This window comes from Anoplopoma fimbria, chromosome 19 (assembly GCF_027596085.1).
Source record: "Anoplopoma fimbria isolate UVic2021 breed Golden Eagle Sablefish chromosome 19, Afim_UVic_2022, whole genome shotgun sequence".
NCBI lineage: Eukaryota > Metazoa > Chordata > Actinopteri > Perciformes > Anoplopomatidae > Anoplopoma > Anoplopoma fimbria.
Window position 1 is genome coordinate 24,529,823 of NC_072467.1, and position 61,612 is coordinate 24,591,434.

Below are 61,612 nucleotides of genomic sequence, written 5' to 3' on the forward strand. Positions count from 1 at the left end.
TATATTTTATTTTATTTATTTTATTTATTTATTTATTTATTTTATTTATTTTATTTATTTTATTTATTTTATTTATTTTATTTATTTTATTTATTTTATTTATTTTTATTTTATTTATACAGTACCAGTCAAAAGTTTGGACACACCTTCTCATTCAATGGTTTTTCTTTATTTTTATTTTTTATTTTTTTCTACATTGTAGATTAATAATGAAGACATCCCAACTATGAAGGAACACATATGGAATTATGTGGTAAACAAACAAATGCTCAACAAACCAGAATATGTTTTATATTTTACATTCTTCAAAGTAGTTGAATGAGAAGGTGTGTCCAGACTTTTGACTGGTACTGTATACATTCCTTGTGTCCATAAAACTCACAAACCAAATGCACATTAATTCTTGCAGTCATTTTAAAACCCACCACCAACATTTCTGGAAGCTTCACATGGATAATAGGCCACATCACAGTTGGACAAAACTCATTTCATGCGCTCGAGTCTCCTGTCCAGCCAACACTTACATTTTTGTTAGTACACAGTAACGTTTCTCCCCTTGAACAAGTTGTCTCTACACTTCTCCTCCACATTTCTAATACGCTCTCTTTATGTTAATCTTGGCTCAGTCCCCAAAAACTAAAACTTTCTTTTAATGATGCTGCAGTGCGTCGTACAGTTTTAAAAGGTTTTTTTTTTTGGAGGATGAATACAGACATTTTTTTAGGATTTAAAGATATTTTTAGGTGTTTTTTTGTTCTTACTTTGAGTGTAAACCTCTTAATAAAAGATAGAATACATTATAATAAAGCTTATTTATTATAAATCAAATACATTTTTTGTTAAATTTATTATAATACATATCATATATATATATATTTAAACATTATTATTATTATTATTTTTATATTGTCTCTGCCTCACTAGCTGCTTGCTCACACATACTCAATACTGCCAAACTTCTTACACCTGCCCTCTTTAATTATTTTAATTACATTTTTAGTTTAATTTATGCAACAATCCTCTCTGAGTGTAGGGGGGTGAGATGAGAGGAGATTCACTCAGGTGCCTTGCAGCTGCAGGAGGTGGAGGAGGCAGCAGGAGGTAAAACATCAAGAGGAGGTGGAGAATCTAAAGAGAAGATGCATTTGAATCGGAAGGCAGGGGAGCAGAACGGATCACACGAGGACAGATATAAAGAGAGATTCAGGAGGAAGACATCAGAGAGAAAAATTAACTTTGATGCGCCCCATCGAAGCGTTAGAGAGGTCGACAGTTAAAGAGTCATTCTGGGTTTCTTTCTGCAGTCAGACTGTTTTACACCGAAGAAAATGACGCTCAAAGGTTTATTAATCTAATAATAAAAAAGATTAAAATCATCTCAAAATTCAAATTGCAGTGTTTGTGTTTAGTGCATTTTAAAAAGTATTACTTTGTTTTAACCCATTTTTATTATAATACTACTAATTATTATTATTTAGACTATTTGGTTACTGGTCAAATTTAAACCCAGAGATTTTCAGTTTGCAGTTAATATAATGGGTTAATTCAATGAAAGTTGAGAATGTAATTGCTGCCATCAAATATAATGACCTGTCTGTCTTATTCTATTGAAAATAATATTAATAAACATAAACATTTTAATACTTTATAATAAGTTAATAGGAAAAATCCTACTATTACATTAACAGCAGGAGTTATAATGTATAATAACTATATTACATATTTACAATGAGCTAGAAGTCAGTCGTCAATTACAAGTACCTATATTATTAGTATTGAAATAATGCGATTAATTTTCTTTTTAGACAATTTATAACAGTTTATATGATGTTTTGTTTTAACACTTTCAAACCAAGATTTGAAACATTTTATCTCATTTAAACCACTAATCGTTACAGAAAGTTTTCCTGGTTCATTTGCTGATTAACTGGATGTTTATGTGTAAATCTTTGATTCTACCAGCAGATGGCAGCAAAGGACCAACAAACAAAATATATAAGTTCTTCTAAAAGTGGTCAAACTAATTCTAAATATAATACAGAATATAGGTTTTTGAAAGGACAACAAACAATGTGAAGTCATTAATGATTATAAAAAAAAGGTTCAATACTTTTGAAGAAATCAAGTATTATTGTCAAGATTTTACATGTTGATTGTTGATTTGTAAAAGACAAAAGTCACATGACACAGTTGACTCATATTAAAGTTTTTTTTCTGGCATATTTTCACACTTCCGAATGGGAGAAACTTATTTTATATCATTATCGGCTCCTCAGGCTGCAGCTCACAAGTCCTGACAGAATTACACATGAAGACGGTCTAATGAGCCGTTTAAACTTTTCCTCCTCGGGTTTCTTTCCTTTCATATCTGTTTTTAAATTGTGTTTAATTTTAGATGTAGGAAATGGTGCAGCGCCGAACACATCCTCTTTTTTTTTCAGACTTAGAGACGCGGTTGATTGAGTTCAGATGATACGACTGAATCACTATTTTGTTTCACTTCATCACACAATTTTGATCGCTGACGGATACATCTTGATTCTAAACGTTTATAACCAGGTTATTAAAATGTAATAAACCAACTCAACGCCTCTTTAAGGTTTAAGGCTATGACAAACAAAAAAACAAGAAAGCAGCCATGTAGGAACAATTTTATATAGAGATTTAGGAAAAAGAACATACGTATAAACGCTCCATACTGTACAGATTTGTCCTTTTAATACACATTCACATTAAAAAACAACCCAAGAAAATATGGATTACTTTTAATCTCATGAACATAAATTTCCCAGAAGAAGTCCAAAATGAACTTGCATCCAAAAACAACGGCGTACATACAGACGATGATATAAAAACCTCCTCTGTTACTTTTTGAACTGACTGACTGGCTGTGTGGTCCATAAACTGATAGTTCTTATGATGAGCCATTCTTTCTGTCCGGCGGTGACGACGACTCGCACGCACTCGATGTCGAAGCCGATCTTGCGGTCCACGTTGTCGACCTCGACGCTCCCGCCTTTAAACTCCCCCAACGTGATGTAGGAGGAGCACTGTCGTCCCTGTTTGGTGTCCACGGCCCTCTGTCCCACCTCCAGAGCTCCGTGGTGGAGCACGTCGTTCTGTCGGTCCTCCGTGCCCGTCACTATTTTAATTCTGCTGATTTTCGTCGACTTGTTGAAGATTATGAGGAAGAAGTCTCCCGTGCACGGAGGCTTCCCCCAGAAGTACTCATCGACGGTGCTGTAAGCCTTTGTGGCGTCATAGTTTTCAAAGACGTTGATGTTGGTGTACATGCTGGCGGGAGGGTTGTCGGGAATGTCTATGGAGTCTTCCTCGAAGTCGTCGTCCTTCAGTTTGTTCTCCGCTCCTTTGTAAGAGGAGTAGTAGCCCATGTGCTGGAACAGCGAGGGCTTGAAGCGGATCACGTCCTTCTGGGCCAGCAGACCCCTGAAGTGGATCAGGAGCCAGTCGCAGGGCATTTCCTGGTAGAACATGAGGAGGAAGTGGGCCAGACGCGGCAGGTCTCTGGAGTGGTACAGCTTCCCGATGTAGCCCAGCTTGGAGAACTCCAGCATCACCCAGTAGGAACCGTCCCTGGAGGTGATCACCTTCTTCAGCGCCGTCAGGAAGTTCCTGGAGCAGCGCACGTCGTCCTCCAACATCATGTAGAAGTGAGAGAGGTTGGTGCAGAAGTTGAGGAGGAAAGCGTAGTCCACGTTCTGCTTGGAGCGGAAACGGACCCGGTCCTCCGGGTCGTTGTAGTTCCTTTTCAGCCCGTCCAGAGACGGGTAGTACTCCTCCGGGGCCTGGATCACCAGGAGGCGTCCCGCTATGATGTGGTGGGCAAACTTCCTGGTGATTTCCTGCACCAGGTTCTCACACCAGACCAGGTCAAAGTCTGCCAGGTGGACCACGACCACGATCTCTGTGAGCTCCTCGTAACTGGACTGATCAAAGATGGATTTGATCGTCTCCAGAAGGTAGTTCCCCTTTTTCCTCTTGACGGATGACAAACCGATGGTGAGATACTCTGAGAACAGAAACCACTTAAGTCACTTCATTATCCAACAGAAAAACAAACATCATTGAAGTGTCGTCTGGGTGGAAACACCTACTTTTGCGCGGTAAAGGAATTCCGGCGAGGTAGCGATACGTCACGTTGATGGTTCCGGAGAAGTTGGACAGATCTGTGAACGTGTGGACGTATCGCTCAGAGTTTACAGGATGCATCAGCGTCTCTCCCAGCTGTCTTTTTTCAGCCTCCTAAAAATCACAAATAACAAGCACACAGGATTCAGATGTTTTTACTAAAATGTTTTAAGTAAAAGTACTAATACCACACGGTCAAAATACCCTGGTAAAAGTAAAAGTCCTGGATCGATATTGTTACTTAAGCACAAGTTTAAATATGTAGTATTTGAGGAAAATGTACTTCAAAAGTAAGTGTCCCCTTGACTGTTATAATATTATAAATGAAATAATTAGAATAGTATAATTCATGAATTAAAGGTAAGAGCAGGATTTCGCTGTTGTAGTTGGTTTAGGTGGAGCTCATTTCAAACTATTGACTAATATTTTTTTTTATTATAGATTAATCTTCCGGTTGTTTTTTTTTTTTTTTTTTAAATGTTGAAAAGTCCAAAACAACAACTTCATAATGTTTGTTTTGTCCAACCAACAATAAAACCCTCAACATTATTATTGAAAATATTCAAATAAGCAACAAATCTTCCATGAAACATACGATAATGTACATGAAACTAAAGCCAATTCATTTTCTTTCAATCGATTAATTGAATTATTATTTCAGCTGCACTTTTCATGTTTTGTGTGCGAAAAGTAACTAAAGCTGTCAAATAAATGTAGTGAATAAAAAACAACAATAGTTCGCTCTGAAACGTAATGGAGTAGAAGTATAAAGCACCTGAAATGTGTACTGGTAAAAGCGGTACTGGTTGGACCTTAAACACTCAGAGACCATCATCACAATGTTTTGATAAACAAGCATCAACTGGTCGAAGTGGAGAAATCTTACCAGAACAAATCCGTCATCCATGTAAAGGTTGAAGAAGAGGAGGAAGCAGATGAGGAAGCCGAGGAAAGGGAACATGGATCGTTTCCTGAAACACCTCATCTTGTCCACGAACTTCCACATGAGCCTCAAGATCACTGCAGGAGATCAGAGATGAAACAGGAAGTTGGTCTTCAAAACATAAATAAAGACGTATTAGAGAGAGAGAGCTATTTATATATTCTTTAAATTAAATCCTTGTGGCCATTAATATTAACATTAATATTAAGGATTATTTGGAGGCTTTAAAAAGTGATAAAAGATGTCATGTAAGTATCGTAATGTACTGAAACAACTAACTGATGAGTCTGTTAGTCAGTTAACAGGAAACTAACCTAAAAAATCTGGTAACATTATTCATTTAAGTCATTTATTCAAGCAACAAATACAAAAAATTCACTGGTTTAAGCTCAACTTGTTGATGCAACTTAATCCCTCCGGGACCAAACAGAAAAAGCTACTTTTTTTAAGATGATAGGCAACTTTAACCATTTTCTGAGATAATGATTAAATAAAAAAAGACAAGTTTATCCATAAAGCAGCAATAGTAGAATTTTTCTGCCAACTGGAAGCAGCAGAACAAACGGAAACCATAAAATTGACCTTATAAAGTTGTTATGGATGAAGTGTTAGCAACATTAACATTTATTTTGAGTCAATTTTTGCTCCATTATCACCGACTCCTGAGTGAAACATCTGGAGCTGATGAGAGCTGAAAGAGTGAACCAAAACAATACAATTCTTGGCTGTAAAACAAAACAAAACAAAGAGCTAAAAGATGCTAAAACGTTCTGCAGAGTGGGATGATAACCTCTCACATTTAACACATTCTTTGTTCATATAAATATATCGATTAGTGCAGCTGTGACTAAATGATTCATTAGTCGCGGCCCTGAAGCCTCAATCACGATACTGGATTGATATTCTTTAATTGGCTTGTGATGAGGTGCTCATCTCGACAGATGTGGCGCTCAGTGCTGACACGGAGATACGGAAGGATGATTTTTGTAAGCTTTATTGTTTGATTACGCTAATAATGCATCGTTTCGGTCATACTGTTCGGATTATCCTTAGCCGTGTGATGTTTTCACAACCCTAAAAAACGACCGCCCCGTTTCAGTGTGATATTTACTCCTACTGTTGACACTCTTTTAATAAAAAAAGAACCACTTTCCGTCCTATTTGGCACCTCATCGAAGGATCCACCGATTCCCAAGACGCCCTCCCTAATTCTGAAACTGCGTAACACAAGAACCGATCCTTTAGATGTGAGAGTTACCGCGAGCTTCTCCCCTGGTGACGGGGACAATTATGGCAAAGGCCTGTTCGTCGGCCGTTGAGCCAAGATGACTCAATAAACAACTTATTATTCATTCGTGTTATCGTCTGCCATCTGCCAGCAGAAGTAAAGCCATTTTGTGTTCATGCCACGAAAAAAAAACCCCAAAAAAGCTCCACCTGAGAGATACAGCAGCAAGAGTAGAGTGGGAACACAATGACAGCTGTGAGTCAATATTATGAGAGCCCTCCACACACACACACACACACACACACACACACACACACACACACACACACACACACACACACACACACACACACACACACCATTATTTTGAGTATGCAGCCTGCAAAATCAGATACTGAGACGGCGAGTGAATATCTAACGAGGGGAAATGAGGGCCACATGCGAGAAAATACTGCTAAGAAATCACTTTTTTTTTTTATGTTTGCTTTCTCCGAGTGAATCTAAACAACAAACAAGCCTCCCATAGGTCACGTACATTTATATGGAAATGAGGGTTTGTCTATGAATAAATAAGCGCCATTTGTTGGGTCTGTTTGCTTTAGTTTAAAAACGCTCCTTGTTTTTGTTTGTTTTGTTTTGTTTTTCTTCAGCAAATTATCGGCGTGTTTTGCCCCCGTGAGCTCATTTCTACGACTGAAGTCATTTCAGATTAGAGCTGGTGAAATAATAACAGGTGGAGAGGAATACCAATGAGTCCTATAGGAGGGTTTATCTTTAACAACGTTAACAGCACAATCTCCAGAGAAGAGGATGATGGGAGATTATTAGTTTATATATGAACGAAGCAGTTTTTAATATGATTACAAACCTGGCTCTTTTGGTTTACAGGTAAATTGAAAATTAAAAATGAAGCATGAAGGATTTACATCCAAGCTGCTTCAACAATAGCCTGGAGAACAAATTATGATTAAAGGAACAGACTAACTTGTCCTCAGACTTTTGGAGCACTGCAGCAGATTTCTTATTAAATTAGAAGCTACTACTCTCTTAAATTGAACATTAAGCCGGCCGGCAGTCACGCTCTGTGTTTGTGCCGCAGCAGAAAGGATTTCTCCTCCCGTCTGACGTGAATGTGATGTTTTTTTCTGATCAGTCTGAAGAGCAAAAAAGCTTTAAAGTCACTTTAATTTCAACTTAAAGTGGAAATAATTCATAATCCATTTCTTAACCGTAGTTGTAGTCACTTTGATGGTCACCTATTGGTTTGTGGACTAAAGTTTTGAAGCCTTGAGTTCAGCATTTTGGCCGTCGCCATCTTGTTTTTTGCAACCAAAAGTGACACGAGAGGGCGGAGCTAAGTAGGCAACCAAAAACGTTACAATTAACTTTAATGAATTGAAAATACACTTTGAAAGAGTTGAAGTTGTAAGACGAAAAACATAAACAACTCACAGACCGGGCAACGGCGTGTTAACGACCTGTCAATCACAAGGTAGCCCCGCCCTGAAGCATCACCTGCTTTATGGTCTGTTTGACTCTAAATGGAGCATCATTTACTAAATGAACATCATGCTGTATTGAAGAAGACTTGAAACTAGAGATTGAGACCATAAACTCATGTTTACAATGTTTACTGAGGGAATAAATCAAGAGAGAAGTAGAGTCATTTTTCTCATAGACTTCTATACAATCTGACCTATTTTTGCAACCGGAGGAGTCGCCCCCTGCTGGTCAGTAGAGAGAATGCAAGTTAAAGGCACTTCAGCACTGGCTTCACTTTTCAGAACGAGAGTAAGTTTTACAGAGACGTTTAAGTTTATCTTTGGAGAATCATAATTCAAGTGTAAAACAGAGATCATGGTGGTTATTTGCCACATTTTAAAAACACACAATGAGGTAAAAAAAAAAGAGAGGTAGAAACAAAAGCGAGGATAGTACGTTGGGTATAAACACAACAGAACAACGTTGAAAAACACTTAAATGCAGTCAGTGATGTTTTTCACTAAAATACAAACATTGACATGTGAGTTTATAACCACTTCCTGGTGTTGCCCTGTGCATTTCCCACCTCTGTTAATATTTAAAGCCTCTTGCGCCCAGATTACCCAGCATGCAATTTACTTCTTTACAGAGCTCCCAGCAGAAGAAGCGTGTAAGAACAGAAGTAAATGTCGATAATGTGAACCGGCTGTCACATGGATGCATCATGTGGAGTCTCGTGACGCTGCAGCAACAAGTGTCTCATCCATCTTTTATTATTATTATTCAAGGAAGGTTTTTCTTTTCTGCTGAGAAAGCAGATTCTGTTTCAGCATTTCACACAGTGACACCGTCGGGAGCCTCCCAGTACAACCAGCACAGCCCCTTTTTTGTTTTTTACTGGTTGAGGCGTTGCTGCTCCTTCTGACACAAATTGGGATTAAGTGCCTTGCTGAAGGGCACCTTGATGGAAGATGTTGAATTTAAAGCGTCACTCATTCATTCTCCACAATCAGACGTTCACAGCTGGTTCTAGTTATTGACTCTGAAACCCTCCAGCAGAGAACTCGTCTCCTTTAACTTTCATTCGTCAATATTCCAAATTACTGCTAAAGTCTGCCATGTTTTTCAGGTTGTTAATCTTCATTTCAGGATCTGTTTTCCAATACGAACTGACAGGGGGAAAAAATCCATAAAATGTGCAGAATTGCACCAACAAAAATACATTTTTCTAGCACACCTGAGGTTTTTCTGCATGTTATCGGATGAGGTTTCTGTCTTTTCGCATCCTGACAGCTTTTTTTTTGTCATAATGGGCTGAAATGTTGAGATTTATGATCCTACAAAACAACGGATTACATCTAAAGCCCCTCCAACGATACATATGAGGATGAGTTTACTCAGATCAGTGTTTTGTACATTTGTACATTGTGTCTATGTCTTTGTCGACGTATTGTGTATATCTAAATATATATATATATATATATATCTTTGTTTGTGGTGGCATATCAGTTTTTGCTTTGGGGATTTATCCTATCGCTTCCTATTATATTAGTTACCTGCTGTTTGTTATTGTTTTATATTCAGTTTTTGTAAAGCACTTTGATATCAATAATAAGTAAAACGTATCTTTTAATATTTTAAAGCAAATATGATTTTATTCTTGTTTTTGTGAACACTTCATTCTTTATTCTACATTTCTTGCTGCTGTTTTTATCTTTTAATTCTCTGTGAACTGCCTTTCAGTGCACAAACTTGCAATAATAAAAACAGACTGAATGAGTGATTTTACTTCAAAATGTCTTGAAAGTTCAGCGCCCTCTGCAACTTGAACAAAACGATAAAGCCTCTGCAGTGAGATGTTTTGAAGATCATCAATGTGCTCTGGAATCTGTGCCCAGGGCTGTTAATGGCTTTTCTTTAAAAATCCCCCTTCAAGTTTATGAACTTCACAGAGCCGCGTGGAACTCTGTGAATATAATTTAATACACAATGCACGTCTTAGACTCTATATACAGCTATTATTCTCCATCTCCATCGTGCCTCTGCGGGCCTCGGGCGGAGAGCTAATGTGGGTCAAAGCGGCAACTGCTGAGAGGAGAGCCCGTCCTCATTACAGTCCCCCTCCGCCGGGACCGAAAAAAGCCTTTCATGTTCGTCTTTGACCTGAAAGGTAAATACACTCCAGATGCAATTTACATGTAGTGCAGGCCTGCAGCACGCCAGGGCCACGCTTCATAGGCAGAGAGTCGTGTCTGTTCAGGGCTGAGGGCTCCTTTAACAAAGAGTGATGTGCAGCCGCACTTTGTAGACAACCGTGAACCGTTGATCTGATTACTCTAAACCATGGTTATGATAATCTGAAAAAAGGTTTGATTTAGCACTCGTATATTGTTACAGTTTTGAGTTCAAGTTTGAGTTTTGAACAGAAATAAACAGTAACTATGGCGACCAACAATTACAGCCAGCTGATTTTTGAATTTACCACGGATATATCAAGTATATGTTTAAAAAGAGTGCAACACCAATTTGGCTAATGCACTCTTTTGACATAATATTATTATTTTTAATTAAAAACAATGGAGCAGAACCAACAAGTGAAACAGTTTGGTTGGATATTAAGGTTCGTTATGCTAGTGGTTGCCAAGGTAGCCTCGAGCAACAAGCCTCCAGCAGAGATGAGGAGCGGGCAACTTATACTCACGTCTTCCTGTCTCCACAATTCAAGATATGTCGACTCAAGTGACATCACTTGCAGTGCATTCATTTTCTCAGAGTAAATTTCATCAGACTCTAAAGATATATTCTGTAGAGTTCCACCATAGCTGTTTGAGACTGAAGGACACCATCTTTATTATACACATCTAACCTTTTTTTAGGATTCATTATCTTCTATCACTCAAGAAGTACTACCCTGAGCCTTCCTCGTAGCACTTATTGCATTCGTATTAGTTGTTGCACTTACTGTATTTGTATCAGTTCGCTGCACTTATTGAATTCGTATTCGTTTACTGCACTTATCCTATTCGTATTAGTTTGTAGCACTTATTGTATTCGTATTAGTCTGTTGCAATTATTGTTTTCGTAGTAATCTGCTTCTGCACTATACTTTTGCTCTGGTTTATGCTTTAAGATGCTTGTTTAAGAAAAGAGATGCACTTATGACTTCTGGTGACCAGTAGTTCTCTTGAATACCTATGTTGAATACACTTCCTGTAAGTCGCTTTGGATAAAAGCGTCTGCTAAATGACTGTAATGTAATGTAATGTAATGTTTTTATTCTGCTTGTTTCTATTTCATTGTTTTGTTTTTATCTTGTACTCTGGTCACTGGAAGTTGTGCTATACAAACCACTGCACGCCACACTGAAGACCACCGAGGTTCATCACCACAGGAACTCCTCCCCTTCTGCAGGAAGGACAGCTGAACAATCATACACTTACAACAATAAGAACCACCTCATGTGCAATATCTTTTTTTTCAACATCATGCAATATTTAATTTCAATTTCATGTGCAATATTATTTTTCATTAATCTAAGCTCAATATAACTTTTTCAATATTATTGACAATATCTCTCTCAACATCAGGCTCAATATGACTTTTCTATTTTAGTTTTCCATTTTAGTTTTCCATTAGGGAAGTATCACTTCTTATACGCTTCCTATTTACCTTTGTATTTAATCTTTTTTTTTGTATTTTACTTTTTCTATTTAGTTGAACTTTTACTTTATTTATTAACCTTACTCTTATTGCTATTCTATTCTATTTTGCAGTGGTGTCATAATTACTTCTTTTAAACTTAATAATTGTTATTATATTGTTCATATATGTTGTATTTTTTTATTCTATTGTTTCTTGCTATTCTATTAATAAAGTTCTATCCTATCTTATCTTATCTTATCTTACACAATGACAATTAAGTGTCTTGAATGTTGGACCTTTAAGGCAACTTTTGACACAATTTCATAGTTTTTTTGTCAACTGAAGAGCTGTAACAACTTTATTTTTCATCTGTAAAATGTCCCGCACAATATTCATTATCAAATGTTAGCATGATATGACGCTAAACTGAGATGTGAAACATGTAAACATACAGAATCAGCTAGAATTAGCATGTCAGCATTGCCACTGAGTCTGCTGACATTTAGCTCAAAGCAACTAGAGAATGGCTGCATTTCATAATCAATGTCTGAAGATGCATATTGTTAATCATTACAGGATGAATATGAAGCTAATGTGATATGATCAGAAGCTACAGAATAGCCAATAAATGGACTTTGAACCTCAGCATAGGCATACACTCAGTCTGCACACAAAGAAGGACATCAGGCCAACAGCGTGAACGGACAGCGGACGACTGAGATTTAAATAATTCATCAAGAAAAACACTGATCCTGTTTTTACATCACAGAGCAGAGAAGCTTGAGTTTGAAATTCACGCAAACACAACTCGGCCCTTGACTTGTTCCCCGTCCGTTTGTAAGCTTCCTCGAATAAATAATATGAATATTTAGCTCTTCTTCAGTCACAGTGAATCCATATGCAAAACAGAATATTAATGAAGAGGAAATGCTTTCAAAAAAATGCAATTATTCTCTAATAAAACGGCTCCTCGGTGCCTCTAATGAGATGCAGTGTTAATAAGCCTGTGTGTCGAGCAACACAGACATTCGGTAAACACTATTGTTCATTTGTCTGTTGACATCTGAAGCCACACGGACCCCGCTGATTGTGTGTCTGTTTTTGTGTGTGTCCGAGCATGTGTGTATGGCGGGAAAACATGCAGCAGGAAAGAGTCACTAATGAGATTGTGTTGGTTCTGTTTCTTTAAATGTTTTTTTTCAAATAATATATTTTAACGAGCTTTTTAACACATATTTACTTTATTTTTTGCTGAACTGAACTTAATTTGATTGATTTAAGTATGTTTATTTTCCATGGAGTCTGTTCACACTATTAGAGACCAAACAAGTACATGGAATACTGTCTGAATAATATAAGTTAGCGGTATGAAACTACTGAAACTACTTGTTTGATTTGACTGGAACATTTATTTAGAGATTTTATTTAAGAGCCTTGAAATATGTGAGTCTGAAAGTTCACTGACAAAATAACACCTTCAGGTTCTACTAATTTTTTCCGGAGCTTTAAGTCTTGTATTAACAATATCTCACTGAAGAAAGCTGTGAAAGGTTATAGAAAGCTCTGGAAAAATGTAGTAAGTGCACCTTGAGTTAATGATGATTTTGTTAACAACAAAAAAACAGACGCCTGAAAACAATGTTGAATTTTATTATGTTGGTTATTGAGGTTTTTGTTTGGGTAGTTTTTCCGTATGTGAAGGACAGAGCCCTCGGAGGCAAATTTGTGATATTGTGAATTATAAATAAAACTTGTCTTGACCCTATCTGTAATTCTACGTTTTCACCACCCTGTGCAGCAGCGATGTACTGTGACACTAAAGTACTAAAGTACTAAACCAGATCTCAGCTGATATGTCGTCACAAGTACAACAGACTCATACTTTTCATCCCATAGAGGCCAATGCAGCAAAGTTTTCTTCCTTCAAAATCTAGTGTGGACTCTTCAAAGCAACATTTTATCGATCGTTAAAACATTTTTTAACGATTTAGAAACAGTTGCTATTGCAGCTTCCGTGTTGTGTCGAAAAGACCGATGGAGACGTCACTCGTTACTGACGAGCAAAACAAAACACATAGAAAACTGCGAACCTTATGATAACGTGACACATCATATCATTCATTTGGAGGTTTAAAGTTGAATAAATGTTCATAATGCTAATCTCTGTTTTTATTTTCCAACCATGTCTGAGGCTACATCCACAATAATACTTTTTATATTTTAAAACGTCGATCTTCGTGCATATAAGTCTTTCAGAAATAATCTCTGTCCTTACTAGTACACATATCCAACGAGCAATGGTCAGTTTTTTTTTCTCAAATTTCATGTCAAAGTCATTTCAGGTAAAAGACACTTTAGTAAAACTTTAACAGGCAGATATCAAGTATGCTGCAAGCTTCTGTTTACCTTAACAAGGGGTAGCTGTGACTTTGATTGAGGCTCTGAAATGCAATTTCCTGGACAGAATTAAAGTTGATGCACGGATCCAGAGTCAGACGGGAAAATGTTAATAGAGTTCAGAGAGAGCGGGCAGAGGAATCATCGGTGAGTAAACAGCATTTCTTCCAGAAGAAGAAAGCAAACCTTCATTTAGCTTCAAGCTTGGCGTTTTTACCGACTGCATCTCTGCTTGGTTCAATGTGTTTACTTATTCATTAAGGTGGAAGGTGGAGGTGGGGAGGGCAGTGAGACTCCAGGCTCCAGCAGTTACCCTCTTCCTGCTGTTGGACAAGAGGTTCAGACGCCCCCTCCATTAAAAATACATCAGAAACAGGCGCGGCTGCAGGAGCTTCTCAAAATATTCATGCACCCACGCTGCATGTTTTGGTTGTTGGCATGCAGAGCTGATGCAACGCTCTCAGCAGAGGGGAGAGGAGGTTTTTTTTTGTTTTTTTTAAGTTGATGCAGCATTTTGTCTTTGTAGCAAACGGGTATCTTCAAAAAGAAGTGGTTTTCCATGTTTGAGCAAATTTACTCCGAATCATGTACATGAAGTGTTCTCATTCATTTTGCAGGAGTGTGAGCAAGAAGGTTCAAAAGCACAAAACGAAAAAGGAGACACCTTTTTAAAAAGGAATGAGGAGCAAAGAGGATCTGTTAGCAAAACGGAAGTACAAAGTACAATAATAAACAAATTAAAAGTGACACAAAAGGAACAAATGCCCCTTAAACCTCCCACCTAGCCCCGCCTAGATATTAATGCAATATGTTTTCATGCATATCTTTTATTTATTTATTTAAATGCCTGGCTGTCCAAAATGTTAGCTTGTTTTCTTACAATTTCAGGCATCCATTGGTTTCTATTAACATGCGATATGAAGATCAGTTAACAGATTCTTGAAACTGAGTTGTTGATTAAAAATAAATGGAGCTTTTTTATTTAAATGGTAAATGAACTTGTGCTTGTATAGCACTCTTCTAATTTCCCATGTCACATGTCATTCACCCATTCACACCCATTCATAAGGAGGTGCCACCTGCCCATCAGGACTCTAACTAACCATTCACACCCATTCAAATCACCCATTCACTGAGGGAGCAATTTGGGGTTAAGTGTCTTGCCCAAGGACACATCGGAACTGGGGATTGAACCGCCGATCCTCTGATTAAAGGACGACCCTGCTTTAACACTGAACCACAGTTGCGACCACTGGTTTTTATGGACAGTAAGAAAAATACAACAATCTTAAAAGAAAACACGGTTTGTATTTAAGGAGCTTAAAGTTGTATCTCACATTGGTTCGGTCCTTAAGGAATGATTAAAGCAGTATTTCCTTTCTCATTAACGCTGTTAAACGACGATAGAAAGCAGCGGTTCAGTGAAGAAGAGACGGGAAGCAAACCATTAATTAAGTTGGTTTTTTTTCAGTGACAGCAGGGATTTCTTTTGTAGTCTAGGGAAGACGAGGAATCACATCTTGGAGGAGGCAGTGATGCAAGTTTCAGCTCCAACGTTTGATATCAGCCTCAAAACAAGACCGACATGAAACAAACGTTACGGCTGTAGAGACATGATTTGTACGAGTAAGTGGAAAATGACATGTTGCTTACAAACTGCAGCAAGTTCCTCATTTACATCACAACAATTGCCTCGAGCTATAAACATATTCCTCTTTTATCCACCGAGATTATCCAACACAAACTGTGGTGAAGATTCCTTTAAAGGTTCACGGTTGATCCAGCGGGAAGAAGATGAGAAAAATATACGTGCAGCTTTTCCTTATGAGCTCTAACAGTAATAATCTGCAATATTTTCCTGCTTATTTTGGAGCTCCAATCAGTACATTCATGGATTTAATGAGGATTTGTTTTCCTTTTTCTGTTTTGAACATCAAAATATGTCTTCTGCATCTTTTCTGGGATGATTTGGTGTAAAACAGAAGAAGAGGGTTCCTTATTTAGTTTTTATTGGAGGATTTAATTACTGCAGGACCCTTTTCATAAAATATGGATCAACTAATTTAGGCCAACATGTTGTTTTCAGGCTAAAAATAATCCTGTTTTTTACTCATCCAGCTGCTTTGGTTGTTTGGAAGCAGTTTGAAGATTATTACTGGTCAGTATGGTTAGACTTCGAGTGAAGTTGGGAGCATGTTTGGTGAATCTTTTAAAAGATAATAAGCCTGCTATTAAAAATAAACCTCACTAAAATCCCTTAAAAAAGCTGTTTTAATTGAATTAATAAATTCTGGCGTTCAAATGACAAATTAAAATTAAATGCGAAATGATCCATTGCTCTTTTATTTTGTTGTACGTACATTTTATCACGTTTCAGTTACTCTTAATTATGATCATTTAATTGTGATGAATACACAAATGGATCATAGGGATTTCTCAATAACTTTTTGCATAATAAGTCATAATTATATCAAGAATCCTTACATTATAAATCGAGGAAAGCCATTTGTTTTTTAAAATTTGGTCATGTAGGGTTCATATAAGGCTCATGATCCAGTTAACTGTCAATAAACTGCACAAAACTGAAATATATATTTTTTTAAGGATTTGTTGCACTTACAAAAGTTCCAGATTAATTTATCCATCTTTAAAGAACTAAAAAAATCAGACTAAGGTTAAATTTGACACATTCTGGATAATTTTGTTATCCACGGATTAAGAATTTTAACAGGTCCAACCTTGAGATTTAGATGTCTTTGCTTGTCCGTCTCGGTGGGATTTGATCCAACTACTACTACCTACTTCGGTATCAGCACTTCCGTAGTTATTTAAACCAATACAACGATCTTTACACAAACCACACTCAGTTAGTTTTTTGCCTATTAAGAGTATTTTCCTGTTAAGGAAACCAGCAATGTTGCAGTATAAAAAAAAAAAAAGAATTATGAGTTTGTGTGAATTAAATACTGAGATATTGGCTTTAGGAGAAATGGACCGATGGAGAACCAGAAAACATAACGCCTCTAGTCATGTGGGGCGGCTGTGGCACATGAGGTAGAGCGCTTGACCCACAAGGTCGGTGGTTCGAACCCCTCTACAGGCAACATGCCGAGGTGTCCTTGAGCGAGACACCTAACCCCAAAATTGCTCCCCGGGCGCTTCATTGCAGCCCACTGCTCCTCCGGGATGGGTCAAATGCAGAGAACCGAATTTCCCCATTGTGGGACTAATAAAGGCTTAATTATTATTATTATTATTATTATGTCTGTCCCAATCAATCAGCAGTGAATAACAGCTGCGTTAGAGACTCCTCGGCTTTGATTGGTTGTTTTTCTTCGTGAAGTTCACAGGCTAAAACTAATTATTTTTCCATAATTATATACTATTTAAAATATATAATTTACAGCAACTTCAACCTTGTTATTAATTGGTAACAAACTGCAGCAACATTCAAACATCTGCCTCTAAACTTGTAGCAATACACGGATACAAGCAGAGTTTAGACAGGATTTGAAGATAAATGGATTCATCTCTTGGAAAAAACATTGATTGCATCGTTGTTTTTATGCTTCAAAAAACGCTCTGAGATGTTTTTGCTTTGATCGTTTATCAGCGAGAACAACACTGCTGACAATATATTAAAAGTAAGCGATGCAGTGAGAGAGGAATCTGTCCGGGCTTCACAGTTACAGCAGAAATATGTCGATCACAATAAAATATGAAATAGTTTGTTTTATAAAAGCGCTGGAAGAAGTTTTCAAACTCTTAACAGAAGTAAAAGTATTTAAGTATCATCAGGAACATTTACTTAAAGTATGAAAAAGTACTAATTGGGTAGTAAAACATTCCCCATCAGTTTTTTTACTTTTATATCTGATGTTTCTGGATTAATAATACTGCTGTGTTAATGTTGCATTAAACTACTGTATATGTTTTTAACTCCTTTAAATACTTTTGGCTCGTTTAATCTACATAATGCATCATATTCTATAAGATCACCATATGTTTGTAGCATCACTGTCCTGTGAGAACCACGTAGCTCTAAAAAGAACAAACAGCCTGTTTTCAGCTGATCCAAGAGGCTTTTATAGAGTTTTCTTATCTGAAGAAGTAGAATCATTTTCTTAACACATAAAGGAAAACTTAATCTTTCAGTTTAACATTCAACATCAACACATCTGGAGATACGTTGTTTTCTCTGGACAGGAAGGGGATTTTAAAAGTAACTAAAGCTGTCAGACAGATGTAGTGGATTAAAAAGTACAATATTTACCTCTGAGATGTATTTGAGTATAAGTATAAAGCTGCCTTAAATGGAAATACTCAAATAAAGTACAATTACGGTACTAAACCAATATTTGGCCATTTCTTCAGGTTTTAACTTTACTTCTTTACAGATTTACATCTAATATATGCAGAAGGAAATGCACCGTATTAGAGTTTTTATGTATTGAATTCAATTAAATAAAATTGAAGAGTAAATGAAACATTTTTGGGAAATATTTCTGCACAACAATCAACGACTGTAATGTCAAATGTTAAACTTTTTAAAAGTGTTGCGTAGTTATTTTGATAGAAATACATTTTCCATGATACATGGGGTTTTCTTGCAGTGAAACACATTTACTTCTGTTTGACCCGTTTCTCCTTAAATGTTTCTGTATTTGTCCCACTATCAGAAGAGTTTAGTGACTTTAAATGTTTCCTTTTCCAATGATGCAATAAATGATGTGATTGTCACAGATTTTTTTATTCATGTATAACTCACCGTTTATTTGAGGCAAACAGCCTGTCTGATAATTATGTAGCGTTCGGGATCGTTGGTGGGCCATGATGACTAACTCAGTCAGCGCTTTTCTCTTCAGTGTTTGTGTGACGTCAAAGCCGATTCTGAATGGTGTAAAAATGACAGATTTGGGTGAGAGGCAGCGGACGGGTGGTGGGTGGTGTTGTGCTTGGTAAAAAGGGGTCATTTTAAGTAACATTGTCACCTTGGAAACATTAATAGACGTTGATAATTTACCACTTCTTCAGTTGGAAATATACTCTGGGAGCTGCCCAAAAACAACTAGAAACTACAGTCAGGTGCTTTGCTCAAAGGCACGTGAAAACATTAAAAAGGTGCCAAAAAAAGGGTAGTTTCTGTTTCATTTTGTCACATTTCTCTCTGCTGTTTCACACACAGGTTTGAACTCCATTAAGTTTTACTGGTGTCAGCTTCACTTGGCGAGCTCTGACAGACAGTAAAAGGTTGTTTATATGTTGGAGACACACTGCATGAGAGCAGAAGAAGTAATCAAATCCTATATTTAAAGGAAAGCAAGACCTGTATCTGTAAACCAATGTGAAATGTCATTTTACCAGAGATTTAAACCAGCAACCTTCCTGCTCTTCAGACCTTATTCTGTCAACTCAAGTCCCTGCCAAACGAGTGACACTGCTGATCTACCTGGATGGAAAATTTGTTTGTGAGGGCCGGCGATGGAAGAACTCTGACTCATTAATCATTCATTGGGCGGAGGAGAGCGTCTGCAGAAAGCTGGTTCTTGGCATTTCGGCGGCAGCGATATTACAGTAAACACATTTTCCGAGCGCTGCTCTGCGGTCCACGTATAATCAATTCTCCTGTTATTGCCTCTCACACGCTTGTGGGGCAATAGGGGCGAAGGGGATATGATATTGCCCAGGAGTTGCCAATAATAAAATTCCATCAGCGAGAAAGCACCAGAGGGGGTGGGTGGGTGTAGGAGGGGTGGGGGGGGGGGGTACTGGGAAGTGTCAAACCCGGTCTGAACCAGATTCTCAATAACAAACAGCCCTCCTGTGAGAAGTCAACAATGCCCCAAGGTGAGACGTGTGCCATTTGTCACTCTGGATGCAATAGCAATGTGCGTTGGATAAATGCAAAATAGATATTTCACATCTGAAATGAAACCGCCTGAGAGGGAAATACAGAAGTCATTCTCAAAGCCCACCACTTTCTCTCTCAGCTCTGCAGGAACAAGAGGGAAATCCATGTGGAAGCACACGGCAGGAAAGAAGGGAAAAAAAATGGGTGTATTCTCGTTGACACTATTTTGGAGAGGTGCGTGTGCGGGAAACAGATCTACAGTAGAGATGCAACGGATTATAAGGGGGAAGAGGATGCTGGTCTCCATGGCGACAAGTGTGTAATGGAAACATCGGTGGCACTGAGACGGCCAGAATCTTTGTGAGTATGAGAGGATACCACTCGCTGTAAAAAAAAAAAGAAGAAACATCATCCCACAGCTCAGCTCTGCAGAGGAAGAGAGAGAGAGAGAGAGAGAGAGAGAGAGAGAGAGAGAGAGAGAGAGAGAGAGAGAGAGAGGAGGGAGCAGAGGTGTAACAAAGCTATGAAGCTCAAATCCTCCAGACTTTTTTTTCCTCCATGAGACGGTGATGCAGAGATATGATAATTTAGGAACGCAGAGCCGGATTCGCACTAACGCTGAGCAGTGTCCCAATTCAGATTATTCCTTCCTCCACTCATGAAGGTGTTAGAGACGGGGGGGTGGGGGGGTGTTTGAGGCAACTTGTGAATGGCGTGACGACGGAGGACGTCATCTTCACATTCAAATGAGGAAATAAAAAGGTCAAAAGAAAATGTTTTTTGCGCTTAATATGCAAAAAAGCTGGCAGTGGCTTTGGCCCTTATTTCTATTGGGTATAACGTTCTCTACATAGAAGTGCTGAGACCTGAAAGAGGGAAGGATTTGTAATGAACAAGGCCAAAATGTTCATGTTGCTCCAGTGGGTTTAAGCAAAAAAAAAAGGAGGATATGTGGATATAAGTATCGGGTATATGCCTGATACTGTGCTCATGTACTTGTACTTGTACCACCTGCTGATTAAAGTAAACAGGTTTAGCCCACAGCTTAGGCTCACTTAAGGTGGACTGACCTTTAAGGTGGACAATCTGTTCTCGTTTAAGCAACAAGCCACTCCTATGAGATTTGCTCAGCGATTTCTTTTTCACATTTAAGTGATAGCATTAATCGGACAAAATTGTTATTGTTGGTTAAACGGTTTATCTTTAACATCTATTGCAAACGATGCTAAGATTATAGTAAGAAAACCAAGAGTTAAATGGTAAAATATAATTATTAATTCATATTTAATTTGTTACAGACATGTTTTCAAAGTAACTGAAAGCACTGTAATAGTATTTATTAAGTACTCATATGGGTAATCTGAATCGGCAAGTACTCAAAAGTAAGAACTTGTTCTGCATCCCTAAAATAAAGTACTTGGTGTTAAGGTTGGAGAAAGATCGAAGTTAAAAGAAATCAACATTGACTGACTGACATTGTTACAAGAAGTCATAAGAGGAAAGAAACACAAGGGTTGTTAAAGAGCCAACAGTCCAGCTTGATTATCTAAAACCACTTCATCTGATGGTTAAAACCCAAAGAGAACACACTAAATGTAATATATGTAATGAATGTATAATTATATAATCCCCTATAGCACAGCTTTGACCGGAAAAAAAACTTGCTTTTAAATATGCTGCCTCATATATCCGTATTGGAGCAGTGTTCTTTTTTTAATGTTCTCAGTAATTAACAAGACATGAATGCGTGGTTAAAAAAGCAAGTGTAAATCCGGCCTTTGACATTAAGTCTGTTTGATGAACCAGAAAGTTTTTCCGGCACAACCACCATAAAGTGTTTGAGTGGTTAAAATAATTGGGGAATTTTTTTTCTTTGTCACCATGATCCTAGATATCATCAATTATATAAATGATCTTGTTGATATTATCTCAGTTTGCCGTTATAATTTATGTTGGGTTATTAAACTAGTGAGTACAACAGGTAGAATATATATCTTTTGAAGAAATAATTACATTATATAATATTGAACTGTTGCAGGATTAAGCTTTTTTTTAGACGTTATTTCATTATCATTTACAGCACATTAACTAGGCTACTGTTATTGTTTCTCAGAGTAACTACAGAGGATGTTACGGTGATGCCATGTTGCTGTTTGTTAAAGAATATTGAAAGAGTTTGTTACCAAAAACCAAGAGGGACCGGAGAAAGCTGCACCGTTAAGTAATCTAGTATACGCTTCTCTTGGTGTCACGGTTAGCAAAATGAACTCCAACAAGGTGAAAAACGTGTCTTGCAACGTCCGCTGTTTACTTTGCAAACGCTTCAACAGATGATAAAATGATTTCCACTTTGATTACTTTCCAGAGTTTAAACATCCAGTCTCAGAAACCAAGTTTTGATAAAACTTAAAGGCTAAAAGTGATTGGATCCAGGCTTTCATGTTGGAGGAACACATTTATCATGTAATTTGTCCACAATATTGTATTCTGCACATCAGAGTTCACGTCCATTTCACTCCGTTATTCATCCATCTGCCACTTGACACGCAGTCATCATTTGGGTTATCACCAACTTTGGTGTAAATCTGGCAGCAGCGGAAGTGCGAAGGCTTTTCTTACCCTCTGATCGCGGCCTGACATTGCTGTCGGCTCATATTGATGAAATAAAAAAAATCCAGATAGGAGTAAGAGATTTGGAGCCGAGCCCTAAAAAGCCCACGTTGTGAATGTAACCTGAGCATGCAGAGCAACAAAATCATCATTACTCAGGTGTCTGCCAACAGCGTACCCGAGAAGCTGCTACTATAAGACGAGCATAATAGGATGCTAATAAATCCTCTGGAGATCAGCGGGAGTTCAAAATGATGTTTCCCAGAATGCTCATCAATCAGACGAGCGGGGAGGCTGACTGGCTCTTGGAAGACGTTCGGTTTCAGCTCAGCTTCGCCTCGTCTGGTTTTACAACCCTCAGCGGTGTTTTTCTTCGAATATCTCAGTTTGATGTAAATAACCGTCATTTGATGAGTAACGCCACAATCTTTTACCTCTTCACTGTTACTCAGGCTGGCAGCGCTTCTTGCCTCCGACTTGTCACTGTCTGTTCGCTCCTGTTTTGTTTTGTTGTGCCCGAGAGGTTTCAGTGCTGTTGTTGTGCATCTTTAATGGGTTACTTTGGTGCAGTTTAAAAGTTTTTGGGAGACAAATGAGCAGCGTTGCTTTAGAATTAATAGATTACTGAACAAGCTGACCAGGCACAGCCCCAGAGGCTGAAAGGGTCAGGGGCCTTCACCTAAACAGTGTAAAACAAAGAGGCGAAAAAACACCACAAAGAAACAACAAGAAAAGTTGAAAAACGACTGCAAAGAAACACAAAATGAGCACAAAGAAACTACAACAAAAAGATGAAAAAAAGATCAAACACGACGACAGAGAAACGCAAAACGACCAAAAGAAACTACAACGAAAATATGAAAATGACTACAATGAAATGCAAAATGACCACAAAGTAATGACAAAAAGATGAAAAGCAACTACAAAGACCACAAAAGAAACAACAAGGAAAAGATGAAAAACGACCAAAATAAACTACAACGAAAAGATGAAAATGACTACAATGAAATGCAAAATGACCACAAAGAAACAACAATGAAAAGATGAAAAACATCTACACACAAATGGAACAAAAAAAGTGGCAAAACAATCACCGCCTAAAAAATTACGAGATGGTGATCATGCTAAACATTAGCATTTTAGAATTATCTTTGTGTGCATGTTAGCGTGCATACGTTAGCATTCAGTGCATCTTAACAGAGCCACTAGTCTGGCTGCAGAAACTGAGCAGCATATAATAGCTGGATTATGTAAAACATCAGTAATTAATTGATAACGTATCATCATTGAGGTGGTATTAAATTATCTGGAATGTACTGTATTAACACCAATCTATTAGGAGGAACATTTTAATTTGAACAACTTCTTCCATTGTCTGTGAGTTAATACACTATTAGCTGCTGTAAGCCTCCACGCTCCAGCAAACTAATGTAATTCATGTCATTAAAGAATTTCATCTCCATGAAAAGGGCATTTTTATAGATGGGATTTAGTTTTTTTGTGTTGTTAAAAAGATTAGCAGACGACAGAGCTCAGTCGTACAGATTCAGCCTTTAAAGTTGATTTATTAATGTGCTGGAAGAAATGTTTTTTGCGTTTGTTTGTTGATTTTCTCTCTTGGCTGAAAGCAGCAGCAGCTCCCTCTATGTTTTTGTTTACTGAGAAGATGTTTTGATGAGAAAAAGACTGAGAGGAAGGTGAAGGACCTCCACACAAACCTCAGCTCCATCAGTTAAGATTTTTTAAAAGCCATCTGAAGTCGCTCTCATTTCCAAACGGAGGATCGCTTTCCTGCCTGGGAGAATAATGAGAGGCTGACTCTGATTCATTCATCCAGCTGAAGAACATTTTGGGCGCCAAAGAAATCAGCTGGCGGACAAACCTCCGAGTCCTCGGCTCTAACATTAAGCCTCTACGACTCCACAAATCAGAAACCTGGAGGACGACCAAGACCGTAATGAAGACAGTACAAACACTGCAGGAAATGTAAACAATCCTTCCTTCAGCTCAACAGATCAATTCTAATTTAGTTGCTGAAGTCAATATGTTTCTCACATCCTTTTTATTTATGTTTATCAGACCTTTGCGAGTGTAGAAGTTTGAATCAAATCCAATTTTCTGACTGAGATAATATTGGAACTGACTTCTTCTCTAGTTTAAAGACACTGCAGTGATGCTCTTGTCTGGTCCACTATGTTACTTTTTCTCTTATCTTTTATTTGTCTTGTTTCAGAAGCAACTACTTTGACAGAAATTGTTGAAGATTTCACAGAGAAACTCATCGTCTCATAATTTATTCACAAATCCAACTCAAAGTGTTTCCATCCACCTGTTTTTAGGAGCATTTTCAACACAGAAAACCATCATAAATCTGAGGATAATCAAACTGGATCCAGTAGGTGTCAGACAGCGTTAGTAGTAACAGTAACTCGTAAGTAAGTAATATTAATACTTTCTGCAGTAACGAGTAGTTTAAGGGATTACTATTTATATATTTACAGTTATTATTATCTCCACTAGGAGAATCATGTGATCGATCCCGTATGTGGCCTTGAGTGTGTGAGTGAGTGAGTGTGCATCTCTGTGTCTGTCCACGGCTAATCTCAAATTCTGCTGCAGCAAACTGCAAAATATATGTTCTAACAGAACTTCTACTACACAAACTGCTGAGTTCAACCTTTTTTTGTAAGATTGTATGACATGTCTTATGCTACGACTACTAGCAGATTGCCTGCATACATCGCCGCTTAGTGTGTTAAAGATGCCTTACAGCCCATTAGTGGGTTTGCCAATTGTGGGTTGTATTTCATTCAATTACAAATTACTTTTGATACCAAGTAAATGGTATAGTAATAATATTACTTTTTTAAGGAGTAATGAGTACAAAGTAACTGAGCTTCTGAATTACTAGTCAATACTAAATAAACAAATATCAGTTGAAGTACAATGGGATGTAATTACAGTTTATACGCAGTTGGATTAATTACCTTAAACACATTCACAAACATAATTCAGAAATAAATCTATTATATTAAGTATTTTTAAACCATAAATTTGCCATCTATTAGCTAATTGTTGGATGTATTCAATTGAATAATAAATTACTTTTTAATACCATGTTATAGGAATGGTAATAGTATTAGTTTTTCAAGGAGTACAAAGTAAAAAGTAACCTAGCTACTGCATTATTAGTCAATACTGAAGAACAAATACAGGTTGAAGTCTAATGGAATATTGTTACAATATATTTTGGCGTATTTTCCTGTTGAATTACTTTTTTAGTGTATTTCACAAACACTATTCAGAAATAAGTATTACTTTGTTTGCTGTCTATTATATAAAGTATTTTCATAATGATGATTTTGCCACCAATCATCTGTTTCTGGTGTTAAAATATTCTTTAGATCTTTGTTCTGTTTTCTCGGGGACCTTGGCCCAAAGACAGCTGGATCCACACCAACAGACAGAAGAAAATGAGTTTTACAGTACAATACCCATCGTTATCTGTTCAAAGTCTGTTTTGAGATTCATTTATTTTTACATTCAAGTTGTTCCAAGAACGAGGTGAGCCGTACAGAGACTAGATAACACTGATGCTTCTTTGTGGCATGTCGGCCGCCATCCGAGATGATCAAAAGGTTTTCTGTCATGAAACTGTGAGACTGAGTCCTCCAAAGGTGAGGACGGCTGGCAATGCCTGTCGCCTTCAGAGGAGACAAGCTCGGCTTATTAAAACTTAAAGGAGCTGCACACTGTTTGTAGCTGCCTCCTGGGACACTTTAAACACAGCAGCTCAATACTGCACGTTATCTAATGCACGATAACTCAAAAAGATGCTGAACAAAGCTCATGACATTACCAAACATATTACCAAACCTACAGTCCCTGTCAATTTAATATGAAATCTGCTTTAAATTATGCATTTCTACCAAATCCGACAGAGAAAAACTGTCTGCTGCTGTAATATGTCTGTTTGAAACTGTTTTTTTTAACCTTTTTTGTACAGTTTTGTTGAGTTCAGTTCAAAAACAGCACGGAGAAATGTCATCACCACAAAAAAAGCAGCTCTCTTTTTAGAATCTGAATCACAAAATGGATCTGAAATAATGCAGATTGTTCCTCCCACTCACAGATACAATAGTTTCCCCAAATGAAATCATTGAGTCAGGTAAAGTCACTGACGGGATATTGTCTGCTACATCTGCTTGAAGCTGCAGAGTGAAAACCAAATTATCTCCAAAGAGTGAGCGCTCAATCCACAGAAAGCTTCACCTTTGACCTCTTCCCCTCCCTCTCTGGTATAAAACACACACCGGCTGGATGAACATGATTGATGCTGTGTGCAGTTTACTGACAGGTAGAGCAGAGACTAAAATCCTCAGAAGGTTTTCTTTATTTCAGAGCCTCTTGAAAATGTTTTTCTTCGTGGAACCTGATGGCCGAATGCAACAGCTTCAAAGACAGCTGGACTGATGGTGCATTCAGGCGCTCCTCGTACGCTTGTTACGTCAAACATTTCTGAATCTGTAAGCAGAAAAGTGACCCTGAAGCAGTTCCATGACGCCTGTAGATTGTTCTCTGCAACACAGGATGGACAACTGTTTTAAAATCCCATTTTTAAACCGAGTCCCTCTGTTAATTGATCATTTATCCCTTGTTGAATGCTAAATATATGTCAAAGATCTGTCAGTATCAGAGTATTTTTACATCAAAATCCCCATCAAATCCCTGTTTTTTCCTCTTTATTTGTGGTAGTATTGTAGTATTAGTGTTTAATATTAATAGCAGAAACAGTGTTGCAATCCAAGTACTTCATAATGTTACTTTAGTACTTCCATTTTCTATTACTTTGTACCTCTAATTCATTACTTTTCAGAGGAAAATATATTGCAGTTTTTACTACAGCTACTAATTATATCACAGATTAAGATTTTACACACAGAACATGAACATTTTATGAAAGAGAAAAGAGAAAATCATCTAAAAGTATATTAAGTAGTAAAATTCAAAACAATCAAGTATTTTAATATACAACTGATAGGGACTATTGTGCATACACAAGTATTTTTACATCAAAATCCCAATCAAATACCTCTTTTTTATTCTCTTCCTGCAAACGGTTTCAAATATTTCATCCTGAACTCATGTGTTCATACAAAAAAAAACATCCAATCAAAGCAGACTTTGGGCTACAAGCTAGCCACACCAGTCATATAAACCACACTTCACCTTTTGTGGATCTTAGTAGCTATTATAGCAATATGGAGAGACAGGAAGAGATGTGCCAACAATGTGGCTGTGGTCTAATTTATTCAAGGGAAACTTTGCCACTTTTAAACTGGCTCTCTGTCACTGCAGCTCAGGCAGCTCATGCAGATGAATGTCTAACGGATGACGTGTTTATTACTGTAACTCCCCTAACTTTGACAAAGTAGTCATTTTAAACCAAAATCATGATACTTGTCGGCTATATCTTTCATTTAGTCTTAGTCCATTGTCAAGTCTTAATTGAGTCAAAGTCTGGGCATGTTAGTCTCATTTTAGTTAAAGAAAATAACTTGTTTTAATAAAGTTTACGTTCATTTGAGCTCTTTTCATTCATCAGATTATTTACAATATTCAGTTAGTCAGTTTGGTCCAGCCAAGAACACCACCTTGTTTCTTTCTCCCGAGTCGTGCTGTTGTCATTGTTAAAGTAAGTTATTCTGAGTCATGGTGACTTTGCTTATTTTGTGCTGCAGGTGAAGTCCAAGAACCGAAAAAAGCGCTGAGTTTTTAAGCTAATTTTACATAGTGGCCAAAGGTGGAATTACAACTTCCGGGTCCGTAAACTGTTTATTAATTTTCCTTAGGCTCGAAAATAGTTTTGGTTATAATGTTTTTAGTTCACAATAGTGGACAAAATGCCAGGAGGAAGAAAACAGAACAATAGAGAAGAAATAGAGAGACGCCCGACATGCTGGCTAGCAAGTTAGCTCGCTAGCCACAGTCATCTAAAGCCCCATCTTTATTCACTCGGACGAGCAACTCTCACTTTGTAGACACCAGCATCCTTTTCCCCACAGATGCTTCACAGAACACGAGCAAGCAAACAGATATCTACTTAGTATTCCGGTGGAAAACAAAAGCATGATGACACCGTTCCATAACCGCAGCAGAATCGACGCTGCTGCTGCAGCAGAGCACAACGAAATGTAAAAAAGAAAGAAAGAAAGGAAGAGAAAGTGAAGTCTGGAAGCTCACTCAACTTTAGAGGAGCAGGAAGTCTCTGATGAAATCCTCTCTGGGATTTTTGCTAAAACAAGGTAAAGGCGAGCGTTGAATGTCAACGCTTATCTGCTCCGAATCGCTGACGGGCTTCGGTTTGTGTCAAAGAAAAGCAGCACATCCCCTCTAATTAGAGAAATAATCCCTGATCTGAATCGCATGTGCGCTGAATTTAATTTGTGTGCTCTTCACGGTTCACCGGGTCGCTGATATGAACGGAGGATTGATAAGCTCCCATCTGATTGTCCTTCTGGCTGCAAATTGATGACAGGCTCAGTGATTACTGAACTGTTAAGAGGCTGATTTGGTTCTTGCTCGTTGTTTACTGTAATGTCACTGCTGAGGATTTATTCATAGAGGAATATGTGTGTTGGTGGAGTTTGACTGTTACATTGTTTTGTTGGGGTTCTTTTCTGGTAGCTACGTACGACTTCTTACTTACTTACTTTAGTACTTCCATTTTATAGTCATTTATACCTCTAATTCATTACATTTCAGAGGAAAATATTGTACTTTTTACGACAGCATCTACTTAATTTAACATATATTTTCACAAATTTTATTACAGATTGAGGTTTGGCAAACAAAACATCTGATGAAATATAATGCATGTTAAAGAGAAAATCATCCAGAAGTATGTAAAGTAGTAGCTTCAGGTTGACTAACCAACATTTAGATGCTGCTTGCAAAGATTTATTTCATTGTTAGACTGCCAAGTTTAGCTTTAAAGGTAAAGAGACACAATCTTTTTAAAGTTTCCCTTTCACACTCTGCTACAGAAGCATATTGCATTCACTGAAGAAATAAAAAAGTCCTTTCAAGAACTTATCTAGAAATCAGGATCATTTAAAGCCTGAATAAAGTCATAATTCTGGGATCAGGATGTCATAAATATGAGATATTGTCTCCAATTATTTTTCTTTCTTTCTTTGCACTGCTCTTCCATATTCTTTTGTGCATTGTACACCAATTATTTTTATGAAGACGTTATTGTTTATTAAAAAGACCGAAGACCAAAGTATTGATTCACATAAAGTGTAACTTGTCATTTTAGAAATCCATGAAGGTTTTACAAAGGGCAGGTGTCAGCAGAAGGACAGTGGGTGGTAAAAGGTTATAAATACAACACTGAATATTTCTTCTTCCACTGATTAAGAGTGCTATTGTGGTTTTAGAGGGTTGCCAGTTATGTTAAAGCGATACTGAATCTTTTAATCTTTCCAACTCCAACACATCATATAGAAGAAGTTTGGGACAAAACATGACAAAAATGGCAGATATCCTTTCAAGCCGATATCTGGAGATTAGTAAATTTTGTTTTCTTTGTTGTTGGGATTTCTTATAAAAGGATTAATCAATAAAACGTTGCAGAATATAGAAAAATCCTCTCTGCTCCTCCTTTAAAATAAAACTGCTTCTCCCTATCTAACCAATATCCATTTAGTTTAAGATATTAAAGCCCCGACATCCTGTTTCAACAGTCTGGAAGCTCTAAAACACCATTTCACTCGGACTTTAAACATCACTAATAATAAGATAAGATAAGATAAGATAAGATAAGATAAAATAAGATAATCCTTTATTAGTCCCACAGTGGGGAAATGAGCAGGATAACAGCAGCAGAGAGGATAGTGCAAACAAGAGACATAAGTAAAAAACAAGTAATAAATAAATAAGTAATAACACAGTAAAGAATAATAAATAAGTAAAATTAATATTATATAAACAGACAGAATATTTGTTATAATAAATAAAATAAGCAAATCATAATGAAAGAATAGTAATAAAGACAATCTCTTCTGGTGTTTGAACACAACATTGACCTGAGTTTGAGGGTCTGATTTTCTGATTTTCTGTTCAATAAGCTCTCTGACATTAGTTCTCGTCCTCTCGTCCTCTCGTAGCCCCTCATGACTTTGTCGTAATTACTTTCGCCAACAGAGGTCAGAGCGGAGATTTGAATCATTAGACACGAACGCTCACTTCTTTTTTCACATCTGAAATGATCATATATCATCATTTCATATCGCCTATAAAAAGTTTAACCTTCAGCGGGGAGGAGGAAATGAACCCGTTCAACATTCGTCCAAACATTTAGGAATATCAATTATGACACTAATAACTGAAGATTTTTTGGATTCTTCATAAAATCCCATATATTATAAGTAGATTTATTTTTGGGACCAGATTAGTGCCCTCAAGTGAAAAACCCAAATAGCTTTTGTTTCCTGTCTGTTAAGCAGCTTAGAATTATGACATCTCTGTTAAAGGATAAAGTTGATGTTTTGTAGAAATTATGTGTTTTTTTTCTCCAGTTTATAAATCTGCACAAAGCCTAACAGATAGTTGAAATCTCTCCGCTGTAGCACCTCACTGGGTTCAAACAGTCAAATGTCTTTTAGGTCTTAAAAAAAAGAGCATAAATGTTGTTTTACAGGAAGCTGGAAGCACACTAAAAATGTAGCTTCTACCCATAAAAAGAAGGTTGCAAACCACCGTTTCGATCTGATTTTATTGACTTTACTATTCTTGGCTACATCTTTGCCAGCGCCAGACAAAAAAAGATGATAGGGAGAATAGTTTGTGATATATATTTTTTTTCGATAGAGGACATAAAGACTTGTCCGATTGCACAGTGAGGGTTCCTATTTTTTAAGAGCAGGATTTATTGTGAGCTTTGAAGGGGTTTCTTTTGATTTAGACCCTTCAACTGTTTTTTATTACAGCGAGAAGCTGAAGCAGAGTGATCCTAGTTCCACGCTTTCACAAGGTCTGGTCGTCCTCTAAATGAAGAGTTCCCTTTTCCAATTTTCATTTAGAGACACTGACCTGTTCCTCTCTGTGGCTTCAAACGCCTTCAACAACACTTTTTGATTCATCTTTTCTGGTGACATGAGGTAAATAATAAACGTATACATACCTGGATTTCTCTCCGGGGAGACAATCTGTCTTTTAAACATCATATCGAGTGTCTTACAAATAAATGCAGGGTGGAGTTAGGTTTTATTTTGCTGCAAGGAATACATAAATTTAATGATTCATCAGCAATTAATGATATTTTATAAATGCATGCAAGTGCATCTTCATTGAAAATGTTTGATTAAGTCTTCTGCGTTGTGATTTCTCTCACATCATTGCAGTTTATGTGAGAAAGTTGGTTTGTTTTGAATAAATCATTGTTAGATTGATACAAGGCCATGTTATAGTATGAACTGTCCCATTAACTATGTTCTCAACTCACGTCTTAAACTATCAGCAGCAACGTCCGAACACGCAGACAAATTATGTTCCTCATTTGTTGGACCCGCATTGTTTTTGGTGAGAGCACTCTAAAATACTTGTTGTGAGCTATGGATGGAATTAGTTCGCTGGTAAGTCTGTCTGTTGTCTGTTTTATGTGAATTTCTTTATGTTTTAATGTTGTTTTTTCAAAACTTTTGGCTGTTTTTCTCTTGTAAATAAGATTCAAAAATCTAAATGGGCTTATCTTGGCTAAAAAAAGGTTTTATAAGCAACATTGCTGAGATAAACACTGATCAGATTAAACAACATTTCATTTTGTCAGCCAAAGAAACCTTGTGATGTTTCATTACAATAAACATGTTTTTCTTTCTGATGTAAGCCCAAAAAAAACAAACTCAATAATGACAAAATTCATAGAAATGTTAACACTCTTACAAAACCTCTGTAATCTCTGCTCCAGCGTTGTCTTTTGAGCACCTCGCTCTTATCTCTCCCTTTGACACAAATTGCTAAAATGTCCTTGAGCAAAAAGCATAGTAACAATTCTGCAGACCTTGAGGAGGCTTATTGCAGCCGAGATGCACTTCAGATGAGGAAAAAAAAAAAAGACACAGATGAAAGAAGAAGATTTGTCTCTATGGACTAAAACACCCACAGAGAATAGGACTCAAACTGAGCAAAGTGTAAGGATGGACTTGGATATTAAAATGCAACAAAAAGGCTTTATATAAAATAATAACACTGCTGCAAAAACCTTTGAGTTTATCACCCTGACCGGGGCCATTTGATGAAAGCTTTAATGCGAGCCATGCATTCAGATATGTGTATTTGCAGGATAATGAGTGTTCCCATTGGGTCACTGATGTCTTGCTCGGCCCATTGAGCTACACAGAACAAGCTTTTTTTTTTGGCCGTGGACACGAAAAAATGGAAGGGATTATGTGCTCCGCCTGCCAACACAGTCTTTTGATGAGAGGCCAGGTGATATCAGACTATCTCCATTAATACCAGCATCTCCAGCTCCTCTCTCGGTTAACGTTCTCTTCCAGGCCTGCCCCTCTCACCAGGTTGTTATCAGTCTGAGGGATAATTAAGCCTTGAGGGAGCGTTGTAGGCTTTCCTCTTCTAAGTCGTCAAAAGTTAGAGGGAGGCAGATCAAACAGCCTTTTGAAACGCAAGAGAAAATAAAAAGCTAATCTAGCCGAGACAACAGAGGTATTGTTGGAGATGTTTTTCCTTTGACTCGCATCTTGCACTTCGAGATGAAAGTTCCTTCAAACTATAGGAAGAGTTTGAAATCATGGACTTCTAAATAAATCTACAACTAGCGGGAAGACACATTAGAGTTTGATGCTGCAATACATTTAAGAAATTGATTTTTCGTACCTAAGTGATTTGGTCAGTAAATTCATAACTCAAAATGAATCAAAAGCTATTTTGATTATTGCTAAGTAGTTAGACTCATTTATCCAGTCAGAATGCTGAGCTGTGGCAACTCACATCCTTTTTTATATCACTGTGAATTGAACATTTGGAGGTTTTGAAATGTCAGACAAACAATCACTATGCTCTGACATTTAACAGACTGAACTGTAGTCGGGGTTGCAGCCAATCTTCGTTCAGTATCTTTAAAATATAATTGATCCCATGAGTCAGAGTTTGGATTTACAGCATGGGACAAAAACTAGAAAGACACTGGAATTCAAAGTATTAATAGTAGTAAAATATTTATCAAGAAACAATACTTTTTTGTCGGGATTAAGATTGTATATGTCAACGCGATAGAAGAATGTGACTGATGAGATTAACACATCTATACGACTGTTGTTAAGTTCATTTACAGAAATATTAAACAACTCTTATATCAACATATTTCTTCAATAGTTGTGGAAAATATGAAAACTAGTTGCCCCGAAGAACAATTAATGCTTAACGTCAGTAAAACCAAGAAACTGATTGTTGATTTAAGGAAAAAACAGGCAAATACGCACTCCCACGTCTGTATCAATGTAGGAATCAGCACCACTAACACCCTCACGTGCTCATAACACATCTCCATCCGGGGCAAAAAAACCCAATAAACAACTGCTCAGACCAAGAGGGCTCTACAGTTGGTGATTAAAACCACCCAGAAGACCATTGGTAACCATTTACAGAACACCAGTGATATTGGTGATAAGAGGTGCCTGGGAAGAGCTCGAAGGATATTAAAACGTTACAGAAGTATCAGCTGCTTCAGAGCTGCTTCTTTCCTCAGGCTGTGAGACTTCTAAATTCATCCTCCAGCATATAATACAGTTGGGTTTTTTTGCTTGCATTTTTCTTGTTGTAAAATTGGACTACAAACAGCAATTCGTTGAACAACCTTGTTTTTAAATAACAATAAATTAACCTTGTATCTTGTACCTACATTTTCTCAAAATGAGATTTTTCTCAGACTCCGAGCCAGAATTCTTTATTTTTTTTTTTATTGCTGTTGACAATATTTTCTAATTTATGGAGTTATAAAAATATATATCCAAAACACCCTCTTTTTAAAAACCTTTGAATTTAATATATCAACTAAATAAATGAAGAATATTGTAGCTGGCTTTAACCAATGTTCAGATTTCTGCTCTGGAAATGTATGCAAATATATACATATATTCATTAAGATAATGCCTGAATATATGTATATATATTCTAAACATACATTTTCAGAAAAGTTTTATATCTATTGATATCTATTTGTTTATTTCTATACCCTATTCACCCGAGCTTTCTTCCCTATAAGATTATATTTCTACAGAGTTGTCTGTACCTTTTCTTTTGGTTACTGATAAATGAGCAAAAGGTTTTTCTACTTAAAAAACGTTTACTCCTTTGACTTCAGTTCGATCAGAATCATATCAAAAGTAAAAGAAAGTCCAACAGAGGGTCTATCAATCAGTCAAATGCATAGTTGAATGTCTGCAGCTCTGATGTTTAAATCACCATTTCAACACAAAGTGTGATTTTGAACTGAAACTGAGAACAGACGCGTTTGGATGAAATGACGACGCAGACTGATAAGTGGCGCTTCCATTGTTCTGGTGACAAGAGCCAGATTTGTGCCAACAATTAAAATGTGCGATAACAGATAATTTGACAACAATGTGAGAAAGTGTTTCACAAGCAGAGTCTGGAACAGAGACTCTGACAGCGTTAAACTCTTACCTGGTTTCTGACGTGGTCAGGTTGTTTTCGGCTTGCATTGATCCTTGATCTCAAAATGAGTCGGCCTGAAAAGAACCAAAAAAAAACAGAAAGAAAAACAATAAACTGTGACGCATTTAGTTGTATAACTCAAACGACTGTAATGCCTTTTCACCCACACATGCTCTAATGAACTGTCTAGCCGTTTGAGACAGAGGATGGCGTGTTCAGTCAGACTTAAACATCCGACTCTCACAAACAGTGCTGTCTCACAAAACACTACATCTGCGTTCAGACGGAAGAAAAACAGCCTCATTATCGTCCATCTCCCAAAAAAAAGAAGAAAAGAAAAGTGTTGTCTTGTTTATTGCAAATCTGAGCTACTTTCTATCATCTAAAGACAAATGTGCACATTTTTGTTTCTGCACTTGAGTTTGTATAAAATGTATTTGTTTATGACAAAAGCATTAATACATTTTGGATTACGTAACAGACAGAAAATGAAACCGCCAACCGAAACACCAGGCATTAACATATATTTTTTATTTTTGAATCTTTATCGATTTATATGTTTATATATTTGTCTAACTCTAATTAGCAGTAATAATATTTTGTATTATTAATATAATTTTTTTAATTGATATGTATTTTATTATTTGCCTTTTTAGTCTTTAAGACCATGCTACTCTGCATTTAAAAATCGTACTAGCATTTGATAAATACATCTTTGAATCTTGATTTAATTTAGTATGGCACTGTCAGTCATTACCCTTTAATCATATTGTAATATACGTCATTTTGAGGACAAAATAATATTTTTTTTATCTTAAATAGCACTTTATGATCTTGCTTTAGAAATCTCTCTTTCTCTACAGTGCGTAAGAAAAACATCTGCACAGTAAAGTGAGCACACATACCGTTAGTTCACTTAAATACGTGACTGACAAGGAGAGCAGTAATTCAATAAGACCGCCCAATAAAGTGCATCGAATTCTCCTTTTTGTAACCAAGTTAGAGCAATTATAAAAATAAAAAGTGAAAAATAACAAGTCTTTCAGGAGGTGTCAACCCCAAAGCAACTTGTGTCAAATCTCAAACTAACTTGTGAGATGCAGCATCTGTTTACGGCAGAGAAGCCACGCTTGGTTTTCAAGTTAAATTAGCTGTAACCGACATGTTGTGCTGTGTGTGCTGTTCACTCTTGGTACAAGATGCTAAATTGCAGGAGTGAGAGAGAGAGAGTCTGATTCTTTTCGAGGCTGCAGCCTTGATTAAAAAGATATATATATATATATATTCTGGTGCGAGCAGATGGCCGTGTAGACTTTGCTTGCTTGTTTAAAAGTAGGCAGTCCACCCACCTTCGAAATATCTCACATTTTATCTCCATGAGGGGAAAACTGAAAGGGAGACAGACTTCTGAAGGCCAAAAAAATAGGAAGATACACTCTTCTATTGTTCAAAATGACAAATTGAAATTGAACATTCACTGTTGGTTTAAACTTGTTTTTTGGGGGTTTTGTTAGTGATGAGAAACATCAATGTTTTTGCCAGATGGAAGGTAAATTTGTTGAAACTGAAATGACTCAGATCTGACTCTCTGAGAACATGATTTGTCTGGAGGTTTACTAACATTGAACGGTACTGAATGTGCAACTCTGCTCTCCTTGAAAATAACAATATATATAAAGCTAATTTGTTTTTGCAACAGAAGCATAATTGCTGCTTGAGGTTTGTTTACTGGTGATGTTTGTGCAGCATTTTGCAGAGCAGAAGCTGTGTGGAGCTGGTGGAGCTGGTGGAGGTGGATGCTGGGTGTTCAAAGCACTAAAACTTTAGGCAGCAAGAATATTTATTTGAGGAATGTTATGTTTGGAAAAGATTGTGATTGCGGTTAAATATTAAAGTAAACACATTCTGCCTGTGCTCAGAGTTCCATTTTCACATTTCTTTTTAATTTAAAGAGCAACTTCAAGGGAAAGATCAACAAAATTAAGAATTCCAGTGTTGTTTTCATGGAAAAGGAAAGTTTAATTTTCAATATTCAACATTTGTGAACATGAACTATTCTCTCTGAAAGCCAGAAACCAGAGAAATAACGGCGGAAGTGTTTTTAGAAGCGTTTTTTGACGCCCGTCACTAACGCGTCTCATGTAAAAGATAAGCTTCCATTTTATTAGACGTATCATTACACGCCGACTCCGTGAGACCAGCGTCTGTCAGAGACTCCCTACGTTTTTAGGCTTCAAATCACGTCACGTTTAGAGAAGTGTAATCTGCATAGACAGCTTTTTGAGTCACTACATAGGTTTACAAACATGTTGGATTTCTTCCCACAGAGCCGACATGAAAACTATTTTTGGTTCAGTAAATATCTGCTGTCAGTCGGCCCGATGAAGGCCGACGTTCAGAGACCTTGACTGAAGACGGAGTCGGCTTAAATTGGATGAGTGAACCCTTATCCACTGCTCCTGTCTCGCTTCCAGTGGGGATTCCCAGTAAGTATCAAGCTTGTTACGTCAACAAGTATAAAGCCTGGAGCTGTTACATAGACGATGAATGGGAGACTGATTTTGTCAGTTCTGAGTTCTCAGTTCGGATCCTATAACATGTTTTTGGGTGCGTTTATAATTTGAATGTGACGCTCTACATTAAAATGAGAGCGCTGTTGTTATTAGGAAACACAGAGTTCTATTTATATGAATTAATGAACGGGTAAGTCATAAATATGCGCCCTTTGTGCAAGAGCTCGTGAGACTGTAACAATATACATATGGAAATAAGTTGGAAAATGTAAACTATATTAATGGTAAGACTTGCCACCCAGTTGAGCTAAACTTTTTGTTAAATAGTTTGTCAAACAAGTAACATTCATCCTGCAAACACTCTGGTTTTGGTATTTGTGTTGTTCATGCATTTACCCTTTTTTCGACTGCTTTAGACCACAGGAAAAACATGGATGATTTTTTTATAAAGGGGCTTAATTCTCCTTTAACATCGACTGACAATCTTTCTTTCACTGACCTCCAGTGGTTTAACTTCTCAGATTGCTGCACTGATGTAGAAGTGTACTCCAGGGTGTGTCGGTACACTGTGACATCACTGTTTGTGTGTGCGCTTCTGACCACAACCGACCAGGTATCTAAACATGACCACAACACTGTTCATCACGGGGCGACTTAGCGCTAAATGTCAACCCTGTGTCAATGTCGATTCTCATCCCTCCTCTAATTTACTGTCGTATTTTAAACTTGAAATCACAAAGAAATGTATTAGAATATATATTAATACCATGAAAAAATGTTTATAGTACTTTAGTTGTACAACTTGATAGGAAATAAAAAGTACAATATCATTCTTTACCCATGATGTTGATCAAATATATTTCAGATGATTCTATAAGTCTCTCAAAATGTATCTGCTGTTGCAAATAACTTATATATAAAGATTTAATTATGCATTTTTTTTCTCTCCCTATACTGATTATGATATGAAATCCGTTTACCTCACGGCGTAGAATCATTTTTATTCTCGGTAACTTGAGGGCAGAGATATGTGTGGTTCTATAAAACAAACTGGTGGCTCACTGTGGCTACATTTCTGTAACTGAGAAACTCTTAATTGTATCGTGACACTGACAAAGAAACTGTATTTAATGTGGATTCTTCACGTTGTGGCCGATTTCATTTAAGAAGGTCAATATTTGAAATCAAACAGGGACAGATCAAGAAACGTAAAACTAATCTTGAAATTCTCGTTCCCAATTTCGACTTCTCCCCTAAATTTCAGCGACTAATATGTCTTCTTTTTCTCACAATCATATACGTTTCGTGGTCTGTGATTAAAACAGTGGGAGACGTTTTTAAGCGCTGCATGCTCAAAATGAGTTTTTTTTGTCCCTTCATGCTCTGGAATCTTTATTTCTCCAATTTAGTTTTGTGCTCGCTCGATAGTTTCGACGTTAACAAAATGACACTGATTTGTGAGCCGACCTGCTGCTGCTCCAGTTGTTAAATGTGTTTACTAGCTGTATCGCTTTCCCACATCGCATTGTTTCTGCCTGTTTTATTGATCCTTGAGCGTGAGCTATTCCACCCAGCTGTGCTACTGAAACTTTAATATGATCTCTGGAATTTAAAAGGGAAAGGTGATTTAAAGTTTTTGAGTCCAAGGCAACTCAGAACAGAATCTAAATGTCAGGGACACTTTCTCTGAGGTCAATCTAGGTAAACGCCATTTTCCTTTATTGATCCCCTGCATCGAGTCCATACCAATCACAGCAGAGGGGATGCAGGTAAGGGGAAGCAGACAAATCAATGACAAGGATTTTTCTAACAGGGATGTGGAGAAAGAGGCGCTGAAGATTGATACGAGAGAGATAAACCTTATATTTCCTACATTCAATCAACTGCCTGTGTTGGGGACTATTTTGTGTGCCAGCCAACACAGACACAAATATCCTCTGAAGTTGTCCTTTACAGAGAGAGAGAGAGAGAGAGAGAGGGAGTGATGGAGGCGATGGCTGGCAGTAAATCCAGCCCACAATAAATGTAATTTCTAATTTTAAAGGGTCCATTAATTCTCGTCCAGCACCTCTCTGCCAGGAGGAGTTTTGATGGGGGTCAGGAGGAGAGCGAGCATTAATAACAACCGCCGTATCACATCCCGATGTGGCCGGCGACAGCGTTTCCCGCTCTGACAGTGTCCTCTTGAAAATAACATATGATGCCATTAGGTGCCATTATAGGTCAAACCCCACACAAACACACCCGGGCTGGGCGGTAAATCACTGTAATCCAGCAGCGCGAGATGAAGGCAGGTTATTCCCACGTCGCTGTTGGGGGTGTGGATGGATTTGTGTCACAAGCTGAGCTGCAGTTTACCAGCTTGAGTCATGATGGAAGCTGTGATAAGAGCTCAGCTGTCACTCAGGAGATCTCTGATCACCTGCCTTTCTAAACCTCCAAAATAAAGAAATAAATAAAACTCAACTCAAAGCGTGGACGTGAAGGGACACCCAGGGAGAACACCCAGCCTCTTCATGTTAATGTGTTGGGTTTTTTTCCCAGGTGCACATGTTTTCACCTCAGCTGTGTTACGAAACCAAACATGCAGTGTGAAATCTGACAAGCAGCCAAGGCTTATTTGTGCAGGATTATCTTTTTTCCCTCCTGCTCTCGCTCAGATCAGGATCAACATCAGCTTGTTTCCCTCCTGGTCCCTCAAGCAGAGATTTGACTCATCTCCCTTTCCTCATCCTCCTCCAAACCCCTCCAGCCCCCACTGAGCTCAACTGTCAATACTGAGACGCTAAATGCTGCTCAGACTGTCAGAGAGAAGCTGCAGCACGCCGTTCACACTTTTACACATCCTGCCTGCATGAGCACAAACTACCAGATTATAGACGAGTATTAAAGGGGTGTAAAAAAAGAGTCAAAAATTCAACAATTCCCAAACTCTGCAGAAGTTGTTTTACTCCTCCTCATGGGAAGAAAAAAGCAGATAAAACTGTGAAATTTACACCCAGAGAGAGAGAGAGAGAGAGAGAGAGAGATGCAGAGCGAGCTTACCTGTCCACGGCGCAGACGCACAGACGGATCTGTGGCTCTCTTTCTTTTTTCCTCCTGCTGCCTCTCCGCTCCACGACGCTCCACTCACTTAAATCACTTCCATGACTCACGCAGGGGGGGAGATAACCGGCTCTCAGGGAAAGTGGAAGTAAACACTCGTCTGCAAAAAAAGAAGAGGCAGGCAGGCAGGGTGCTCTCTCTCTCTCTCTCTCTCTCTGCAGCGCTGCTATCTCTCATCCTCCTTCCTCCTCCTCGGTCTCTTCCTTTGCTTTGATCTCTCTCTCTCTCTCTCTCTCTCTCTCTCTCTCTCTCTATCCAGTGGTGCCCCCTCTCTCTCCATCTCTGCCACCCCCTCACTCTCCACCACAAGGTGTCACAAACAGAGTGTGTCTGCACCCACCGCCTCTTATTGGCTCTCACTTCTTTCTTCTCTAACCCCCCTCCTCCCCTCCTCACCACCTCTCTCTCTCTCTCTCTCTCTCTCTCTCTCTCTCACTCTCATCTATTTGGTTTAAAGAGGCAATGCATCACATCCCAGCTGCACAACTCGTCCACACTACATTTTAAAACGGCAACACATAAACAACCTTTGCAGGTCTTATATCCTGAAGCTCTCTGTCCAAACTAAAACTCCTAGACATAAAGAAAAATGACTACATCTGTTTCCTCCTCTTCCAGTCCCAGTTGACAAATTGTTCACAGCAAACATCTGGATCAGAGAAGAACTTACAGCTAAGTTATTCTGCTCAGTCCCAGTTGCTTTTACACATATATAGTGTTTTCTTAACAGCTGAACTCACAATGCTTGTTGTTCTCGTACATATTTTTCTGTTTCTGTCTGTCTGAAAACTGAACGAAAATTCAATTGTGATTTGATTGCGGGTCACATATACTCAAAACCAACGACATATACGCAACTGATACATGAGCACGCAAATTTAAAAGTGATAATCATTTGGGAAACGTGATATTTGTGTGAAAGCAGAATTTACATATAATTCACTTTTGTGAAACAGGGTTGGGTGTCTAGATGGTTACCCTAGATTTACGAAAACATGCGACAGACAACCTTAACTAAATTAAACCATTTCAGGTCAACGCCTCAACTTAAAGGTATAATATGTAACAATATTTTCTGATCGATTCACAGCTTATATATTCTAAAGCACAAATAAACAGAACCACACCCGGAAGGTGCCGGATTTTGAATGAATGCAGCCAAAGAAACAGAAAGGGTTGTGACAAAGCGGCGATGATTAACCTGCTAATGTGACGCCGAAAAAGTCCTGAACACAGCAAAATAATGAGAAAAGATTAAATAAAGGCAGACGGTACCACACACTTTCTTTTCCCACCAACTTCAAGTGTGAAGTTGAACTTAAGGCGTGGTCAGACGCCATGTTATAGTTTGTTTCAATTATACACCGGCCTTAACTCCAACTAGTGGCAGCCATTAAGAATACTGAATTAGTGTGTTTAAAACTTGACCTGCCATCATATATCATATATCAAATATATGGATTCCAAAAGTCTGCACCCTCTCCACTAGGGATGGGTATGGTTAGGATTGTATTGATTATTACGCTTATCGATACTGCTAATCGGTTTGGTTCCTTATCGGTACTTTTATCAGGTTTTTTGGGGATTATTTTGTGAGGTAAAAAAGACAATTAATCAAGAAAACAATCGATATCGCTTTAGTATTTTGTATGCAAACAAATAGTAAACAATAAGCTAATTGATTAGACTATTCTTATTAGTAAACTCCGTAGTGCATCGCTAACGTTACCTGCAGTCGACAAAGATGGACGGCTGCTTTTAACAGTCAAAAACTGTGCATTTCTGCAGATTTATGTTCAAATGTTGTGATAAATTGCTGCCATCACCTCTCGTCAGAATAAGGCACAAAGATAAAGAGACAGAGAGAGGAGGTTTGTTATTTTCCGCAGAGATCGAAGGTACAGATAGCAGAACCAATTACATCGGACACTATTCATACTCGGGGATTTCACTAATTTGGAACCAATGCTCGTTTAGAACCGAGTTTCAGCGGGCAGCCCTACTTTCCACATTTTTGTCTAGTATCTCCATAACAAAATAAAACTGCTTTTTGTGCATTTATAATAAGTAGATGATGTAAAGTTGTGAAATTGTACTGTGCTTTATAAGATGCATAATAAAAAAATAAAATGAAAATAAAGTAGAACATCAAACTGCCCTCACTGAGAGGATGTAGCCTTTAATGATCAGTTCACACTGGGACTGCTCCAGAAGAGGGCCAGGAGTCAAGTTGCCAATTTGCAATTATAATTAGCCTTCAAGCCGCTCACAATGTAGATTACATATAATATCCATGCTGCCATGTCCTCGTGTGATATTTGTTCTAATTCGGCATGAAAAAACACAGAGATGTGCTCGAGTTGGAGGGCGTGTTTGAAAAAAAAGAAAAGTGCTGCAGCTGTTTTAAAATGTGAGTGGCCCTAAATCATTCAGATCACACCGTGTAACACCACGCACCAACACAGAGTCCCCAATGTTACAATACTCCTGTAAGCATCCGCCTAATTCAAATGCAGCAGGAAATCAAAGAGAAACGCTGGAACATCTGTTCTGCTCTTATTGGGGACTGGAGTGTCGGTCGTAATCAGGAGCCATCTTGTTTTCCGTCTTGTTAGCTTCTATTTGTGGGGTTTTATACGACGCTCTGTCTGCTCGTCTGTTTATCAGCCTCGAGAAAATACAATTACAACCTGGTGGAGATTTGGTGCAAAGATTTCCCTGGAGGAGATCATGAGATAGATCTTGCATTTGTAGCGTTAAATTATCTTTTTATTTCTTTAGTCATGAGGTGCATTTATGCACAGGAAGAAAATGTGTCAGATATCAAACAAACATGTTCAGTCTTAGAGGAAGATTGTACTTTGTAGATGTTGTAATAAAAACATTATTGTACAATTATTATTGTCTTCGAGCAGCTGTCTGATATTTTAAAGATTCATGTATTTTCATCTTCCTAAAAGCACAGCTAGTTCCTGTGATGAATGAGGTCTTTGGGGAAACTGAAAAAAGATTGTGGAGTTGCTTTTGCACATTTTGACTTTTATTACATTTCATATGGTTTTGTCGTTAGATTTATTTCCTAACATCTAAGCAGTCAATTCTTGTTTTTATTAATTCCCAGTTTTTCAGACTTTCCTTTTGCTAAACTGTCCTTGGTGATGCATTCAAGGACATGCTGCCAGCTCACATTTGAGTCTCCTGCAGCAACGCATTACAAAATAAAACCTTGAGGATAAATAATTAGAAATTGTAGATATGTAAATTTTAACATTTACCACATTAAAATAAAAACTGAAATATCAGAAAAAACAAAGAGACACTGAGATGGATTATGTGAGATGGATTATGTATCTAAAGCACATTTTGGTCACTGAGAGTTGATTATCTCACTGTTGTTAAATGAGCTGAAACCAGGCAGTGATAAAAATCAATGAACAAAGGTTTTGTTTGGAAAAACGCCACCAGTAATGTAATGTGAATGCAATCTGTAGTTAATGTGCAAAACTACTTTATGGCCCTTAAACACCTTATTAAACTGTGATCTGATATTACAGCCATAAACTTTATGACAATGCTCGAACAATTTTATTATGTTTTTTGTTTTTATTACGTTTTATATTCTGCTAAATTCTCCAATGCCCTACACCTGTTGCCAGATGGTCTGCTTTGAGTATGTATGTATAAGTGTATTTACTGGTGCTTTATCAACGTTTTTGTATTAATATATTTTTACAATTCTGTCTAATTAAACGTTATCTCTGCATGCTAAACTGTGTAATTTAGTTACTTTCAAACTATTACTACGAGCATTTTATTAAGATCAATATTTGCTGCTGATTTGTGTTCTGTCGCCTTGTATCGCTTTGCATAGCTACTGAATGGTGGATGTTATCATTGTATTATTGCATTAATGTTTTGCCCTCCTGTTATACTGCATGATATGTTCACTTTCACAGGCATAACCTTTGTGTTGCTATTGTCGAATTTGAGCTTCTTACTGTCCTATGTTTGTATTTCTTAAAGGGACAGTGTGTAGGATTTAGTGACATCTAGTGGTGAGGTTGTAGATTGCATCCATCTGAATAACCCTCCGCTCATCCCTCCCTTTTTGAGCGTGTCGGAGAACTACGGTGGCCTTCAGGTAATGAAAAAACGTGAAAGGTTTTGAAAAGCAAGTGTTTGGTTTGTCCGTTCCGGGTTTCTGTAGAAACATGGTGATGCAACATGGCGTACTCCCTAAAAAGGACTTGCTCCTTAAGTAGAATATTTTTTCCAGATCATTATACACTATTGAATACATAGCTTTAAATACGATATTCCATTTCTGCCAATAGATCCCCTTAAATCCTGAACACTGTTCATGTTTCTTTATTGGATTAAAATGTGTTGCACTCATTTATGGGTATGCTAATTTATGTGCGTTTTCATTTGAAATTAAGAAAATGCGGAGGTCGGCAACATTAATGAAATCAGCAAGAGTAAGCTAAATTTTGAAAAATAGCCAACTTTTTTTCAGCCTCTTTTCCAATAAAGGTAGCTAGCAGCACTAGCTACAAAAGTCGCTAAATCTAAGTCCCCAAGTTGGCAAAGATCCTTTCAGGCCTCCCTCCGAAGCCCCTCCCCCCAAATTATCAGAATGAATGTAAACACCACACATGGCTACTGTTAAGAATTATGTTTGTGTTTTTTTTTCCCCAAAGAATAACCTGTTGTTAGAATATATCTACTTTCTCAGAAGCCAATCCCATTAATCAGCCAAAGACACTTAAAATGAGCTTGTATTCAGATTTTTCATGTCTCATTTTAAATAACCTGTCCTTGGTGATGCAATTAAATTAGTATCCACACAAGCCGGCAGCTTGTGACGCACAACGAGTGCATTCATTTAGGCAGCGCTGCTTGGTACCGAGAGCTAACGGCGCTGTGGGGGAAATAATGCAGCCGGAGTTAACACGGTGATTATATCAGGAGCCTCGAGCAACTGTCGATGTTCTGTCCAGTAGACAGAAAACAGGCTTCAGCCTCGATATTCTCCACACGCCTGATGTTCTGTATTCTGTCTCGGGTACCTCGCTGTTGATTTCAATTTTCAACAATCTTCTTTTGGGAACGACTTCATTAAAGTTCCCCCCGTCAGCTTCTCCGAACGAGGCAAATAGCCTGGAACCATTAGCGGCCATGACGATGAGTGACAGTCAGCTGACTATTGATTCACCGAGGGGAAACGCAATAATACATCAGGGGGCCGGTGTGTACTTTAGATATCCGTGTGTGCTTTAGAGACAAGCCGAGCTAATTCATGAATAGATGAATAAATCAATTAAAAATTGATGAGGCGACGCAAAGTCCTGCTCAAAGACATCCACGGGTGACTGGTCTCTTGGCGTCGGGCCTCATGACCTTCTTCTCTGAAATATGAATATGGATTTTCTGCCCGAGAAATCGACGCTGGATGTGTCAGAACAAGTCTTAATTAACAGTTTTTAAAAGTTCAAGTTGCTCCGAGAGCGATCTGAGGTCGACAGATGACACTTCAGACCATCTTTGGTTCAGGAGATGGGAGGAAGGAGGATGAGGAGGGAGAAGGAGATTGAATTTTTTATTTTTTGCGGTTTAGACACTCGTCTCATCCGGCTGATAACGGATGCAAATTGGTATTTCCTCCATCTGGAACGCATTAAAGAGAAGATCCTATCATATTTAGCTGCCAAACAAAGTTAGGACTATGACTATAACTCTGTGGAACAGCCACAATCTGATGTTTAGGTCTGTCATCGCTTAGTGATTTCAAGTTTTCTCCAAAACACTACAAAAATTCAGGGGTGTATAATTAACTGAGTTTATTTATTCAAGTACTCTATTGTTCTGGTACTTCTGTTTTACTTGATTTTTGCCATTTAATGCTAATTTATACTTTCAAATCTACTACATTTATCTGACATCTGGAGTTACTTGTGACTTTTTCCAAATAAAACACATTATTAAAGATTAAACAAAGTATCTGGTTGTGTCTGATTGTCACATTTCAGATATCTACAGTATGATTTGTTACATGCATCAGCTCTACAAAGGAGATATTTCCCATCTAAATGCCTCAGAAGTTTTTATTTAAATACATATTTGAGTCCCCAAAGAGGTAAAACTCCCCAATACTTCATAAAAAAAGCAAAGAGTAGAGAATGTTCTGAAGAATGAATATAGATTCATCTTTTGATCTTTGGAGGGGCGCCTCAACACCTAGGTTAGGAACCACTGAATTAATTATTAAATAGTTAAAACTACCTAACAGTTGACCAGTTACAACAGTAAATGTGCTGCTTACACATTATTGCATCAGTATTAACAATCTACCAATGCAATATAAAGAAAGTTACTGGGGACATTTTTGTGCAGAATAAGTATTTTCCCATGTAGAATATAATACTTTGGTGCTTATAAAGGATTTTAAATGCAGGACTTTGCAGGAGTATTTTTACTCTGTTGTACTGGTTAAGTAAATAGTTTTTGAGCACAGCTTCCACCTCTGAAAATAACATTAATTCCTGAGCCAATGAATGATTAATACCAGACCTTGAGGTATGCAATGAGAGCGGTGATTGTGCAAGGTTAAAGCAAAAAGAAGAAGTCAATACTTTCCCTCATCTCCTCCATACATCATGAGATTTCCAATCACAGCGGGAACGTAGTGGATCATAGCAGCGGTTCACATTTTCGCCTTCATCTCCAGGCGACCGGTGGCTTTTTTTTTAAACATCCAACCACGACGGCCCCGAACCTGAGCGCCAATCCATTAGCCTGTCAGAAACTTTGAATTGGAATTGATTCCGCCTCGCAGGTAATTATTCATCCGTCTCGATTATTTATCGCCGTGACGACGGAGTCCGTGCTTTCGTGTTTTGGTTTGATTTTTTTGGGGTGCAGAATTAGAATTCAGACAAAGGTGTGAACAAGCACCGGTTACACAGATCTTAAAAATAATTTACATCTGTGATTAAGTGAGTCTGGTTTTCATTTCCCCAAACTCTTTCACAATGTGTTTTTAAATGTTTAAGTCATTTGTCTTTGTACCAGCTAACAAAGACAGCTTAAAGGCAGACTTGTGGTTCTTTAAGTATTTGACAGTTGATTGACAAGGAATACAATGCAGCGCTGAAAATGAAAACGCTCACAAAATAACTAAACCAAACACTGCAGTAAATTGTTTTTCTACGATGGATTGTGACGCCTCGGAGGAAGTACGGGTGGAAACAAATGGAGGATGATGAGCTTTAATGTCTCACGCTAGGAATGTGAAACAGTGGTGCGATCTGAAAGAGTGGCACAAAAATCAAACAAGGGCGGTGTCACGGGAGGTGAAGCGGGCGACGCAGTTCAGCAGCACCGCAGAGGAGGAGGAGGAGGAGGAGGAGGAGGAGGAGGAGGAGGAGTAAATGATCCTGGATGACTGATGTCTGCAGACGATGCTGCAGCAGGTATTCTAACAAACTCACTGTGAGTCCTTGACTGAAGGGATGAATGAAAAATACATTCCGGTGATAAAGTGTTACAAAAATAGGACCAAAGTTTTGGGACCGGTTGACTTTGACTTTGATTTTTTTCACATTTTTCACATTCTTTAATGAATTATCTGAGGGTTCCTGCAGAGAGTCTGACAGAATGTGACAATCAGAGACCAGCTTCAAGGCTGTTCAAGATTTCTACGTGTTGATTATGAAGTCAAGTGCTTTTGCTTCAGGGGGCTAAATTGGATTAAGAACATTTTCAAAGAACTTGCCTTGTATTTACACATCGAACTCTCCTCAACATTTAGCAGATTAAACTGCTGTTTGTATGTTTAATTATAGATCAATAAAGCCTGGACTTGGATTTAAGAGTTTTTCTCAGATATAAAAAATGTTCAGCATCTGAGATGTGGGTACCAGCTGGAAAAAAATGTGTATTTTATTCATGTTATTTAAATATTCAATCCCCGAAAGTTGCTTTTAAAACACAGTGGGATAATTATAAACTGATATTCAAACATTGTGACTAACTGGATTAGATTAAAGGGTCAGAAATAGCCCTGTATTGTTCCACTGTTATTTTTATCACAGGTAATAACAGTTACAACGCTCCCTCTCTCTATACGGACAATTTCTGTATTCTCTAACTGCCTGCACCATAATTACATGCTTGAGAGGCGTGAAGGGTAGCCATTAATGTCAGCCTTGTCAGCGTAAAAAAAAAAAGGTGAATGCAGAGTTATAACACGAGCTGAAGCTGAAACTCTGTCACCCAATCAGCTGTCGAAGGCTCCCCGCTGCGTCGCTGCTCCGTCCCCCTCCGAGATGAGCTCTGAATATTTCATAACCGATCATTTGAAAGGGTTGCAAGAGCTCCAGGCGTGACTAAATATGCAGTGAACTGTGACTCACAGTTTTAAACCGGTGGAACAGGATGAAAGAGACGCTCCTCTTCACCTGGAGGCCCGGACTACAACTCCCTCGCTCCCTCTTTGAGGGTTTTCTCAGGGTCAGGTATGTCTGAAAAAAAAAAAAATGAGATGAATAATTCAGGAATGAATTTAAAACATCTTTAATTGATGTTAATGGTCAACATTATACTGGGGAGGGGACCTTAAGGTGCATTTGATATGAGGAAAGGTTTGAAGAAGATTCAAGATTGATTTATTGGCTTTAACACTTCAACACTTTGATTTGTATTCATTACAGATAGTGGATTATAGTGATGAAGTCAGTCCGGGTCATATTGATCACCATAAACGGATGATTATCAAAACAAAATTGTTTTTCTTTTTCTTTATTTCTCCTGAAGATCACCACGTTATTGACCTTTGTATATCTTCTTAAATTAATTCAAAGTATTAAAACCGACAGCTCCTCATATTATTGTGTTTTATTGACTGTTTCAGAATAAATTACAGCAGTTTGATTTGTACTTTCAACCACAGGTCTCCATGTTTGTCATAAACTTCGAGAAAAATAATGTATTTTTCACAAGCAGCATCGATTTTTAAAAAAATAGAATGAGCGTAGTTTAACATGTTTTGTTCCATTGGTTGTCTAGTATGAAAAGAGACAAAATGAATGAATGAATGTCAGCCGACTACTTGATTATTGCAAGTGAATTATTCAAACATCATTTGAAAGGGAATGATTCTGTCCCAAGCTTTTTGATCCATTGAAGCCATTGATATAAGCTCTTTAAACAGATTGTCTTTGGGTTTTGGGGTGTTGTTCGGACAGATCAAGCAATATGAAGACGTTGCTTTAGTGAAACTGTGAAGAACATTTCATAACTTTTTGACATTTTTGGAAATGTTTTAAGTTTTTCAGGAGTACGTTTGAGGTCTTTAGTAGAGCACCGACAGAAGAGGCATGACAACAACAACATTCAACAAAGGATCCCAGTAGGACTTAAACCAGGGGTGTTGCAATCAATAGTATAGTAATATCTTTTGTTTTATATATTTAACAATAAAAGATAAAAAAAATAGATTATATAAATATATAAATATTCTAGAAAATAGGCTCAATATCATTGGTTCAATATTATCCATTTGGAGCTCCTGACATATTTTTTAAACAGTATATACAATCCAAATATGTAATAAAAAGCGGATAAATAGCATTTAAAAGTTATTTACAACAGCCTACAAACAAAAAAAAAATCTGTATTTGTGAAAGGTGACATGTCCCAACTCCCCCCCAAAATTAAAGCATTATAATTAAAAGCTACAACTCAAGTGTGAAAGAAAGAAAGTCTTGAAAATGCGGAGAAACCCTGCATTAAACTACAGAACAAGTGTAACTAAAGAGATCAACACCCATTCAAGCCTCCTGATGGGTCCTTTCCTCAGTGGCTCTCTGTAACGGAGGCACCGTTTGGTCGCTCATCCTTCACTTTGACCTCGCTAGAAGGAGGTGTAGAGCAGATATTAATAAAGTCTCACATTATCATAAAACTAGAACAGCAGCAAAGTGGTTCGTGCTTTTGACCCACAGCTGATTCATCTTGTTGATGCAGTGTGACTGGTTGCACTCAGTCTGACTCAATGAAGGCTTAAAGTGGCTCCAGCACCCTGTGACAGAAAACCTACAGTGTAACTAAGTACATTTACTTAAGTACAAATCCAAGTTACTGGTATTTAACTCGAGTATTTCCGCTTTGTGCTGCTTTATACTTCTATTTCACTACATCTTCTGAGGCAAATATTGTACTTTTTACTCCACTTGTGAGAGATTTAGTTACTCTTCAGATTACAGTTTTTCATCCCTGTCGTGTCCAGAAAAGAAGTTTGTCAAACAGTCATCTCAGTCACAAACTACTGGAACTTTCTTCCTATTGAATTAATAGTGAATAATTAACTTACCTTTAAACAATAAGCTAAAGAGATGCCTTAATGCAAACCAAACGTGAAAACACGAGTAATCTAACTACCTCATCTCTGTCACTGCTGTTACATACTAACGTTGTTTTTCAAATCTGCTTCTTTTGTTTTGTATTTATGCATTTTATTGTATTGTGTAGCATTGTACTGATAATATTAGGCCACTAAATTGTATTCACTAAACATGTCGCCCAGTGTAACTGTGTTTTTAGTAGATTTGGGACACGAATGTAGCCTTATGGCACGAAGGAATCAGTTATAACAGGCTGGATACACAGATAATACTTGGTGATAAGAAACCAAATTCTTTGTTAGTTGATCTTTTTGTGAAGTTTGTTGACAAGAAGAAAGGGACGACAAATCCCAGGAATTATCCTGTAAGAAAGAACCGACTCGAAATGTTCTTCTTTTCATCTATTTATCTTTTATACATACAGGGTGGACATTTTGATTTATGCTTGTTTGTTTTTCACAAAAAACGATGTCCACTAAAAAAAAATTGTCCTATGATGCAATAAAAATAATTGTTTCTTGACAAAATGTAGGATTCCAGTATGTTTTAGTGCAATTACATTTTATCTATTTAAATATATGTATGATCATAAGATAAGATAAGATAAGGTAATCTTTTATTAGTCCCTCAGTGGGGAAATTTGCAGGATAACAGCAGCAGAGTAGAGACATAAGTAAAAAAACAACAAGATCAAAACAGGTATTATAAATAAGTAAATAAGTAAATATTATCTGGATAATATTGAGATTTGTTGTGTATTTCGGCCGGATTAATCGTGACATGGGATATTCAAATCGTCCCGTGCCTACAAGACATATACTTCAATAACAAAATGTGTTGTAACTACACTACAAATTGGAAAAAAAAACCTCTCTGTTATGACCCCTGAATGCATCCCGGACAGACAAACTCTCTCTGATATTTGTTCAAATGGAGGCAGCAGAAATCACATAACTGTCAGGTGAAGTTTGGCATAAAACAGCAGCAACAGAAAACCCAGAAGCTGCAGATAACGTGGCGTTGGGCCAAAAACACAGAGAGGACATTTCACTTCAGGCCAACGCTCTCCGAGTTCTGTTCTCATCAAACCTCGATGGTCCTCCAGAACCTTTTCACAGACACACACCGACTCATCTGCCCACTGTACGTCTCCGGAACAAAGCATTTGGCTCAACCTCTTATCTGCTCATCAATGTGAAGAGACCTCTCAACATAATTGATATAGGATGTGATGATGTTGGGTTGTTTTCTCCCATAGACACACACACACATTCACAGCTGTAGCACGCTGCAAAGTGGAGACTGAAGAGGACGGTGTTCTTCTAGAGGATAAGTTTGAATTTGCATATGAATAACGGAGAATAATGAGTTCCTCCCACTTGTTATTATTTGAAGTGAAGCAGTACACATGTTTCCTCTCGAGTGAAGCCACAATGAAAAATGTGGCGCTCCCTGTTTATTGTTTGAGATGCATCGCCCTCGTGCTGCATCAACGAGCTGTTTAAGTAAGTAAATCCTTTGAGATTTATTCACATTAGGATCATTTTCTCCTTGCATAAAGCACTGATGCTAATTAATAATGCATGTGTTTTTTTCATTTAAAGCACGCAGTAACTTTGAGAAGCCGAGATCCTGTAAACAAAAAGCTACATTTTGTGAACCGACAGTTGTACTAAAAGCAAAGCACCAGAGCTCAGGGACCGGAGTGAAAAACGTCCTTCAATAAGAAGCTGTTGCACTGAGAGAGAGAGAGAGAGAGAGAGAGAGAGAGAGAGAGAGAGAGAGAGAGAGAGAGAGAGAGAGAGAGAGAGAGAGAGAGAGAGAGGAGAGAGGGAGAGAAGAGAGAAGAGAGAGAGGAGAGAGAGAAGAGAGAGAGAGAGAGAGAGAGAGAGAGAGAAGGAGAGAGAGCGAAGGAGGGAGAGAGAGAGAGAAGGAGAGAGAGAGAGAGAAGGAGGGAGAGAGAGAGAGAACATTGAATATTCATAAGTTATACAGAATTATTGAATATTCATAAGTTATACAGAATTATTGAATATTAAGGTTGGTACGGTTGGATATATAAATATTAGATCCATGTGAAGAACTTATTGGGTTAATTTGCTCTGGAACAAAAAGCTGATTTATCGCTCAACAGGACATTTATAAAGAACAATTTTAAAGATTAATGTTTTGTTTTAGAGGTTATTTGGGGTTGTTAAATTGTTTTATTCCCTATCATTATTATTATTTATGTGCTCAAATGTTTAACTTCCATGTTTTGTGCTTGAGAATCCCCTTGAAAACAGGAATGGTGCATCTCAAGGGGTTTATCCTCTGGTTCAATATTGAAATAAGAACATAAAAATAAGGTCTGGAAATGTTTTAAGGATTACAATTCACAAGTGGAGAAACAGCACAATTCTAGGTCGCTACGATGGTTTCACGCGTCCACTTTTGGTCCCTCGCTTCTTGGAAACAGTTTCTATATCTGGATCACATCCCGAAACAAACAGCTTGTTTGGCTGCAGCCTCTCTCACCAGGTTCACTTGATTTGATGCTCCAAAAGCAACTGCTGCCAAAAGTTCACGTACCTTTAGTTTGACTCTGTGACCACTCAGACGTAAAGGAACATTAAACAATTTATGGCAGCACACTCCCCCCTCCACCCCTCTCTCTCTCTCTCTCTCTCTCTCTCTCTCTCTCTCTCACACACACACACACACACACACACTATGAATGTCACCTCTCTTCTGTTCAGAGCAGGCGATTTAAAGTGACGCAGTAATGAGCTGCTGTTTGTTCGCCTCCGATGAGACACGACGCTGTCACTCAGAACGCACAACAATATCAGTGTTATCTCTCGTTCCTAATCCTGGCTCTATTTCTTCTTCTTTTCATTACCGCCGTTAAACCTTTATTTATCCAGATACATGTTGTTATTTACACACATTTCTTGGGATGTTAACTGTGTTGGAGGATGCGTTATACATTATTAATATTACATTACATTACATTACAGTCATTTAGCAGACGCTTTTATCCAAAGCGACTTACAGGAAGTGTATTCAACATAGGTATTCAAGAGAACTACTAGTCACCAGAAGTCATAAGTGCATCTCCTTTCTTAAACAAGCATCTTAAAGCATAAACCAGAGCAAAAGTATAGTGCAGAGGCAAATTACTACGAAAACAATAATTGCAACAGACTAATACGAATATAATAAGTGCTACAAACTACTACGAATAGGATAAGTGCAGTAAACGAATAAGAATTCAATAAGTGCTACGAGGAAGGCTCAGGGTAGTACTTCTTGAAGAGGTGAGTTTTCAGCCTGCCTATTACAATAGCTGCATCTACAAATAGTTATGTGCCTGCTGGCCATTTTGCCGGGGCAGCTGGGGGCAAAGTGCCATGCTCAAGGGCACATATATTATATATATATATATACTGGAGCCGTACCGTTCACTGAGAGTTTAACGGGTTAAATCAACGGTTAAAAGACCAACGTTTAGTGTTGAAACTACTTAAAAAATACCAGCAAACAATTCAATACTTTTCTGAAACACATCAACATGAATACTTCCGGTTTTGCTTTATGTTTTGATGGCTTCTATGTAACTAAGCTGTTTATTCGTGCAATAATGTTTTGGGCAAAAAGCTTCTTTGTTATGACATCCAGTGTTTCACATTTCCACTCTGCCACCCACACAGTTGGGTTTCTAATTCATGCTGACAGAACGGAGTAGGTCTGCGGAGGCACTTAAGCGTACCTGTCGTTACATAACACCTGAGCGGTAAACAGCTTAACAGGCCAATCCGAGAGGTCGGGTATTTTTCTAACAGCTGAGAGGTGCTTGAATATGATTGTTTACATTGAGTTACTGAGTATTTCTATATCTCAAGTGCAGCTTTTGTGTGTTTTCCTGCTTCTGGGTAGAGAGAAGTTCAGAGGTCAACCCACAAGTTTTCTGAGCTTTCAACCCTCTTTATCTGGCAAATGAACAACTCTCTTTTGAGTGGGGACCTGTAGGACAGAGGTCGGAGGTCAGAAAATCAACTGGGAGCTGAATGAAGGCAGCATCGGAGTTAAAATTGAATTGTTATAAATAATGAATTTATGGTATACTGTACTCATTTCTGTTTGGTAGCAAAATCAAGTTATTGGTTGAGTGGATTATGAAGTTAATGCGGGCTGCACGGTGGTGTAGTGGTTAGCACTGTCGCCTCACAGCAAGAGGGGCCCGGGTTCATTTTCCCGGGCCAGACAACCTTCTGTGTGGAGTTTGCATGTTCTCCCCGTGTCAGCGTGGGTTCTCTCCGGGTTCTCCGGCTTCCTCCCACAGTCCAAAGACATGCAGCTTAGGTTCATTGAAGACTCTAAATTGCCCGTAGGTGTGAATGTGAGTGTGAATGGTTGTTTGTCTCTATATGTCTGCCCTGTGACAGACTGGAGACCTGTCCAGGTGAACCCTGCCTTCACTCATTGACAGCTGAGATCGGCTCCAGCAGCCCTGCGACCCTTAACTGGATAAGCAGGTTACGGAAAATGGATGGATGGATGGATGAAGTTAATGCATTTTCTAAAAGTGTGGTTTTCTTTAAATAAGCGTCTACAAGCTGCCTTAGATCAAGGTGTGCCATCTTGTTACTATCTGGCTCTCCTGAGGGTTTAAACCTTGGATACACTCACACCCACAGACATGTGGAGGACGAGTTCCACAAATGAGCAGTAGACTGTTGACAACAGGACAAATTGGAGGTACGTAGACGCCAGCAGAAAGCCTAGGTGTCCATCCTCTGATGACTAGATTTATGACGTGCTAAAGTTGGATACAAAAAGTATAACTTTGGCTTTATATACAAGCAAACACCTTGTTGTCTGGCCATGTTTTAAATCAAATGTTTATATCTGATCTGAAAGGCCACACTTGAAGGCGGTGTGAAAAAATAGCCATCATAGGCAAGATTTTATCTAAATATGTAGATAACAGCATATATATAATCAATCAATCTCTCCTGGAAGACATTCAAACATTGGTTCACATGAAAAAAAGACAGCAAGAGAGAGAAGTTCAAACACTCTCAGTGTCTCTTGGCATCAGTTTATGAAAGTTACAGAAATGGTCAGACACAGCGTGCCGAATCTGATTATGGAAAGGTGAAGAGGTAGGTATTATTTTTAAGTTTTTAAGCTATTCAACTGTGGACTAACAGTTTTGACAGTTTTCTTGTCTCTTTAAAACCATTTAATATGGAGACTTGCTAACAGACAAGTCTGAATGTTAAAGATTTTAGCTAATCAGTTATTATTTTAACTGTTTCCAATGTGTCTTTAATTCAATATTTTAGCAAGACATTATAAAGAAACATTACAAATCTTCGGCACGAGAGTGGATTTAAAAACTAAACCATGAAAACTGAATAAAAGGAGACATTTCACTGTGTCCTCAAGCAAGAACTGGACTGATGCAGACAGCTGAGCACGACCACAGCTGGTCCTCCTGGTGAAATCCTACCTCTTAAATACCCCTCATTACACTGGACATATGTGATGTTGAGACCAAACAGCATCCAACTGAATTTGTTCGTTCCAGATGTTCCAACAAGCAGGTAGCTGATATACTGTAGCCCACCATGATCACTACTAGAGGAGTGCTATTTCCTGTAACGCTTTAGTGGCTCCGTGTCCTTGAGAACACGACGAAGCAACGAAGCAACAAAGTGCTTTATTAAATGTCCACCGGTAGAGCTGGTCCGAGGTGGAATTCATGTCTCGGGTGAGAGGGATAATGTTTGGCTGCAGCTCAAGGAGGGGGGGGGGGGGGGGGTGGGGTTCGAGCAGGTTATCCATCAGCGGAGGTGACTGGGTGTCAAATAAAAAAGCAGTGCTGGGTAATTTTACAGGATGAAAGTCGATACAGTCGATACGGACAATCATCTAAGGGACGCCTCGCCGTTCCTCAAGACACTCGGAGCTACTGTGTTCACAACAGTGCTGGGACAGACGCTTAGAAAAGAGAGCGATTGGGTTTGGATCAGGTCAGAATGTCAGGAGATAAAAAAACAAAAATAATCAGACGAGTTAAAAGAAAAAGCTCGAAATTTGAGTTATAAATCAATTTCTGTGGAGCAAAAAAGTAAGTGTTCTGTGTTTTTTTTAAGTAGTAGTAGTTTAAAAGGTTTTGTTTAATGTAAATTATGGATTTTGAATGAAGGAGCTCAGCATTAGGCATGTGTTTAAAGACTATTTTGCTTTAAAATTTGTGACCTGATTCCTGTCTGACCCTATTTCTTGACAGGACACAGTAACTTCCTGGAGTCTCTGCTGGTTCTTGGCCGATAAATAGTCCTGCACAACCACCTCTATTATTGTTACAGATCAAACAAACTAGATAGAACCAGTAGGCCGTTTGTTGGGGGAAGAGAGGGGGGGTTGTCATTTCCGTTATTAGCAAAATGATCAAAATGCTGCCCCTTGTTAACCTGCCATCCCACCTCTCCATCCTGTAGTAGCAGAGAGAGTGCAGGGTCAGAGAGATTGTTAGATTGGACATGTTAGTCTCATTGATCCTTTAAATAACTGAGGTTCATTAGAATGAAGTTCTTTGGCCCAGACCATCGCTCTGACACATCAGTAGGCTAACAGTGCTGATCCATGGCGCTGTCCGTGGCGCTGGAGTAGCAGATGGATTTGTAAACGGGACTTATTCTCTGATTCCCTCCCTTCTGTCGGTTTAGTCTTGGTTATTTAATATTCTCTATGCTAAGCTAAGCAAACTGGCTGCTGGATTTAGTTTCATAGTTACAGTACAAATATGAGAGAGGCTTCGATAATCTCGCTTAAGTCTCAGAAGAAAAACAAATAAATGGATTCCCTTAAAATGGCAAACTGGGTATATTTCTAAGAATATTGTGAAGATATCACAGATGAGACGCCATATATTCAGCAACTATGTGAAGTATCAGGCTGAAACTTACTTTCATTTTTGTTATCAATCTATCTGCTTCAATTATTTGTTTGGTCACTATGATATCATAAAGAAGTGATAAATGCCTTTTACAGTTAACCACGGTCCAAGTTTTTGTATTTTAATGTCTTTTTTCAGTCAACCAAATACTTAAAAACCCAAAGATATTCAGTTTACTATCATTAAAACACAAATAAAATAAACCAGCAAAGTCTCACTTTGGAGAAGATGGAATTTTCTGTCTTCAATATTAAAGAATTGATGAATCGATTATTATATTGTTGATGATTAAAGTTCTGTTTAGGGACTAATAGATAAACTGACTTATTGTTTAAGCTCAAATAACATAAGATCTTAAAAAGAATCATCACAAATAAGAAGCCTGACCAAGGGAATGTTTGGTTTCACTTATTTTCTCTTATATAAATGACCTCAGACAGGGTGAAAAGTCTGAGTTACGGGACAAAAAAGTTATTATAGTGAGTGTTTTTCACAGCTCAGTGATGTGTTGTCTGTAAACTCAAAATGTGACTCTTATCGCAGCAAAACAACCAGCGCAGGTTTGAGTTTTACCCTGAAAGATGACAAGGATAAGAGGCTCAGAGCTACTTTCATGTTTCCAATTTTTGAGTGGGCAAAACAGGAAGAGGAAAGAAAAAAAAGTGCAAACCAGCTTTTGATTTATATTCAAATGAGAAGTATACAGGGGGAAATTGGATTTCTCTTTCATTTCAGAGAATGAATTTCCTGGTGGCGGATCGCATTGTATCATCTCGTGGCGTTAATATCCAGCTCTGAGCATCGGGAGCTTTTCTTCATTACAAAAGACTCGGAGAAACTTCTTCGTCGCCACAGAATGCAATGATAATTTCCATTTCTGTTCCGATGTTCAAACAATACCCCTGAGGCCATTTAAGACGTTTTTCACCCAGTTTTAATTTCCACATGAAAAGCGATAACATATCAAAGGAGTCCCTCTTTAAATTCAGGAGGAAAAACTTGTTTCTGTCTTATGTCCCTAACGTCAAAGAACTGAAGCTAATTCTGCTCCTCAAAGCGAGCCGGCCGGAGGACGAACCTTTTGTAGGTGTAATTGAGTTCAGCGGGTTACGCCGGTAAAAAGAAATAATTCAACAACATTCACAACAATTCTAATCAGACTTCACTGGCTCATGGAGGGGAAAAAAACAAAAACACACCATCCTTGGCTGACTACATCCCTTAATGCCTTATTCTGAGTTGGTGTTTGGGTTTGATACCTACATGCTGTAATCCCCAGAAGGACACATACAGGAGGCTACCTGGCTTCTGTGACATCGCTAGTCACAAACAAAAGAAAAGCAGACTGGAAAGAAGGAACTTACAGAGATAAAGCGGCATGGCACCCCAGGGTGCTTTGAGGACTGGCCATAAGTGCAGCAAGGTTATTTAAAAAAAAGTTAAAAATATGAATAAAAATCTAAAAAGTCAGGCGACATTAAGATCGACTGCATCAGTTTTCAAACATTTCGAAATAGAGGATATGTAGGTTATGAATATCAAAACATTACCGTGCTAAATAAGCATTTGTTACACAGCTGATCACATGACGGCTCACCGTTGACGCTTGTCATAGGATACATTTCCCGATTTAGGAGTTTTTTTTTAGGCGAACAACAGTTTGAAATGGCGAATGTAAAAGTAAACAAATGTATTTCTGCATTTAACAATTATTTTTATTGTTGATTTATATGCAGATTTTTTTTCGATATTATTTGTTTGTTTGTGAAATGTACGAAAATAATATGAAAACTCCAAAGTGACATCCTTAAAGTGTTTGGTTTATTTGACCTTACAACATATTTTAGTTCTAAGAAAATTATCCTAAATGAGAAGTTGGAACCAGCAAAAATTTGCCATTTGTGCATCTAAAATGATAATTAATGAATTATCAAAATAGATGATTTTTTTTTACCTTCCATTGATTTATAGACAGTTAGTTGCAGCTCTGAAGCCAAGACTTGTTTCTGTCAATACAGCTCAAAGAAATGCCGCTACATCTCAGTCCTCAACACAGTCCGACACGATCGATCGAAAGATGATTGGTAACCACGGTGATCATTTCATCTCTTCAGTGGTAAAGGGTGGAAGATGTCAATAAAATGATCAGATGAGATCAAGCTTTCTGAAGCTCTAGTAGAAGAAATGTAAATTGGTTGCTAAGATGTTTTATATCATTCCAGTCTGATTCCTCTGACAGTCAGTGTTTCAGCCTAAACATCCTTCAGCATGGCACTCAAGCTTTTACAAACTCAGTGAAACAGCTGTTTTTAGACTTTTAACCTTACAATAAGTGTCAAGAAGCCACAGAATGATGAGTTATCTCTGACACCACCTAGTGGAAAAAAACACATCTGCATTAATAACACAAACGTTCTCTTTTTTTAAGCGTTTTTTATTGACACACTGCAAACTGACCAATGATTAAGATGTTTAAATGTTTGTTCAACCAAATTAGTAAAAAAGACCTGTTCTCATGTAGAGTCAGAGGGATTTAGACATGCAAATAGTTTCATTTAATTTGCCTAGGTTTGGATATTAATGCTGCCATCAAATACAAAAAAGGTGAATTACATTTAGTTTGTGGTGCTCCCAGTACGTGTCTTTAAGAAACAATGTCCCAGTTACATTTTTACCTTAGAAAAAGTCTACTTTAATAATGTTGATGTGTGTATGTGCAAATACACTTTGAGGTTTATTTCACAGCTACCATGGAACTAAACAATTTCTTAGTTTCATGGCAGACAGTTTATTTATTTTTTAAGAATTATATTTTATCATTTTACACATATACATGTTTAAAACTTTTTGTTTTATTACCTTGTTATACATCTGGAAACCCAATAATATGTTTTGTCATGGTGATTTATTTCTCCAAAGATGTTTCTGTTGATTCAGGTAATTATTTATTTCTGTGTGAAAAGATTTCTAGATAGATAGATAGATACATAGATAGATAGATAGATAGATAGATAGATAGATAGATAGATAGATAGATAGATAGATAGATAGATAGATAGATACATAGATAGATAGATACCTCTAGGGGTAAGAGACAGAGAAAATTTGTTTTTTTTTAAATATAATTTGGTTGAACTGACCCTTTAAGCCTAACGAGCATAACTCACGATACAGAAACAAATATTAAGCAGATGAAGCAGTGACGTTAACTTGATCATTTTCCTCAAATAGACCAAAGATGTGGCTGACTGGACCATTTATTATTTAAGAAAATTGAGGATTTCTGAATCTTCGGAATTTCAGATGACAAAGCTAACAAACACATGTAGTTAATGCTGAAATTGCCTGGCAGTGATTTCTATAAGCTGTGTAACTTGCTATGTGCATCCATCTTCTTTGTGTCACTTTCGTCACTGTTTTGCATGCAAATAGCAAAAAAATCTAAATAAATTAGTTCACTCATCACAAAACTGAAGTTCATGAGATAATTGAAACTCTTCTTTGTCCAAGAAGACATTTCTCATTTGACTTCCGATGTTCAGTGCATCCATGGTTCTTGTGTAATCCAGTGGCAATAATCCGTCTTGGTTCTCTCCGCGCGTCTTTTCATCGAAATATCCAAAAATGATGCAACGATATTGTTC

The 61,612-nt window shown here is 37.8% G+C and overlaps 1 protein-coding gene across 1 annotated transcript; it reads right to left on the reverse strand.

Moving 5' to 3' along the window:
• Positions 1 to 2,750: 2,750 nt before the first annotated feature.
• On the reverse strand, positions 2,751 to 40,805 carry LOC129108689 (alpha-1,3-mannosyl-glycoprotein 4-beta-N-acetylglucosaminyltransferase C-like). The gene is made up of 5 exons (XM_054620586.1): positions 40,557 to 40,805; positions 35,008 to 35,072; positions 5,036 to 5,169; positions 4,116 to 4,263; positions 2,751 to 4,030 (listed from the first exon to the last, which is right to left on the reverse strand). The coding sequence occupies exons 3-5, from the start codon at positions 5,153 to 5,155 to the stop codon at positions 2,865 to 2,867; spliced, it is 1,434 nt and encodes a 477-aa protein (XP_054476561.1). The 5' UTR covers positions 5,156 to 5,169; positions 35,008 to 35,072; positions 40,557 to 40,805; the 3' UTR covers positions 2,751 to 2,864.
• Between the last annotated feature and the right edge of the window lie 20,807 nt (positions 40,806 to 61,612).

Excerpts from the sequence above, each read along its gene's own strand:
- LOC129108689 (XM_054620586.1), bottom strand. The coding sequence starts at position 5,155 with ATGTGGAAGTTCGTGGACAAGATGAGGTGTTTCAGGAAACGATCCATG. Across the intron at positions 4,264-5,035 it reads TGGATGACGGATTTGTTCTG|GAGGCTGAAAAAAGACAGCT; the intron begins GTAAGATTTCTC and ends TGTGATTTTTAG. Across the intron at positions 4,031-4,115 it reads AATTCCTTTACCGCGCAAAA|AGTATCTCACCATCGGTTTG; the intron begins GTAGGTGTTTCC and ends TTCTGTTCTCAG.